At 42.5% G+C, this 72089-nt stretch overlaps 1 protein-coding gene and 1 pseudogene across 3 annotated transcripts, besides 1 other annotated feature; both read left to right on the top strand.

The window, feature by feature from the left end:
- On the top strand, positions 4165 to 5065 carry CEACAMP8 (CEA cell adhesion molecule pseudogene 8; annotated as a pseudogene).
- On the top strand, positions 18970 to 37783 carry PSG11 (pregnancy specific beta-1-glycoprotein 11). Of its 3 annotated transcripts, NM_002785.3 has the most exons (6): positions 18970 to 19130; positions 20383 to 20748; positions 26391 to 26669; positions 30069 to 30323; positions 35398 to 35481; positions 37397 to 37783. In NM_002785.3, exons 1-5 carry the CDS (start codon positions 19067 to 19069, stop codon positions 35439 to 35441), a joined length of 1008 nt encoding a protein of 335 aa, NP_002776.3. In that variant the 5' UTR covers positions 18970 to 19066; the 3' UTR covers positions 35442 to 35481; positions 37397 to 37783. The 3 variants fall into 3 exon arrangements, with proteins under 3 accessions (NP_002776.3, NP_001106881.1, NP_976032.2); NM_001113410.2 differs by lacking the exon at positions 20383 to 20748; NM_203287.2 differs by lacking the exon at positions 20383 to 20748 and having other exon boundaries at positions 37329 to 37783.
- Positions 51818 to 52014: a silencer, noted in NCBI's record as "fragment chr19:43497577-43497773 (GRCh37/hg19 assembly coordinates)". NCBI's record gives its function as "represses an EF-1alpha promoter that drives an FKBP-Casp9 reporter gene in an ReSE screen in HepG2 liver carcinoma cells {active_cell/tissue: HepG2}" and the evidence as "EXISTENCE:reporter gene assay evidence [ECO:0000049][PMID:32094911]".

The following is a 72089-nucleotide window of genomic DNA, read 5'->3' as shown; positions in this document are numbered from 1 at the left end:
TTCTAGTTCTAGATCCCTGAGGAATCGCCACACTGACTTCCACAATGGTTGAACTAGTTTACAATCCCACCAACAGTGTAAAAGTGTTCCTATTTCTCCACATCTTCTCCAGCACCTGTTGTTTCTTTAGCAATGTAGCTTTTAATTTGGTCTCTGTTCTTCAACTGAATCACTGTGCTCAAGATACAGCCCATTAAGGAAGAGGGCCAACCCCAGGAAATAGGACCACCCTTATTTAACCCAGATTTGGTATTAGTAGAAACTCTCTTCTCTCTCTCTCTCTCTCCCCTTAAGTGAAGCGGTTAAAATGGCACATTTTATATATATATATATACACACACACACACACACACACACACACACACACATATATACACATATACGTATATACACATCTAACAAATATAAGTATGTATGTGTTTCTATATACACACTCAACCACAATTTTTTGAAAAGTGTTTGGTGAAAAAAAAACCCACTATGTAAAACACACCCACCCTAATCTGATAGCCCTCATATACTTCCATGCAGATCTCTCATGACATTATCTGCAGACAGGTTCAAGAAGTACAGTCCAGAAAACAGCACATGCACAACATAAATGTATTTGCAGAGACTGAGAACTAAGCTGGAGGTACGAACCTCAGCACTGCCAGGACACATACCCTCCCCCATGGATTCTGACTTTATCTGACCAAGCCCACTATCCAGATCTTGTTGTGGGGCTGGGGTAGAGAAAGTCACAAAGTGTGTTCCCTGGACACTCTGTGTGACACACAAGACCACCCCCACCCCATCATTAGGTCTCCCCACACAGGTCTGACCATCAGGCATCGTGAGGAGGACTCTAGCATGGGCTCAGAAATCACACAAAAGAATTAGCCACAGAGAGAAACACTGAGCTAGAGGAGCTGGTTGCTGACATGGAACAGGGTCCCTGCAGTTCACGAGTCCAACCTGGTCTGAATTCCCCTCAATTCATAAGCCAGGCACCCCTGAGAAACAGCTTTTTCCCATGGTCTCCTCTGTGGTAACACATTAGGGTCCCTCGCTTTCAAGATTCCAGAGATGGAAGAAACCTGGACAGCACACATCCCAGCTTCACCCTTCCTCCCTCCCTCCCTCCCAGGAATCAGGGCTCAGAGCTCAGGGCTCAGGGCTCAGAAGGAAAGGCAGAGCCCAGTGAGGCCAGAGTTAGTGAGACATCTGAAAGGTGTTCAGTGAAAAAAGTGCATCCCCCTTTCATTCTACCTGATGAACCCTGTCCTGCACAGCTTCCTCCACCCTGAGGACTTCCCCAGACATCCTCTCTAACAAGACTGATGGTTCCATTTCCTTCCTGCTCACACTGAGGCCTGTCCTGCCTTCTGGGAAATGAAAAATGCACCAAAATCAGCCAGAGTAGCCACCCCTGCCAGGATCCATAATGAGGCAATGTCCCCGGGCCAACAGGAGAATGAGCTTCCACTGTGTCCCAGACCAGGGCTCTTTCTCTCTGAGAGGCTGACTCATGAAACAGGCCACCTGAAAGAGATCAGTGACTCCTCCATCCATTCTTACAATCACCTGACAGGTTCTTGCCCTCTGCACAGGCAAAGCCAATTTATTGTGAAGGTGATGTGTAGTAAAGAATAGTTTTACTTAGCCCAAGGCTGCCAAACAGGAGGACAGAAGTTTATCATGACTCAAATCAGCTTCCCCAATGGCTCAGAGGTTAGATTTTTTCAAAAACTTTGAAGGGGCAAAGGTCTAAGGAATAAGTACTGTTGACTGGCTGGAGATGAAATGATGCAGGTAGGAAAATGGTATGTATTTGTTGAATCTGCCTCTGAGTGGGGACTACATGACTGGTTGAGCCATTGGTCATGAGTCTAGATGAGGTCAGCTGGTTGCCAGAATGCAAAAGTCTGAGAAACATCTCAAAAGATAAATCTCAGATTCTACAGTAGTCTTGCTATCTATAGGAGCAACTAGGAAAGTCACAAATCTTGTGACCTCTGGACACATGACTCCTGAGCAGTAAGGGATTATAGAAACTATGCCTGCATTTTAGCAGAATTTGGGCCCCTCCCATAATTCATGGTCTTTTCTTAGATTTACCAAGGTAGCCCCCGACAAGGAGGAGCTAATTTTAGGGAGGGACTATTATCATCCTTGCTTCAAAGTTAAACTATAAATTCCTCCCATGCTTACCCTGGCCTATGCCCAGGAATCAGAGAAGAGAGCCAGTTTGAGGCTAGAGGTGAGATGCGGGCAGCCAAGCTAGCTTCCTCTCTCCATCATATGCTTTGCAATGGTGGTTTCACTTTCTACATGGACTCACCAGGGGGTCAGAGGCAGAAGGACAGATCTGCAGTTTCCAAAGCCCACGGGCTCATTTCACCCATTTCACTCATGACTCCCTCCTCAACCTGCTGTGGGGCTCATATCCTCCTGTCATGCCCTAGAGACTTCGAATTTCCATCAGGCATGTAAGTAGCTTAAAAATTTTCACGCAGTTCTAACAACAAGTAAAAAGCTGAACAAACTGAAAAATCAACAACTCGTTTAGATTTCTCAGGAAGCAAGATCTCAGTGCTAACTGGCCCACATATTGGAGAGACCCACAGGCAAATACAGAGCAGCGCACCGTACCTGAGCAGAAACACAGGCACAGAAACCCCAGCGGGAACCAGTGCTGGGGTCAGAAAACCTGAACTCTAATTGAGGAAATTCTGGAGGCTCAGTGTGGACACAGCGCAGAGATAAACACAACAGTGGATGGATTAGTCCTGGGAGTAGGGGGACAGTTTTATGACTCTTAGCTCCTGGAGCTCTACCAGGTTCTCACAGTCAATATTCAAAAAGAATCCACATCCTTCTTGTAGGAAGAAGGGAAAAAAACACTTGGAAAGTTGTCAGTGAATTATGTTCTTCTTGGTAAGACCTACATTTAAGAGAAACTATTTTACTGCAGCCGAATTAGCTGGGGTTTGATGGGAGCTTAACTGGCCAGGGGGAGGGGAAATATCCAACTCCAGCCTCAAGTCATCATATCCCACCTAATGGAAAGAAAAACCTGAGAGGCACTTGTGACATTCACAGCCCAGGACACAGACCTCATCCAGAACCACAGAACACTTCCCTCCCCACACTCACCACCATGTCACTGAATGCCTGCTCACTCAAGTCCCTTTTACACAGTACATCATGTGTGGTTTTCAAAAAAATACAAGACAGACTATGGCAAAAAAAAAAAAAATGCAGTTTGAAAGACAGAGCAAGGATCAGAACCAGACACAGATGTGGTAGGGATGCTGAAATTATCAGACTGGAAATTTAAAACAACTCTGGTTAAGGATTATGATGGAAAAAGGAGACACCTTTCAGGAATGGATGGGTGATTTAAACAGAGATGACTATTCTAAGAAAGAAGCAAATGAAATACTAGAGATTAAAAACACTTTAAGAGAAATAAAGAATGCTCTCCATGGGCTTACTGGTAGGCTGCACACAGCTGAGGAAAGAATCTCTAGCTTAAGTGTGTGTCAATAGAAACTTCCAAAACTGAATCAGCAAAGTTTAACAAGAGTGAGAAAAAGTGGAACAACATATTCAGCTTCATATTCAATATTTTGTGTTGACAATAGCATATTTTATATTCTGTGATTGTATTTTATATTTTGTAGCCTAAAAAGCTGTAACATACACATAATGGGAATACTGGTGGTTCCTAGGACCAGGTGGAGCTGGCCAGGTGGGTGCTGCCTGATTTACTGCCTGTTTCTTGCACACCTGTGTATTCATAATAACAACATTGTCATAAGGTGAGGTCCTTCGGGTGGGGAGATGCATGAGCCACTGCTGCCTCACTTGGACTCTGCTCAATTTAAACAAAGTTAATCAAACTCTAATTGTTTGACCCTGCTCAATTCACACTTCACCAATATTGCTGCTCGAGTCACACTTCAGAAGTCTGTGCATCTCCCACACAGAGCAGGTGGCCCCGTGGTCTCTGAGCCCTCAGATAATCATGCATCCATCTGTCTTTTGACACACAGTCCTGCTGTGGGCTTTTAAGGACTTGGATTGGCTGAGAGGTGGGAGATGTCAACTCTGATTGGAAAATGCTCATGGAGAAATCAACGGTGCCACACAGGGGAATCTTCTCTGTTATCTGCACAGCAAATCTGCTCAAGCCCTATGTTGCCAGCAACCCCGTGGAGGATGAGGAGGCTGTGGTCTTAACCTGTGAACCTGAGATTCATGGCACAATCTACATGTGGTGGGTAAATGGTCATAGACTCACAGTCATTTCCAGGCTGCAGATGTCCAATGACAACAGGGTCCTTGCTCTACTCGGAGTGACACAGGACTCTATGAATGTCAAAGCAAGAATGTAGTGAGTACCAGCCAAATTGACCCAGTCACCTGGATGTTCTCTGTGAGTATCCTCTTTTCCTTCATGGACAAGGCTGCCAGCCCAAATCCACATAACTCGAGGCCAGGCCTCTCAGTCCCTCTCAGGTCCAAGTATGAAGACACTTACCCCTGGACCCCCAAGCTGGCCATGACTTCCTGCCCCAGGCAAACCTGGGTAGGCCCAGGAAGGGAGGAGCTTCTCTGGTCTTAGGAGACTCAGGTTCCACACTTGTGATGGGAGAAACAGGTGAATGTCTTAGACTCCTCCAGTTCAGTGAACACAGAGGAAGTTTGGCTGGGACTTCGGGGTTGTGACTTGGCAAAAAGGAACATTGTGTCCCTTTCACAGACCAGGAGCTTCCCATTCCCTCTGATAACATTACCTGTGGCATTATTCTCTTTGCTCCAGATGGCCCAGATGAACCCACAACTTATTCTTCAGACACCTATTACTATCCAGGGTCAAACCTCAACCTCTCCTGCCTCATGGGCTCTAACCCATCAGCAGAGTATTCTTGGCTGCTGAATGGGAATAACCAGCAAACAGGACAAGAGCTCTTTATCCCCCTAGTCACTACAGAGAATAGTGGGGACTATCTGTGTTATGTCCATAACCCAGTCACTAATGGCAAAAACTTCGCAACCAAGAAAATCACAGTCCCTGGTAAGTGAATCGCTGGAGCATTGGCAATACGCTTTCAGGTGAAGCCTATCTGGCTTTCCAAGAAAGAGCCAGGAAAACATTCTTATTCTCAGCCTGTGTCCCATGCACAAAAGTAAATCCCAAATTTTTCTCCTGAACACTCCCAATTCATATCTACAGATTCTCTTCCCTTTGTTTTCCAAATTTCTGGTGGATGACCTTGGGTCCAGCCTGAGAAATGTAGGGAAATGGCTTTATCAGCCCCAAGCACTATGCAGTATAAGGGCCTTCATGGAGGGAGAAAGAGGAGGGTCCTCATGGTCAAGCTGTTTCTGTCACCAAAACATCCCTTCTGTCTCCTTTGTGTGTGTCTGTGTCTGTGTGTGTGTACTCCATGAGCTGCGATGAACATCAGAGTCTTCAAAACAAGCCCACCCTTTTCCCAAATGAGAGGAGGAAGCCCCTTGTTGAGGGAGAAGCAGCCCAGACTCTGCTCCCTGCATTGCTGTGGGCTCGCCAAGTGACCGACCCTGCCCTGACTCCACCCGGGCTGGGACTAGGGCATGTGGATAAGGTGCCTGGGTGGCCTGTTCTGAATCTGGCTAAATCGAGCGGCCAGTAGAAGCCAAGCCTCCCATGGGTAAGGCTTTAAAAAATGGGAATAGGGCTGTGTCCTGGCTCTGAAGTCACTGCCTGTCTGAGTTTGTGGACACAGCTCCTGGAACACAGCACAGAGGACAGTGAGTGATGCACACTTGGAGAAATAGGGAGATTAACTCACAGAAGCTCTCTATGGCAGGGAAGGAACAGTGACAAAAAGTGTGTACTTACAGAGAGGGTAAGAGTACCAGACACTATGTATCTAAGACTTACTATTAACTGTTTCTAAGAGTGCAATTTACTGTTGTGTTACTATCAACACTATCTATTTCCAGAGCTGTTTTTATCCTACTATACTAAACCTCTGAACCCAATAAATGATAACTCTCATTCCTTCTCCCCTTAACCCCTGGTAATCACCATTCTAATTTCTGTCTCTAAGTAACTGACTATTCTAACTATCTTACATAAATGGAAGTATATAATAATTATCCTTTTGTGTCTGGCTTATTTCACTTCGCATAATGTCTTCACGGTTCATCCATTTTGCACCATGTGTCAAAATTTTATCCCTTGCTAAGATTGAAGAACATTCCAAAGTATGGATATATGTTTTTGTTCATCCACTTATCTTTCAATAGACTTTTCGGTTGTTTCCACCCATTGGCTATTGTGAATAATGCTGCTGTGAACATCAGTGTACAAATATCTGTTCAAATATTTTTCAATACTTTTGGCTGTATGTCCAGAAGTAGAATTGCTGGTTTAAGTGGTAATGCTTTAATTTTTTTAAGAAACTGACATACCGTTTTCTTTTCTGTTGATGATGTTGAGACAGGATCTTGCTCTGTCACCCAGACTGGAGTGCAATGGTGCAATCTTGGCTCACTGCAACCTCCACGTCCCAGGTTCAAGTGATTCTCATGCCTCAGCATCCTGAGTAGCTGGGATTACAGGCACATGCCACCATACCCAGCTAATTTTTGCATTTTTAGTAGAGATGGGGTTTCACCATGCCTGCCGGGCTGTTCTCAAACTCCTGACCTCAAGAGATCCACCCATCTCGGCTCCCAAAGTGCTGGGATTACAGGCATGAGCCGGCCGTGCCATGCCACTTTTTCTACAATGGCTATAACATTTCCCATTCCCATCAGCAATACTCAAAGAGCTTCAATTTTTCCACGTACTTGAAAACACTTGTTTCGTGATGTTGTTGTTCATGTTGTTTTTATCAAAGCCATCCTAATGTGTGTGAGGTCGTGTATCACTCTGGTTTTGCTTTGCATATCTCTAAATATTAGTAATATTGAGAATCCTTGCATGTCCTCATTGGCCATTTGTATATCTTCTTTAATAAAATCTCTATTTTAGTCCTTTGTCCATTTTTTAATTGGGCTTTTGTGTTTTTGCTGTTTTTGATTTGTAGTGTTCTTCATGTATTCTGGAAATTAATCCCTTATCAGATATATGATTTGCAGATATTTTCCCTATGTCATAGTTTGCCTTTTTACATTCTTGATAATGGCCTTTGACATATAAATATTTATAATTTTCATGAAGCCCAATTAATCCCTTTTTTGTTGCCTATGCTTTTGTAGTTGTAACTAATAAATCATTCTGAAATTCAATATCATGAAGCTTTTTCCTTATGTTTTCTTCTAAGAGTCTGGTAGTCTTCACTATTCCATTTAGGTCTTTGATCCATTGTGGGTTCATTTTTTTGTATATGGTGTGAGGTAAAGGTTCAACTCATACTTGTCCATGGATAGCCAGCTTTCCCAGTATCACTTGTTAAAAAGACTGTCCTTTCCCCATGGAATGGTCTTGGCACTCTTGACAAAAATCATTTGGCCATATATGCAAGCTTTTTTTCTGGGCTCTCTATTCCCTGTCATTCATTTCTATGTCCTCCTTTATGCCAGTACCACACTGTATTGATTACTGTAGCTTTGCAGTAGATGCTGAAATCTGAAAGTGTGAGTCCTCCAGCTACCTTTTTCCTTTTGAAGATTGAAGTTTTTAATTCCATCTTGGACATGCTGCACTCAGATATTTTTGAAGGTTTTGGGATGTGAGAAAGGCTGATTGCTATTTTCTATGACTTTAGAACTTTTCACCTTTTCATAGTTGCATCTTTCTCTCAGTGTCTCAGTTGTGGCAGCCATGAATGGCCTCCATGGCAGGGACTTGACTGACAGAGGGCCCTGGTCAGGGCATTCCAAATTTACCTTATATATGTTAAGTGTATCTTGTATATACTTATTTATATATGATAAAATTGGCATTTATATTACATATGTGGATTTTATATATAAATGGCCTAGTGTTTATGTGTTACCTTTTTTCATAGATATGGAAATATGTACATATTTTAAATTGTTATTCTATATTTTTAGATTATTATATATTGTATATAAATCTATAGAGAGAAATATGTATATGCTTTTTCCATATATATAGAAAAAGAGAACACATAAAACACTAGGAGGCTGTGGACACAGCACATGGGACACAGCACAGACGACAGTGAGTGACACACACTTTGAGAAATAGGGACATTTGGCCATGGGAGCTGTGCATGGGAAGGAAGGAAGGGGCAGTGACAAAAATTGTGTATTTATAGAGAGGGTAAGACTACCAGACACTACATACATATATAACATATGTCAATTTTATTATATGTAAATGTCCTGGTTTTTCATGTGTTACCTCTTTTTCCATATACATATATAGAAAATATGTATATGTTTTAAATTATTATACATTTTATATTACATATTTTATTATATATATTATGTATAAATAAGTATATGGAAATATACATTTTTTTCTATACACATGAAAAAAGAGGTAACACATAAAACACTAGGACATGGTTACTGGCTACATGTGGGAGAGAGAGAAAAAAGCTAAGTGCAAAAAAATCAAACCTGGTATGTTAGTTTATGCCCACTGAGATGCATCCAAGATGAGATTAGACATGCAGGATAATGTATTAGGAAAAATGCCTGTGAGGGAAAGTGGGGCAGGCATGAAAAAAGCCTGGGGAGCTTTGGGACCACTAGGCAAATCTGATTCCTGTGAAGGCAAAAGAGAAAGAAGATTTAGCTACAGTTCAAACAGAGCATGAGAAGACTGATGGGGAGTCTTCCCACCAGTCACCCAGGAGAATAAAACAGAGGCTCATAGAACTGGGCTTGCTTTCATTTCCCTGCTGGGAGCTTCAGGAAAGTGAGGACTCTATGTAAAGTAGGTTGTCATTTTGGGATGCACTGATCTGGGCCTTCTGTCAATCAAGTCAATTGATTATTAATTAATCAATTTTTAGCTGGGAGTGCTGGAATTACCTAGGGACATTTTTCAACATACATAAGCCTATACTTTCTCGGCCCTATTCATTAATGTGCTCCACCAAGAACTCAGTAATCCTCTTGAGAAACACAAGCTGCCATGGAGACCTGACAGAGTCTTATTCATGCCTACCACAACTGACACACTGAGAAAAAGATGCAACCATGGAAGGGTAGAAAGTTCTAATGACACAGAAAATAGCAGTCAGCCTTTCTCACATCATAAAGGTTTCAAAAATATCTGAGTGAGCAAGGTCAGGATGAAATTGACAGAAGACTGATCACTAACCTAGAAACACATTGAGAGAGAAAAAATCTGCAAGAATATAGTTGGCTAATCATCTACCAGCAACCCTCCCACAAAATTAATGTAATCCCCAAAGGAACAAGTAGAAACTACTTCATACTTAGTGATGGTTCCTAAGGTACCACACTGTAAAATAACATCACCTTTATTCCTTCTCTTCTTTTCTTTCCATGACAGATACTTCAGTGAAAGGAAGTTGTCCTGGCCTTTCAGGTAGAGCCACTGTCAGCATCATGATTGGAGTACTGGCCAGTGTGGCTCTGATCTACCAGCCCTGGTGTAGTTTATTTCAGGAAGACTAGCAGGTATGATGGCCTTTCCTTTTGTCCTGTTTCCTGCAGGGCTGACTGCCATGCTTGGGAGAGGGAAAGGACTTCTTTGCCCATATCTGGGACTGGATCTCCTCCTCCTCCCACTAAACTCCTGCTTCTCAGCACTCATTCCTGCAGGTCTCTTCTCCCCTGTTCTTCATGCTCCCTGTACCCCACTGTCTCCTACAAATGATTATCCTCAGCCTCTGCTCATTTGTCTCCCAGATTCAATACCTTATAACACCCTCTTGATCCTTTTTTTAACATCTCTCACTTGTGTCATTCTCTCCATTCCCACAACCTCAACAACTGCTAGAGGTACTGCTTGACTTATCTCCAGTTTTTGAAACCTTCCTTGTGTATGACTGCCTTATTACCTTCCTAAATTCTAGTTAACTCCCCTATTCAAAAATCTTCAGGGATCTACTCTTGCCTATTTGATAAGTTCACATTTCTTCTCTTTACTAATTTGTATTGCTTCCATTACCTCTATTCCCTAGAGTAATTCCCCATTGTAACTAAATCTCTCTTTCTACACATCCCTTCCCCTCCACCTGATATACACATAGAATGCTTAGTTCCAGTGCTATGGCTAAAAACAGGGTGATCTCCCATCTACCATCTGCATTATGGGCTTACCCATACCCTTCATCACAAGCAACCTCTGACCTCCCAGAGAACAATGACTCCAGCATTAATGTGAAAACCTGAGACTCAGAACACAACCTACATGTGACTGAAAACATTTTCCTGATGACCCTCTCATACGTTCATGAAAGATACAGAAACGAAGAAGCAAGGTTTCTACCCCAAGGAACATAAAGCCTAAGATAGATGATAAGACCAGAAAAATAATTATAATACCAAAATAGAAAAAAGTGAATGCCAAAAGAAATCAGAGAAATCTGAGGGGAAATACAGCTACACATTGGAATCACTGGAAAACGTTTTTTTAAATGGATGCCCAAGCCCCACCCATAGGATCCAATTTAATGGTCTAAAGTGAGACTCAGACATTGGTAATTTTTAAGTCTTCCTAGATGCTACTAATGTGTAACCAGGATAAAGAACAGCTGTTCTAATAGGTAAAACTTAGACCTAATTTCATGATTATTAGCTGGGAGTATTGGAATTATCTAGGGAAATTTTTCAGCATACATAAGCCTATACTTTCTTGGCCCTATTCATTAATGTCCTCCACCAAGTACTCAATAATCCTGTTGAGAAACACAAGCTACATGGAAAAGCCACTTTATTTGACATGTAAAATTATCTGAAAAGCATTTTCAAATCATAAGTAGTAAAGGAAGCTAAACCTTCTCTATGTTATATTTATGGATATGTTACTGATATGATTGTTCCAGAAATTGTATGAGATTCCTAGAAATTAATTATGTTATCAGCCATAATGTCATGTACCACAGAAGTAACGAACTTTTTATGTGAGCTGTGTTATCATAATGAATTCTCATCAGAGTTTTAACCATAGTCATTTAAAATCTTTGTCATTCACACACGTTGTTTTTATTCTTCCTCAAAGCATTTCCAATCAGCTACAGTCCAAAATTGCTTCCTTTTCAAGGAGATTTATGGAAAAGATGCTGACAAGTAGACTTTAATACAAGTTTCTGATAACTTTCAGATTATACCACTGGACTGTCTAAGAACTTACAAACCTTTAACAAACAGGCTGATATCTTCAGAAAATTCTAAGCCTACCAAGCAGGAAAAACATTGATTTCATTGAAATAATTGATCATAATGAGGATAATGTTTTTAAGATTTTTATTTGAAAATTTGCTGATTCTTTAAATGTTTTATTTTCTAGATTCATGGAATTTTTTTAATCTATCTATAGCTTATAGCAGTTCAATAAACTATACTTCTGGGAACAATAATTGAAACACTTACTTTTGCTGTCTAGCTGACTGCCCCAGAATTGGGCAACTATTCATGAGTGTTGATATGTTTAAGGTAATACACATATTTGCACAAGTACAGTAACAATCTGCTCTATTTTTAACAGGACATATTTGAAATCATTTGTTATATTACCAAGGCTTTGACTGGGTTGTTATATTTAAGAATATATTTAGAATGAACCAATATGAACTGCAGGCAAAGTCTGAAGTCAGCCTTGGTTTGGCTTCCTATTCTCAAGAGGTTTGTAAAAGTCTAATCTCAGATTCCTTATAAAAACTTAGAGCAAAGAAAATTTTAAAAGAGAGCCTATCTGGCTCATTGCTACTCTTGCTGCACTTATGTAAAGAATCAGACTATGTTTGAAGAAACTCAACTTATTTTGCAAACAAACTTATTCTACTGAAATTATCATTGGTAAAACTAGAGATGCCCATAGAGAGAAAAATTATGTGGAAAATAAAAACTGTAGTATACCGGTTATGAGATTGCAGCTCTGTTCATTGTTTCTGTGTTTTTATTATTCACCTGTAGACTGGACATTACCCTGAATTCTACTAGTTCCTCCAATTCCATTTTCTCCCATGGAATCACTAAGACCAAGACCCACTCTGTTCCAGAAGCCCTATAAGTGGGAGGAGGACAACTCAATGTAAATTTCATGGGAAAATTCTTGTACCTGAAGTGTGAGCCACTCAGAACTCACCAAAATGTTGGACAGCATAACAACAGATGCTCAAACTGTAAACCAGGACAACAAGTTGATGACTTCACACTGTGGACAGTTCTCCCCAAGATGTCAAAATAAGACTCCCCATCATGATGAGGCTCTCGCCCCTCTTAACTGTCCTTGCTCATGCATGCCTCTTTCATTTGGCAGGATAATGCAGTCATTAGAATTTCACATGTAGTAGCTTCTGAGGGTAACAACAGAGTGTCAGATATGTCATCTCAACCTCAAACTTTTACATAACATCTCACGGGGAAATGTGGCTCTCTCCACCTTGCATACAGGGCTCCCAATAGAAATGAACACAGAGATATTGCCTGTGTGTTTGCAGAGAAGATGGTTTCTATAAAGAGTAGGAAAGCTGAAATTATAGTAGAGTCCCCTTTAAATCCACATTGTGTGGATGGCTCTCATGATTTCCTAAGAGATACGTTGTAAAACGTGACAGTAATGCTGATTCTAGCAGAATAAAACATGTACCACATTTGCTAATACTGTTCTCTTAAAATAATTTTAAAAGAATGGGGTGGGCCCTCCCATGTGTCCAGGCCAGGTCTCTGAACAGAATCCTCCATCTGCAGTAACAATGCCTAAGAAGATGACATGGACTTGGTCCTGATATGCAGCCATTCCTGTGTACCCTTCCCCTGCTGCAGGGCCGTACCAGCATAGGGCCCAAATCTTCAGCTGCAGAGCTGAGACAGAACATGGGATACCCAGCATCACTTACCTTCTTCCAGTCCACTGCAGTGGCTACTGGCATGGCCCATTTACCCCTGAGGACACCCATCTGCTAACCCACAGTTTCTAAGAGTCAGACTTTCCTGGCTTTTCTGAGCCCCAGCTGCTTTCACTCTGCTGAACCCTTCTTCTCCCCACAGGTGTCATTGCCTTAGCAGACACCTCTTTCAGCTGCAGCTAACAGGTAAGCCAAGACCCAGACCCCAGAGGATAAACAAGGATTTCAAAACCTACTGTGTCCAATGGAGGTGCCCACTTGTGGGCGGCAAGCCACCCAGGTGCTGAGGCAAGAGACTCAGGGCATGAGCTGTTCCAGTATCATAAAATATAAAAGAATAGTTATACCAGATACAGATCTTAGATATGATTATATGTGAATATCATTAATCATTAGTTGGTAGGAATTACTTTTTATTCCAACATTAGAGTAATCATCACTCTGTAATCATAACCTAGGAAAAGCCAGGCCATACAGAGATAGGAGCTGAGGAGACACAGTGAGAAGTGACCAGAAGACAAGAGTGCGAGCCTTCTGTTATGCCCAGACAGGGGCACTAGAGGGCTCCTTGGTCTAGAGGTAACGCCAGAATCTGGGAAGATGCCTGTTGCCAAGCAGACCTTGGTCTAGTGGTAGCCTCAGTGTCAAGGAAACACACCCACTACTTAGCAGACTGGGAAAGGGAGTCTCCCTTTCCCTGGGGGAGTTTAGAGAAGACTCTACCCCTCCACCTCTTGTGGAGGGCCTGACATTACTCAGGTCCACCTGCAGTTATCCAGAGGCCTCACCATCTCCCTATGATGCTGTGCTTCAGTGGTCACGCTCCTAGTCCGCCTTCATGTTCCATCCTGTACACTTGCCTCTGCCGTTTAGTTAGCAGTAGCAAATTAGTGAAAGTACTAAAAGTCTGTAATAAGCAGAAATAATGCTGTAAGCTCTCTCTCTCTTTCTTCTTTCTCTCTCTGCCTTGGCTGCCAGGCAGGGAAGGGCCCCCTGTCCAGTGGACATGTGACCCATGTGACCTTACCTATAATTGGAGATGGCTCACACTCCTTATCCTGACACTTTGTCTTGTATCCAATAAATATCACCACAGCCTGGCATTTGGGGCCACTACCGGTCTCCGCGTCTTGGTGGTAGTGGTCCCCCGGGCCCAGTTGTCTTTTCTTTTATCTCTTTGTCTTGTGTCTTTGTTTCTACAATCTCTCATCTCTGCACATGGGGAGAAAAACCCACCGACCCTGTGGGGCTGCTCCCTACACCCACTGCACAGAGACATAAAGAAGTTGAGATGTATACACCTCCCCCAACAACATTGTATCCCAAAACAATGTCCTCTCTGCCCCTCATCGTGGAACTCACTGTCTCTCACCACGTGGGCAAGTGCTTCCAGGGTCTCACAATTCTTCCACAAGAGGCAAGGCACACTTTAACATAGCACTTCAGCAAATAAAGTGGTGACAGTTTACCTACTTAGATAAAGTTTTTTAAAAGGCTCTCCCAAATTTCCCCATGAAGAAGACAGAAAAGGCTTTCCCAATGGTGAAACATTCGCCTCCCCACCTTTCAAAAAAGGATCCCTGAATAGCCAAAAGAATCTTGCCAAAATAAATTGTAGGACTTGAACTTTCTTATTTGAAATCTCACAAAGGAGTACAATTATTAAAACAAGCTGCTGGCAAAAGAATGAACATAAAGACAAATGGGATAGAATTGAGAGTCTAGAAGCAAACCCTCACACTTATGGTCAATTAGTCTTTGAAGAGAGTGTCAAGACAACTTAATGGAGGAACAATTCTCCTTTCTAATGATAGTGCAGAAACAACTAGATAACCACATGCAAAACAGTGAATTTAGATAACTCTACCTCACACCGTATCAAACAATTCCCTAAAAAATTGATCAGTGAGTTAAATATAAGACCTATAACCATAAAAACATCTCAAAGTAGACATAGAGGTAAATATTGATGACCTCAAATGTGCAATGGATTCTTAGATATGATACAAAAGCATGAGAAAGAAGAAAAACAAGATATATTGGGCTTTATCAAGATGTGAGCATTTTGTACATCAAAGGAAATTATCAAGAAAGTAATTAATAGACACAGAATGAGAGAAAATATTTGCAAACCACATATAGGCAGTTTTCATGTTCAGATAATATAAAGAACTAGCTACAACTCAATAAAGAAAGGACAAATCATCCAATTTATAAATGGGCAAAAGAGTCAAATAGACATTTCTTCAAAGAAGATATACAAAGAGTCAAGAAGGACATGAAAAGATACTCAACATCATTAGTCATCAGGAAAACACAAAGTCAAAGCTGCAATGAGACACCACATCACATCTACAAAACTGGTTACCATTCTTTTAAAATGTTAAATAACAAGTAGCAGTATTATGTAGAATTTGGAATCCTCATATATTGCTCGTGAGAATATAAAAAGGTACAGCCTCTAGGAGAAACAGTTTTGCTGTTCCTCAAAAAGCTAATCATATAATTCTCATTTGAAACAACATCCATTCCTAGGTATATACCCAAAGAATTAAATCCAGGACTCAAACAGGTACTTGCATGATAGTGTTGATTGCAGCATTATTCACAAAAGATTAAATATGAAAACAATCCAAGTGCTCATCAATGCATGAATAAATAAATATGGTGACACATACAACAGAATGTTAATCTGCCATAAAGAGGAATGAAGCTCTGACACCCACTGGAACATGCATGGACTATGGAAACATTATGCTAAGTGAAATATGTCAGAAACAAAATAACATCATTGTATAATTCCATTTATATGAAACATCAAGAATAGGCAAATTCATAGAGACAGAGTAGAGATGATCAAAGTCTAGGGTGGAACATACAGGGAGGTATTGTTTGAAAGATACAAAGTTTCAGTTTAAAGTGATAAAAATTTTCTAGGAAAAATAGTGGTGATGGTAATTTAACACTGTGTATGTGGTTAATTTCACTTGATTGTGCATCTTAAAGTGGTTAGAATAGCACATTATTCACAGAACTGTGAAAAATAGATTTCTGTTATGTAATTCACCCAGGCTAAGGCATTTGTTATGGCAGCTGAAGCCCATGAATACATCATCTGACCCAGTGTTTCAATGAAAGGCATGAGTTTTTCAATCAAGTTACCTGGAAGCTCCTGTCCCCAGGAGTACCAGAGGCCCCAAAACAAGAGCTCCAGCAGAGGCTCAACCAGCACAGGTCCCATAGGGCAGCCTCAATGTCAGCCTCTGGATGGCATGTGAGGCTACAATGATACAACCACAAAGTGAAAATGTCAGTATTTTTACTACTTACAGACACTAGGGAGCACTCGGCACACCTGGAGACCGCAGACACAGAGTTCAGTGAGCCCAGGCAGGGAGGAGAGAAGAGACTGGTAAGCCAATGGCTTTATTAAGTCCAGGGTGTTATATGACAGATTTCCAGCAGGGAGCTTTAATGGATGTGTTCAAAGAAAGCAGCAAACACTGGGACCAGGAGCTCACGCTGTGACTGAGAGGTGGTCACTTTAAATATGAGGGCGAATGTCAGAATTATCAGTTTAAAGAAAGCAGCTGGAGAGAGGGGAGTCCAGCACACCAAGCAGGAGAGATGCCTCTAAGATTTTATCTCTGGACACCAACTGGAGCCACCTGAACCAGATACAGTATTGAAAACTGCCATGGTGACCAAGCCCTGCCTCTGATTTGAGGCAAATAAACTTACAACTTAAAAAATGAATGCCAAGGCAACATGACACTATGAGCATCATGACATCCAGGGACACCAGCAGGGTGTGGTACTGTGCCCTGGAGTCAAAATCGTGGGTTCTGGTCCCTGGGAGAAAATGAAAATGATGTCCCTGCCCCCCTGACATTGATCTTCCCACCCTGCTGCTCCGTCTTCTTCTCCCAAGCCCAAGTGCAGCGCTCAGCCCCAGACATCACTGCCCCCAGGGTATACACAGTGCCGCCTACTGCACACAAACACAAACTCACAGAAAGTGACAAACATCTGCGTTTGGGATATCTGATCGTGAAAGAGGGAGAACAGTGAACGTAGAGCCACACAGACTGGGACTCACGGGGCTGGAAGGTGAAGGAGCTATAACATAACATATGTGTGACCTTGTGTGAAGTGTGCAGATCCACGTAGAATAAAACATGCAGCCTGGCCTGGGATTGCTGCCGTTCACACTTCCCTCCCTGTCCACCAGAAGGCGACAGAGTCCCTCCCGGCCTGGAGTCTTCCCAAGGGATGCCAACCGCCCTCAGCGGAACCCACAGCCCAGCAGGGTCCACCCTCACCAGGGTCACTTCGGACTAAGTCCTCAGCGCCCTCCATGCTCCCCACAGGGTCTCTGTCAGCTCCTCCCTGACCTGGGGGCCACCAACCTAACACCACTCCCCCTACAGGTAGTTCCTGCCCCACACACCTGCTCCTTCCCTGGGCCCAGCTAAAGGCATCTCCCAGGGCAGCGCTGGTGCACGCGATGCCACACTGGGCGCTTTCCCCTCGTGACCTCCCTCCATCAACATCAACTCTTTCTGTCACTGCTCCCTAAATGCCCACCCCTGCTCCATCTGTCCTGTTCACTGGGGCATCCCAGGCCAAGCTTAGCGCTGACACAGAATAGCGGCTGCCTGAGGGCCCACAGCCTCACCGGGAATCAGCCAGGCACCCTGTGACCTGCCTGCTCACTGAACCCCGGAGGGCTCAGAGCGCGTGTGATGGTCACACACAGGCACCATCCGGGATGTGGCCACCTACCCCCAGCTGTCTCTTGGGAAGACAGACGTCTCCCGTGTGCTTGCGGGGAGAAGGGGGGTGTTATTGCTCTTTGCTCCCAGAACACAACTCACCCCCACCCGCCCTCTCAGGTGTGAGCTACGTCCCTCCAGACAGGATCTCTGGCCACTGCCTGTTCCTCCTCTACACACAGCAGCTTGGCCAGGTCAAAACCCTCAGGACAGACCCCTGGGTATCTCAGCACATGGAGGGCTGAGCCCATCATGGCCACGGAGTAAGTCGGGATGAATCTCTCCAGCTCTGAACCCCTGCTCTGTCCCAGGCTCCTCCTCCTGCGTCTCAATAAGTCATGTCCCGCGGGATTCCTGGGTAACTCCCCACTTCCTCCTGCACCACCACGGGGAAGGTGTGGTGACCACAGGACAATCAGCTCGGCAGAGAAGAAAGGACATCAAAGATTGTCAGGAAGAACATGAGAAACCAAGAGCTCCAGCTCAGCTGCCAGACCCCATGGAGTCACAGAGTGACCGAGAACTTTCCCTTTGACTATGGGACTCACAGCCCCCACTGAGCAACCAGCACAGGCCTCTCCTCCCAGGAGGCATGAAAGATTCACCCTGCACACCTCCAGGAAGGACAGTTTCCTCTGGGAAACCCAGGTCCTCAATGTCCATCCTTGGAAGCTGCAGCCAAGCTAGACACGATTGGAGAAAAGAAGGGTCCCTCTCACCAGGCAACACACAGCTCACCCACAGCACAATGGGGTGTCACTCTGACAGGGACCTGGTGCAGCTCCAGCCTCCTGCACTGAAGGGGAGAGCCAGACGGGGATGAAAGAGGGCAAAGGGTGTGAATGTGCACCCCGACCAAGAGCAATGGGGACAGCAGGAGGCTGAGGCCCAGGACTCTGCTTGCCCAACCTGCAGGGTATGTGTCTGACTGTGTGGGTCTGTGTGTGTCTCTTCTGTGTGTGTGTGTATGTGTGTGTCCGCACAAAGTGTGTATTGAGGTTTGGTGAAAGAATCACTGCTGAAAAAGGCAGAGGCCTCCACAATTCCCAGGGACCTGAAACACAGACAAAAGGAAAAACAGAAGGAGGGACAAGGAGGCAGGGCTGAGAGAGGAGGGGACAGAGAGGTGTCCTCGGCCTGACCCTGCCCATGAGCTTGAGAAGTGCTCCTTCCACCGGGAAGAGTCTCAGCGCAGAAGGAGGAAGGACAGCACAGCTGACAGCCGTGCTCTGGAAGCTTCTGGATCCTAGGCTCATCTCCACAGAGGAGAACATGCACGCAGCAGAGATCATGGGGCCCCTCTCAGCCCCTCCCTGCACAGAGCACATCAAATGGAAGGGGCTCCTGCTCACAGGTGAGGAGAGAACTTCCTGGGAGAGGACAGGAGGAGGAAGCAGAGTGACTGGATGGGGTCTCCTGGAGAGGCTCCTGGGGTTCTAAAAAATAAAAAAGCCAGCATTTAGGGAGGCTGAGGTGGGTGGATCACGAGATCAGGAGTTCAAGATCAGTCCAGCCAACAGAGTGAAGCCCTGTCTCTTCTAAAAGTACAAAAAATTAACCAGGTATGGTGGTGTGCTCCTGTAATCCTAGCTACTCAGGAGGCCAAGGCAGGAGAATCACGTGAACCAGGGTGGCGGAAGTTGCAGTGAGCTGAGATAGTGCCACTGCACGCCAGGCTGGGTGACAGTACGAGACTCCATCTCAAAAAAAAAAAAAAAAAAAAAAAGAGAAAAAAAAAAAAAAAAAGGAAAGAAGGCCCTGTTGATGCCTGGATAGGGGAAAATACACCCAAGAGGGACAGGGGTCAAAACAGGAAAGTCACATTGAACCGGAATTGGTAAGAGGTAGGAAACAGGTGTTCTGTTTTCCTGATTAATCATCAGGGGCCACCACATTTTGAAAAATGATAATAATAACTATATCAGATGACACTACAAATAAAAATAAACAGGGCATGAAACACTGTCCTCAATAAAAAACCTCAACAATTGGGGAAAAAAAAAAAAACACCCAGGGCGTGGACGGCCCTGAGAACTCTCACATCTACAGGAGTCTGCAGCCTGTTCCAGGCACTGGGGTGCAACCAAGATCACAAAAGTCCCTGTCCTCACGGAGCTCATGCTGCCATGGGGAGGAAGTCAGACATGCAAAGAGATCTAGAATGTGAGGTCAGGTGTTGACAAGAACCCTGGAGGGAGCAGAGCAGGGAAAGGTCAGAAAGGGAAGACCCAGAGTCCCTGAAGGAGGTGTCAGGAAAGAAGTCTAAGGATGCCCTGATGTGAGCAGGACCTGAGGGCAGTGTGGAGGGGGCCATGCGGACCCCTGGGGAAGAGGATTCCAAACAGAAAAATGCCAAGGTCAGAAGTGTTGAAGGAATGGGGGTCATGCTGCTGACCTTGACCTAGTAGGACAGTAGAACACACACACATACACATACACAAACACACATGCCCCTTTTCTGTGTGTGTATGTTTGTATGTGTGTGTGTGTGTGTGTGTGTGTCTTCAAGGCTGAGGATTGAAGAGACCTTCTCAGGACTCAGGGCCCCATCTTTTCACCCCAATACATAGGTCTCAATATTGACTGATGCTCTCTCCACCTCCTAGCATTACTTTTAAACTTCTGGAACTTGCCTACCACTGCCCAAGTCATGATTGAAGCCCAGCCACCCAAAGTGTCCGAGGGGAAGGATGTTCTTCTACTTGTCCACAATTTGCCCCAGAATCTTACTGGCTACATCTGGTACAAAGGGCAAATCAGGGACCTCTACCATTACATTACATCATATGTAGTAGACGGTCAAATAATTATATATGGACCGGCATACAGTGGACGAGAAACAGTATATTCCAATGCATCCCTGCTGATCCAGAATGTCACCCGGGAGGACGCAGGATCCTACACCTTACACATCATAAAGCGAGGTGATGGGACTAGAGGAGTAACTGGATATTTCACCTTCACCTTATACCGTAAGTGATTCCACATGATCCCTGGGTGTTGGGGGACAGGGGTCACTTCTACATCACACACACAGGATTGTCAGGCCTGGACATTGCCTGTGTCCCTCTCTGCATTATGTCCCATGCTGGGGTTTGGGCATTTAGTGCAGGACACACACAGAGGAGACAAATTTCAACAGATCAGAATTCCTTTCCCGCATCCAGACCCTGCAGACACTCGCTGCAGAGGAAGGACAGTCTGATGGGGGGACTCAGCAGGAGGAGATCAGTCTCAGCCAAGCACCTCATGCCCTCTTCATAAATTTGACCCTGAGAAAGACCCTGGAGAACTGAGTAGAATTTGACCTGAGGGGCCCCTGAGATACTCTCAGAGAAGCTCAGCCCTAGAAGCCTCAAACCCAGAACTCTGTACCTAAATCCTTGTTCCAGATAAAGCTGAGGAGCCTGTTCCAGGGCTGGGTTGTGGCTTCTTGGGCAGGGCTTACTGGGACCAAGAATTTACCAGCTGTCTGAGGACTGTGTCTCCTGGAGCTGTTCACCAGCCAGGGCTCAGCCCTCAGAGCCTCATCTGGGCAAGGACAGAGCTTTCTTCACCTGACACTCAGAGTGGAGAGGACAGAAAGACAAGCTTTGTAGGTCATCAGCCAACTGCCTTAGGAGGCTTAGGACAGTCCATAGAAAGTCTAATGTCCTCAGAAGCAGAAACAGAAGAGAGAAGATGTACCTGGTAGCAGCTTGTCCACAGGGATCTGACGTAAAGGTGCTTTCTCATGGAAGCAAATTAATAATAAATGCTGCTTGTGTGAACACCTCCACTGTGCCAAGCATTAGGTCAGGTGACTGTGAATAATTTAACATTTATTCACAGATAGCATGAAAAGCCACAGTCCATTTGCCATTTAACTTATCTGATTGAGAGAAAACTGAGGCACAGGAAGGCACAGTCACTGAATCAGAGTCACACAAACGCAAAGGGGAGATCAGGGTCACATGAGGTCTGTCTGCAGCCACAGGCCCATCCTCTCCTCCACCAGAAGTGAGGGCTTACTGGGTTCCAAGCACCCCATAGTCATTTATTGGCTCAAATCCTCTCTTCTTAGGCATCCAAACCTCAGAGGAGTGAGAGCAAATGGTCAGCTGATTAGTCTATACTCCAGAACTAAATCACCTGCTTCAACCATCAAAGTCAGTGCAAAAAAAATGTCCAGGCCTCCCCCTCAGATCTTAACCCCCATCACTGAACCTGAAACTCTGTGTTTCCCAAAGTGTCCATGTCACTGTCATGAGAGGATCAAGGAGAGGACCTTGTTTTCTTTCCCCACTCACTCCCTACACCAGCACAGGCCCAGCGAGAGACACACACTCAGGAGCTCTCACATAACAAATGAAGGAATGGAATGAAGAAATGAATGATCCAAAACCTCTTTAGAGACTGGATCTTGAATGCAGAATCCTAGGAGGTTCTAGCCACACCTGTCCCTTGTCCTTCAGAGGCTGACACCCATGTTTCATCCCCCCACTACCTCTTGCCCCTAAAGCCACCCCACCTCATGTAACTCTGAAGCTCTTTGGCCACCAGAGGGTTCTCGGGGCTCCTTGGTCCTGGACTGTGGAACTGGGGGCAGCTGGTTCCTGGGGGCTCTGAAGTCAGTGTCTCCCTCACTGCTCACTGCCATGGTGTCTCTGCCTCTCTCTGCTTCTCTGTGTCCCTCATCTTCCTCCCACTTCATTCTGACTGGCAAGCCCTGTCCTGCACAGCTTCTTCCCCCACCCCTAGGCCTTCCCCAGACACTCCCTCTAACTAGGCTGGCTGTTCTATTCCCTTCCCGCTAACACTGTGGCCTGGCCCACCTCCCAGGAAATAGGAAAGGTGCAGAAATCACCTGGAGTTGCCACTCCTGCCAGGCTTCATCTCGAGCCAATGTCCCCAGGTCACTAAGAGAATGAGCTTCCACTGTATTCCCATCAAGGGCTCTTCCCCTTTGTGAGGCTGACCTGTGGACAAGACCATGGGACAGGGATAGGAAGTCCCTCCAACCACTCTTATCATTGTCAGACAAGTTCTTCTGGCCTCCTGCACACACACACACAAACACACAAATTTATTGAAATGGTGATTTTTAGTAAAGAAAGATTTTAATGACTCCAAGTCTGCCAAACAGGAGGACAGAGGTTTATTATTACTGAAATCAGCCTCCCCAGTGGATCAGGGCTTAGAGATTTTCAAGGATAGTTTCAGGGGCACAGGACTAAAAAATGAGTACTGCTGATTGTTGGTGATGGAATCATGCGGGCGGAGGGAAATGATCTGTTTGTGCTTGAATCTGCCTCTAGGTAGGGACCACATGACGGGCTGAGCCATTAGTCATAGGTATGGATGAGGTCAGCTGGTTGCCAGAATGCAAAAGAATGAGAAGCATCTCAAAAGACCAATCTCACGTTCTACAATAGTGATGTTATCTATAGGAGCAATTAGTTACAAATTTTGTAAACCCTTGCCAAATGACATTGCAGCAGTCAGGGATTATAGAAACTGTGCATACATTTTAGCAGAATTCAGTTCCCTCTTATAATCTAAATCTCATGGTCTTTCACTAGTTTGACAAAGGCAGTCCCTGGGCAAAGTAAGGGTGTTAGTTTTATGGAGGAACTATTATCATTCTTGCTTCAAAGTTAAACCATAAACTAAATTTCTCCCAAGGTTAGCCTTGTCTATGTGCAGGAATGAGTGAGGACAGCCAGCCTGAGACTAGATGCCAGATGGAGTCAGCCATGCTAGTTTGCTGTCACTGTTGTAATCTCTGCACTGACTCACCAGGGTGTCAGAGGCTGGACAGGCCTGCAGTCTCCAAAGCCCATGAGCTCATTTCACCTGTTTCACTCATGACTCCATCGTCAACGTGCTATGGAGCTTACATTCTCTGATCACTTCCTAGAGACTTCTGGCTTCGTGTCAGGCATATGACAAGCTTGAAATTTGTCACTCGGTTCTAACACTAAGTAAAAAGCTGAACAAACTCAAAAGTCAACAACTCATTAAAATCCCTTTGAGATGGCTGGGCACAGTGGCTGATGCCTATAATCGCAGCACTTTGGGAGACTGGGGCAGGCACAAGGTCAGGAGATGGAGACCATCCTGGCTAACATGGTTAAAGCCCATCTGTGCTAAAAATACAAAAAATTAGCTGGGCATGGTGGTGGGCACCTGTAGTACCAGCTACTTGGGAGGTCGAGGCAGGAGAATGGTGTGAACCCGGGAGGTGGAGCTTGCAGTGAGCTGAGATCATGCCACTGCACTCCAGCCTGGCAGAGCAAGAGTCTCTCTCAGAAAAAATAAAAATGCTGTAAGAGAAATGAAGAATTCTTTTGATGCTTACTGGTAGACTGCACACAGCTGAGGAAGGAATCCCTAGCTTGAGGATGTGTCAATAGAAATTTCCAAAACTGAAACAGGAAAGTCCAAAAAGAGTAGGGAAAAAAAGTGGATCAACATATTCAACTTCATATTTAATATTTTGTTTTGACAATAGCATTTTTAAAATTTTGTAGCTGTGGGACAACTACAAAGGCTGTAACACATACTTAAGAGGAATACTGGTGGTTTTGGGGACTAGTTGGAGGTGGCCAGGTGGGTGCTATCTGATGGTTTTACTGCCTGTGCCACATACAACTGTTTCCTCATGATGATGCCGTTTTCATAAGTTGGAGTTCTTCGTGTGGGGAGACACATGAGCCATTGGCATCTCACTTAGACTCCTTCTAATTCACACAAACTTAAACTCTAGTGGTGTTTCCTGAGCTTAACAGAAAATGAAGAAAGCATTTCACATACCTGTTTTGGGGTCCTCCCCATTTTTCCTAACTGCACAGAAATTAGAAGCAGGAAGTTCTTTCTATATTTACTAACATAACACACATCACTTCTTTTAATTTGGCATCCTTCCTCCTTTTATGTAATTGATGCACTGACCAGTTCTGTCCTTTTAACGGGACTCTCTCTACTTAAGGAGCTGCTAATTTCAAATCACCTTTGGCATCTTTCTTTGAGCATAATGTGATCCTGCTGGAATTCATGGCACACCTAAACCTTATGTTGGTCTCAAGAGAAATACTACTACCAGCAATTGATCTTAGATGTTTAGACCATCAGTAAAAATTTCCACTTATGAAAACATTTTAATGTTTCCTCCAAATTTTTTTTTTGTTACTAGAGTCAGAACACAACATGAGGTCTAATCTCCTGACAACTTTTTATGGGATAATTACAGTATTAAATATGGAGCATCCCAAATCCAGAAATCCACAATCTGAAATGCTCCAAAACTTTACACTTCTGACCACTGATGTGATGCTAAAAAGAAGTGCTCACTGGCGCATTGTGGATTTTAAATTTTTCAGATTTGGGATGCTAAACCAGTACATGTACTGCAAATATTCCAAAATAAAAAAAATTAGAATTCCAAAACACTTTGTTTTAACCTTTCTGCATAAGAAGCACTTTATCTGTATGAACTATAGGCATGAATCTGTACAGGAGATCTCTAGAACCTCCTCGTCCTGCATAACTGAAACCGCACACCCACGGAACAACACCCAATTCCCCTGATCCCAGCTCCTGGAAACTACTATTCTACACTCTGATTCACTCTGGAATCCACTGATATCAGGTACATAGAGTAGTCAAACTCAGAATCAGAGGGTAGAATGTCTAATGAGAGAAAGTATCTGCAAGACTTCTTCCCAAATATTGGTCTAATATCTACCAAACACATATGGTCCATGAGGGCCAGACTTCCATCATCAGTTCATGTTTGCCCTTTCCACCAGTCAGTTCTGCATTTGCAAACATCCACATGTATTTCCAGAAAGATCCACATGGTCCTCACCTGCCCTCTACTGGGGGAAGGGAGCATCATAGACCCACAACAGGGAACATGGTCTTGGTTCAAAGCTATCAGCTCTTGCCTGTCCCCTTCACTCTTTGTAGGTCATTCCTTGGACTCTGCTCTATCTTTAGAGGTCACTGGCTCAAGTCAGTCACTATGAGACACCTGGGAAAACTGCCCCACCTTGTGGCTGCACTGCCTGATGACTGAACTGACCTCCAGGCTTGACTCTGGTCTCCCCTGTGTTATTTCTGCTGAAGTACCCAGTCCCAGGCCAGGCTTTCCAGTACCCAAAGGGTTTAAGGACAATGGGAAGTTCCATCATCCATCTCTAGGATGTCCTTGGCAAGGGAAGCTGCAGAGAAAACATACCTTGGGGGGAAAAGTAAGACTGAAACTAAGAAGATTCCAGCACTGCATGCTCCAAGTCAGGACCAAAAGGTGGGCCAGGCAGGCAGTTGGAGATGGAGGGACTCAGAGAGGCACCAGGGGCTATGACTGCTGGTCCTGTGTCTTTCCATGACCCAATGCTGCTGCTCAATTCACACCTGAGAAAGTCTGTGCTTCTCCCACATAAAGCAGGCAGCCTCACAATCTCTTAGCCTTCAGAATGCCATGCATCTGTGTTGTAACACACACACCTGCCATGGGCTTTTAGGGACTCGGGTGGGCTGAGAGGTGGCAAATGCCAATTCTGATTGAAAAATGCCTTTGGAGGAATCAAAGGTGCCACACAGGGCAATCTTCTCTCTGTTTTCTGCACAGTGGAGACTCCCAAGCCCTCCATCTCCAGCAGCAACTTAAACCCCAGGGAGGCCATGGAGACTGTGATCTTAACCTGTAATCCTGAGACTCCGGACGCAAGCTACCTGTGGTGGATGAATGGTCAGAGCCTCCCTATGACTCATAGGATGCAGCTGTCTGAAACCAACAGGACCCTCTTTCTATTTGGTGTCACAAAGTATACTGCAGGACCCTATGAATGTGAAATATGGAACTCAGGGAGTGCCAGCCGCAGTGACCCAGTCACCCTGAATCTCCTCCGTGAGTATCTTCTGTTCCTCTGTGAGCCAGGCTGCCATCCCAAATACACATGGCCAGAGGCCAGGCCTCTCAGTCCCTCTCAGGTCCAAGTACAGAGACCTTTACCACTGGACATCAAAGCTGGCCATGACTTTCTGCCCCAGACAAACCACAGTAGGCCTAGGCTTGATCCACAGTGGGAGAAAAGAGGCTGCTCCTGTCATGGGAGGCTCAGGGTCCACAGATTGTGATGGGAGAAACAGGTGAATGTCTCAGGCTCCAGATCAGTGAACACAGCGAGGATTTGGCTGGGACTTCAGTCTTGCGACTTGGCTCACAGGGTCACTGTGGCCCTTCCACAGACCAGGATTTTCCCTTCCCTCTGACAATGTCACCTGTGACTTTATTCTCTTTGCTCCAGATGGCCTGGATGCCCTCACCATTTCTTCCTCATACACCTATTACCATACAGGGGAAGTCCCCAAGCTCTCCTGTCTCATAGACACTCACCCACTGGCAGAGCATTCTTGGCTGATTGGTGGGAAGTTCCAGCAATCAGCACAAGTGTTCTTCATACCCCAAATCACTAAAACATATAGAGGGGTCTATGTCTGTTTCATCCATAACTCAGCCACTGGTGGAACAAATCTCATAATCAAGAGGATCATAGTCCCTGGTAAGTGGATCCCTGGAGCATTGGCACTATGTTTTCCAGGGAAGTCTATCTAGCTATCAGGGAAGAGCCACCTGCCCTCTGCAAAGGGAGAGGGAAAATCAAAAACCCAGGACAGGGAATATGTTTCTGCTCCAAAACCACCAGCATTTGCCTGTCCCCTTCACTCTTTCTAGATCATTCTTTAGACTATACACTAACAATGAACAATCTGAAAGGAAATTAAGGAAAGAATTTCAATTCACATTAACATGAAAAGGAATAAAATATTTTGGAATAAGTTTAACCAAAAAGGTCAAATGATTATACCTTGAAAACTACAAAACATTGCTGAAAGAAATTAAAGACAATATCATTATATGGAAAGACACTTCATTTTCATGGACTGGAAGAATCAATATTGTTAGAAAGACAATACTACCCAAAGTGAGTTGCAGATTCAATGCAACCCCTACTAGAATCCCAGTAACATTTTTTGCAGAATTAGAAAACTCTGTCCTAAATCTGACCTGACAGGCACTTATTAATGACTGCCACAACAGAAACACTGTGAAAAAGATGCAACCATGAAAAGGTGGAAAGTTTTGATGACATAGAAAATAGCAATCAGCCTTTCTCACATCCCAAAGCCTTCAAATATATATGAGTGCAGCATGGCCAGTATGGAATTCACCGAAAACTAATCACCAAGCTAGAAATGTGGTGAGAGAAAAAAAAGGGCAAGAATATATTTGGCTTATCACTTCCCACTTTTGTCTACTAATCTGATGCTGAAAAGAAATTCTCACTGAAGCATTTTAGATTTTGAATCTTTCAGATTTGGGATGCTAAACCAGTAAGTATATGACAAATATTTCAGAATCAAAAAATGTCAGAAATCCAAAACACTTTTTGTCCTAAGTCTTATGCATAAGAAATAATCTGTGTGAACAATACGCATCAAGCTCTACAGCAGATCTCTAGAAACTCCCCAACTTGTATAACGGAAACTGCACACCCATGAACAACTTCTGATTCTCCCCACTCCCAGCTCCTGGCAACCAGCAGTCTCTTCTCATATTCACTCTGGAATCCATTTACATGAGGTCCCTAGAGTAGTCGAACCCAGGGGATCAGAGAGTAGAATATCCAATGAAAGAAACTACTTGCAAAACTTTTCTCCAAATTTGTCTCATATCCATCAAACACATATGGTCCATGAGGACCAGATTTCCAGCAGTTCATTCCCACCCTTTCCACCAGTCAGTTCTGCATTTGCAAATGTCCACATGTATTTCTGGAAAGATCCACATGGTCCTCACCTGCCCTCTGCAGAAGGAAAGGAAACTTAAAGGACCCAGGACAGGGAACATGGTTCTGCTCCAAAGCCACCAGCTCTTGCCTATCCCCTTCACTCTTCCTAGATCATTCCTTGCGCTCTGCTCTATCTTTAGAGGTCACTGGTTCAAGTAAGTCATCATGAAACACCTGCAAAACACTGCCCCACTTTCTGCCTCCACTGCCTGATGACTGAACTGACCTCCAGGCTTGACTCTGGTCTCCCCTGTGTTATTTCTGCTGAAACATCCAGTCCCAGGCCAGGCTGCTCAGTATCTTCAGGGTTTCAGGACAATGGGAAGTCCCATTATTACTGATCTCTAGAATGTCCTTGGAAATGGAAGCTGCAGAGAAATCACATCTAGGGGGGCAAAGTAGGATGGAATTTGGAAGGGGCCCAGCAGTTGCACATTCCAGGTAAGGAACCCAAGGTGAGCCAGCCAGTCAACTGATTATGGAGGGACTGGGAGGGGTACCAGGGGCTGTGACTCCCACTGACGTATCTGTCCATGACCCAACACTGCTGCTCAATTGACACTTCAGAAAGTCTGTGCTTTCCTAAGATGAAGCAGGCGGCCTCACAGTCTTTGAGCCCTTAGATCATCATGCATCTGTCTTGTGACACACGCACCAGCTATTGGCTTTCAAGGACTCGGGTGGGCTGAGAGGTGGGAGATGCCAACTCTGATTGAAGGATGCCTGTGGAGGAATCAAAGGTGCCACACAGGACAATCTTCTCTCTGTTATCCACACAGCAAAGCTGCCCATGCCCTACATCACCATCAACAACTTAAACCCCAGGGAGAATAAGGATGTCTTAACCTTCACCTGTGAACCTAAGAGTGAGAACTATGCCTACATTTGGTGGCTAAATTGTCAGAGCCTCCCGGTCAGTCCCAGGGTAAAGCGACCCATTGAAAACAGGATCCTCATTCTACCCAGTGTCACGAGAAATGAAACAGGACCCTATCAATGTGAAATACGGGACCGATATGGTGGCATCCGCAGTGACTCAGTCACCCTGAATGTCCTCTGTATCTTTTGTTCCTCTGTGGGCCAGGACACCAGCTTAAATCCAAACGACCAGGGGCCAGGCCTCTCAGTCTCTCTCCGGTCCAAGTACAGACACCTTTACTTTTGGACATCCGAGGTGGCCATGACTCCCTGCCCTGGGAAAACTTGGGTAGACACAGCCTTAACCAAGAATATAAGGAGAGGGGATGCTCTTGTCATGGGAGACTTGGGGCCCACAGCTTGTGGTGGGAGAAACAGGTGAATACTTCAGGCTTCAGCTCAGTGAACATAGAGGGGGTTTGGCTGGGACTTGAGGGTGTGTCTTGGCTCAGAGGGTCACTGTGTCCCTTTAAGAGACAAGGAGCTTCCCCTTCCCTCAGATGACATCAACTGTGGCTTTATTCTCTTTCCTCCAGATGGTCCAGACCTCCCCAGAATTTTCCCTTCAGTCACCTCTTACTATTCAGGAGAGAACCTCGACTTGTCCTGCTTCGCAAACTCTAACCCACCAGCACAGTATTCTTGGACAATTAATGGGAAGTTTCAGCTATCAGGACAAAAGCTCTTTATCCCTCAGATTACTCCAAAGCATAATGGGCTCTATGCTTGCTCTGCTCGTAACTCAGCCACTGGCGAGGAAAGCTCCACATCCTTGACAATCAGAGTCATTGGTAAGTGGATCCCAGCATCCTTGGCAATAGGGTTTTAGGTGGAGTCTATCTAGCTTTCAGAGAAGAGTCAGGAAAACATTTTTATTCCCAGCCTGTGTCCCATGGGCACAGGCAAATCCCAAATTCTCCTCCTGAACCCTCCCAATTTGTCTCTACAGACTCTCTTCTCCTTTTTTTTCTGTTTTCTCATGACTGACCTTGTGTCTGGCCTGAGAAAGGTAGGGAGGGGGCTTTATCAGCCCTGAGCCCTATGTGGTAGAAGAGGCTTCACAGAGGGACAAGAAGGAGAGTGCTGAACATCGAGTTGCTTCTCACTGTCACCAACTCATCCCCTTCTGTCACGTCTTTGTTTTCTTGTACCTCTTCCATGAACTACAAGGAACATCTGAGGCTTTGAAACAAGCTCACACTTTTCCCCCAAATGAGAGGAGGAAGCCCCTTGGGTGAGGGAGGAGCAGCTCAGACTCTGCTTCCTGCTCTGCTCCGGGCTCCTCTGGTGACTGGCCCTGCCTCACTCAACCTGGGGTGGGACCAGCATGTGTGGAGAAAGAGTCCTGGTGGCCTGTCCTGAATTTGGCTAAATTGAGCTGCCAGTTCAAGCCAAGCCTCCCCCGGGCCAGGCTGCAAGGAAATAAGAAGAGAAGCAACCTCAGGGCAGACTCCTGAGCTGCGTCCTGGCTCTGAAGTCACTGGCTGTATGAGGCTGTGGGCACAGCACGTGGGACACAGCACTGAGTACAGTGACTGATGCAGAGCTGGAGAAATAGGAAGATTCACCCCTGGGGCTCTGCATGGCAGGAAAGGGGCAGTGCCAAAAAGTGTGTAATTATAGAGAGGGTAAGACTACCAGACACTATATATATCTAATATAAGGCTTACCATTAACTGTTTCTAAGTGTGCAATTTAGTGTTATGTAACCATCACACTATCCATTTCCAGAACTTTTTCCTCTTACCATATTAAACCTCTGTACCCAATAAACAGTAACTCTCACTCCTTCTCCCCCTAACACTTAGCACCCACCATTCTACTTTCTGTCTCTATGTAACTGGCTACTCTATCTTTTATAAATGGAATTATATAATAATTACCTTTTGTGTCTGGCTTATTTCAGTTAGCATAATATCTTCAAGGTTCATCCATTTTGCACGATATATTGGAATTTTATTCCTTGTTAAGTTTGAATAACATTTCAATGTATAGATACACCTCCTTTGCCTACACACTTATCTTTCAATGGACTTTTCAGTTGTTTCCATTTTTTGGCTAGTGTGAGTAATGCTTCTCTAAACATCAGTGTACAAATATTTGTTCAAATTTCTTTCAATTCTATGGGGAGTATGTCCAGAAGTGGAATTGCTGGATCAAATGGTAATTCATTGTTTAATTTTTTGAGAAACAGCACACCAATTTTTACAGTGGCTGTAACATTTCCCATTCCCATCAGCAATGCACTAGAGCTCCAATTTTTCCATCTACTTGAAAACACCTGTTGTTTTGTGTTGCTGTCATTGTTATTGTTTATCAAAACCATCCTAAATTTTGTGAGGTGGTGTAACATTGTGGTTTTGATTTGTATATCTCTAAGTATTCATGATGCTGAGGAACTTTGCATGGGCTTATTGGATATTTGTGTTCCTTCCTTGGATAAAACTCCATTTTAATCCTTTGTTCATTTTTTAATTGGGTTTTTGGATGTCTGCTGTTGTTGACTTGTAGCTTTTCATGTATTCTGGAAATTAATTTCTTATCACACATATAATTTGCAAATATTTTTATCATTTCATGGGTTGCCTTTTTACTTTCTTGATAATGTTCTTTGATATATAAAAGGTTTTGATTTTTGTGAAGTCCGATTTATTGATTTTATTTGTTGCCTATGCTTTTGTTGTTACAACCAAGGAATTATTGTGAAATCCAGTATCATGAAGCTTTTCTTCTAAGAGTTGTATAGTTTTTGCTCTCACATTTAGATCTATGATTTATTGTGGGTTAATTTTTGTACATGGTGTTAGGTAAAGGTTCCACTCTTCTTGCCCTTGGATATCCAGCTTTCCCAATACCATTTGGTGAGAACACTGTCCCTTCCCCATTGAATGATCTTGGCACACTCGATGAAAATCATTTGGCCATATATGCAAGCATTTCTTTCTGGGCTATGATATTTCATTAATTTCTATGTCCTCCTTTATGCCAGTACCACACTGTATTGATTACTGGGGCTTTGTAGTAAATGCTGAAATCAGGAAGTCTGAGTCCTCCAGCTTCATTCTTCCTCTTCAAAGCTGTGTGTCTATTTAGAGTCATGAGATTCAATATAAATTTTAGGACAGATTTTTCTTTTTCTGCAAAAATGTCACTGAGATTCTGAAGGAATTGCATTGAATCCACAGCTCACTTTGGGTAGCACTGTCCTCCTAACAATATTGAGTCTTCCAATTCATGAAAACAAAATGTCTTTCCATTTATTGATATTGTCTTTCATTTCTTTCAGCAATATTTTGCAGATTTCAGGTATAATCATTTCACCTCTTTGGTTATTCTTAAATATTTTATTCTTTTTGAGGTTAATATAAATTGAAATTATTTTTCTTAACTTCCCTTCAGATTGTTCATGGTTAGTGTATTGAAATACAACTGATGTTTGAATGTTGATTTTGTATTGTGCAACATTACTGAATTTATTTATTAATTCTAATAAGTTTGTTCCACCTTTAGGATTTTCTACATATAAGTTCAAGTTATCTGTAAACAGAAATAATTTTACTCCTTCCTTCCAATTTGAATGTCTTTTTTAAAATTCTTGCCTAATTTTTTTGACTAGACCTTTCAATACTATGTTGAATAAAAGTGTCAAAAGCAGGCATCCTTGTCTTGTTCCTGCTCATAGAGGGGAAGCTTTCAGTCTTTCTCCATTGAGTATGATGTTAGCATTGGGTTTTTCACATATTGCCTTTATGTTGAGGTGGTTTCCTTCCATTCTTAGAATGTTTTTCTTATGAAAAAATATTGAATTTCATCAAATGCTTTTATGGATTGAATCTTGTTACTGATTATAGTTTTATTCATATTTTTGTGTGTTTCTAGGAGTTTGTCTATTTCATCTAGGTTATCCAATTTATTGGCATACAATTATTTATAGTACTTTCATAATCATTATTTTATTATAATTGGTAGTAATCGCTTCATTTTTCTTTCTTTTTTTTTTTTTAAGAGAGAGAGACAGACTCTCACTCTGTAGGCCAGCCCAGGATGGAATACAGTGGTGTGATTATGGCTCACTGCAGCCTCAACCTCCTGGGCTCAAGCAATTCTCCTTCTTCAGCCTCCCAAGATGCTAGGACTACAGGTGCATGTCACCATGCGCAGCTAGTTGGCTTTTTAATTTTTTTGTAGAGACAGTATCTCCCCAGGTTACCTATGCTGGTCAAAACACCTGGTCTCAAGAAATCCTTCTGCTGTGACCTCCCAAAGTGCTAGGATTAAAACATGACCCACCATGCTCAGAGTCCATTTTCATTTCTGATTTGAGTAATTTTAAACTTTTCTCTTTTTTTCTTAGTCAATCTAGTTAATGGTTGTCAATTTTGTTGATTTTATTTTGAAGAATCAACTTTTGGTTTCATTAATTTCTCTATTCTTTTTCCATTCTCCATTTTATTTATATCAACTCTAATCCTTATTATTTCCCTCATTCACTGTGCTTGGGTTTAGTTTGTTCTTCTTTCATATCCTGAAGTGTTAAAGTAGGTTGTTGACCTGAGATCTTTCTTCTTTTTTAATGTAAGAGTTTACAGTTATAAATTTCTTGCACAAGACTCAACTTCTCTGAACCTCTGATTCCTCACCTGAAAATTGCAATGAGAGTGTTTTCTTCGTACCATTCTTTTAAAGGTTTCATGCAGTCAATGAAACAAGATGCCACATACAGAGGAACCAATGTCAGCTACTATATTACTATCATCATCATTAACCTTGAGGTCAAATAGTCCTAGAATCAAATCTCAGATCCACCTGTCACTAGCCATATGACACCAGGAAAGTTTTTACAGCACGCTAAGCTTCTGTCTTTTCATTGGCAAAATGGAAATAATGTCTACCTCACAGGGTTATTGTGTGGATTAAATGAGATACAGGTAAAGTATTTAGCACAGGGCCTGGCACATAGGAAGTGCCCCTCAACAGTACCTTCCTTTTTCCATATATATATATATATATATATATGGAAAAAGAGGTAACACATAAAACACTAGAACAAGGCTACTGACTACTTGTGGGAGAGAAAGATAAAGAGCTAACTGCAAAGAATCAAGCCTGGTATGTTAGTTTTTACCAACTGAGATGCATCCAAGACGGGATTAGACCTAAACGATAATTTATCACGGAAGACACCTGTGAGGGAATGTGGGGCAGGCATGAAGGTAGTACAGGAGAACCCACAGACCACTATGCAGAGCTGATTCCTGTGAAAAAGAAAGAGAAAGAAGTTTTAGGTACCAATGCAATTCTAAGAGTTTTTGCAAGGCTGATGAGGAATCCTCCAACCAGTCACCCATTAGCGTTAAAGAGAGCCTCAGAGAACTAGGCTTGCTTTCACACCCTTCCTGGGAGCCTGTAGGAAAGAAGCTTTCTGTGCAAAGGAGGTGGTGAATTTGAAATGCACTGACCTGGGCCTTCTGTCAATCAGGTCCCTGCCATGGAGATCTGACAGAGTCTCATTCATGACTGCCACAACAGAGACACTGAGAAAAAGATGCAACCATGAAAAGGTGCAAAGGTGACAAGTTCCAATGACATAGAAAATAGCAATCAGCCTTTCTCACGTCTGAAAGCCTTCCAAAATACCTGAGTGCAGTAGAGAATTGACAGAGGACTGATCACCAACTGAGAAACATGGTGAGAGGGAAAAAAAACTGCAAGAATATAATCATCTCCCATCAATTTTCCAACAGAAATAATGTAGTCCTTGAAGAAACAATTATACAGTATCTCATGTTACATGCTTGTTCCTGACGCTCCCCCATGTAAAATAACATCACCTTCATTCCTTCTTTTCTTTTCTTTCCATGACAGCTCCTCCAGGATTAGGAACTTTTGCTTTCAATAATCCAACGTAGCAGCCGTGATGTCATTTTTGTATTTCAGGAAGACTGGCAGGTATGATGACCTTTTCTCTTATCCTGGTTCCTGCAGGGCTGACTGCCATGCTTGGGAGAGGGAAATGACTTATTTGCCTGTATCTGGGCCTGGATCTCCTCCTTCATCCACTAACTCCTGCTTCTCAGCACTAATTCCTGCAGTTCCCTTTCTCCCTGGCCTTTATGCTCCCTGTACCCCACTGTCTTTTAGACATAATTATCTCCAGCCTCTGCTCATTTGTTTCTCAGATTCAAATGAGAAACACAATTTCACATGGTGAAACCTTCTTCATTATTTTTAACATATCTCAATAGTGTAATTCTCTCCATTCCCATAAAGCTCAACCACTTCTCAAAGTATTGCTTGACTTCTTGTCTCCAGACTTTGAAATGTTCCTTGCATATAACTGCCTCATTACCTTTCTAAAATCTAGTTAATTCACTTAATCAAGAATCTCCAGGGGTATACACTAGCCTATTTGATAAGTTCACATTTCTTCTATTTACTAAGCCTTCTCACTTCCTTTACCTCTACTTCCTAGTATAATTCCTCCATCCTAATTAGAACTGTCTTCCTACACATCCCTGCCCCTTCACCCATATAGACATAAAATTCTTAGTTCCAATGCTATGTCTAAAAACAGAGTGAAATCCCTTCCACCATCTGCACTGCAGACTTAACCACACCCTTCATCACAAGCAACATCTGACCTCGTGGAGAACAAAGACTTTAGGATTAACATGTGAACCTGAGACTCAGGACACAACCTATGTGTGGTTGAGATCTTTTCCTGATGATCAGTTCATGTGTTCAAAAAACATACAGAAATGAAGAAGGCAAGGGCCCCACCCCAGGAGACACAAAGCCTAAGACAGGAAATGAGACCTGAAAATAATCATGATACCAAAATAGAAAAAATTGAATGCCACAAGAAATCAGAGAAATCTGATGGGAAATAGAGCTACACATTGGAATCACTGGAAAACATTTTTAAAAGAGGATGCTCAAGCCCCACCCATTAGTTCCAGTTTAAAGGTCTGGAGACGGACCCAGGCATTGGTAATTTTTAAGTCTTCCCTGACACTACTAACATGTAACAAGGATGGAGAACTCTTGTTGCAATAGGTAGAACTTAAAACTAAATGAATGATTTTCAGCTAGAAGTACTGGAATTACCTAAGGATCTTTTTCAACATACATAAGACTATACCTTTTTGGCCCTATTTATGAATGGGCTACACCAAGAACTCAGTAATCCTCTTGAGAAACAGAAGCTGAATGGAAAAGCCACCTTATTTTATATATTACATTATATAGAAAGCATTTTCAAATAAGGGATAAGTGATGCTAAACCTTCTCTAAATAATATTTATGGGAATGTTAATAATATGAGTATTCTAGGCTGGGTGCGATGGCTCATGCCTGTAATCCCAGCACTTTGGGAGACTGAGGTGGGTGGATCATAAGGTCAGGAGATCCAGACCTTCCTGGCTAACACAGTGAAACCCCATCTCTACCAAAAACGCAAAAACAAAATTAGCTGGGTGTGGTGGCAGGCACCTGTAGTCCCAGCTACTCAGGAGGCTGAGGCAGAAGAATGGCATGAACCCGGGAGGCAGAGCTTGCAGTGAACTGAGATTGCACCACTGCACTCCAGTCTGGATGACAGAGTGAGACTCCATCTCAAAAAAAATTTAAAAAAATGAGTGTTCTAAAAATTATATGAAATTTCTGGAAATCAAATATGTTACCATAGTGTCATAAGCCACAGAAGTAACTAGATTTCTATGTGAGCTGTGTCTTTACCATAATAAATTCTCATTAGATTTTTAAACATAGTCATTTTAAATCTTTGTCATTCCCAGAAAGTTGCTTTGATTCTTCCTCAAAGTATTTAAAATCAGCTACAGTCCAAAATTGCTTTTTCTTCAAGGAGATTTATGGAAAAGACTATGAAAAGGACTCTTGAATACAAGTTCCTGATAACTTCAAGATCATACCACTGGACTAAGAACTTTCAAAATTTTGATGAACAGGCTGATACCTTCATGAAATTCAAGACAAAGAAGAAAAGAACTCCATTTCATTGGACTAAATAACAAAAGGATAATGTTTTCATAATTTTTTATTGGAAAATGTGCTGATTTTTTGAATGTTTTATCCTCCAGATTTATGAATTTTTTTCTTCAGCAATTGGTAAAGTATACTTTTGTAAACAAAAATTGAAACATTTGCTTTTGCTCTCTGAGTGCCCCAGAATTGGGAATCTATTCATGAATATTCATATGTTTATGGTAATAAAGTTATTTGCACAAGTTTAGTAAGAATCTGCTCTCTTTATAACAGGACACATTTGAAAACATTGGTTATATTACCAAGGCTTTGACTGGGATGTTATATTTGAGAATATACATAGAATAAACCCATAGGGAATGCAGGCAAAGTCTGAAGCGGGCCTTGGGTTGGCTTCCTAGTCTCAAGAGGTTTTTGGAAGTTTAATCTGAGATTCTTATTAAAAACTTCTAGCAAAGAGAAGTTTAAAAAGAGCCTCTATGGTCCCTTGCTACTCTTGCCGCACTTAGCTAAAAAATCTGGGCAAGTTCGGTGAGACTCAACCTATTTTGCAAACAAATTCATCCTACTGGAATTATCTTTGGTAAAAATAGAGACTCCTATAGACAGAAAAACTATGTTGAAAAGAAAAACTGTAGTACACCTGTTACCAGATTGAACCACTGTTCATTATCATTGAGTATTTATAATCCACTGGTAGACTGGACTGGACCCTGAATTCTTTTAGTTCTTCCAATTCAATTTTCTCCAATGAAATCATTAAGAACAAGAGTGGCTCTGTTCCTGAAGCCATATAAGTTGGAGGTGGACAACTCAATGTAAATTTCATGGGAAAACCCTCATGTCTGAGGTGTGGGCCACTAAGAGCTCACCAAATGTCCAACACCATAACTTAGAGACACTCAAACTGCAAACCACGACAACAAGTTGATGACTTTACACTGTGGACAGCTTTTCTCAAGATGTCAGAACAAGACTATCAATCATGATGAGACTCTTACCTCTCTGAATTTCTCCTTGCTTATGCCTGTCTCCTTTGCTTCCCAGAATAATGCTGTACTTAGGATTTCACAAGAAGTAGCTTCTGAGAGTAAGTTAACAGTGTCAGATATATCATGTCAACCACACTTTTTTTTTTTTTATAAGATGGAGTTTCACTCTTGTTGCCCATGCTGGACTGCAATGGCACAATCTTGGCTCACAGCAACCTCCGCCTCCTGGGTTCAAGTGATTCTCCTGCTTCAGCCTCCCCAGTAGCTGGGATTACAGGCATGTGCCACCAAGCCCAGCTAATTTTGTATTTTCAGTAGAGACAGGGTTTCTCCATGTTGGTCAGGCTGGTCTTGAACTCCCAACCTCAGGTGATCCGCATGCCTCAGCCTCCCAAAGTGCTGGGATTACAGGCGTGAGCCACCACACCCAGCCCACACATTTTTACATACCAAGAGATCCTTTAATCCACCCAAAGGCTGACATTAGCTGCATCTGTAACACAACTTTTTCCTCAAATGTATGGAGATTTTTTTAGGCTTCCACTTCTATACTTGCCTATTCTCACTCCCTGTTTTAATTTAACATAGACATGCAATGCTAGATAATAGAATTGCTCTCTATCAGCTGAACGGGGGGAGCCTGTGCAGTTTCTGACACTTCTTATTGCATATGGATAAATACATTGGGTATTACACAGTCAGTTGTAAAAATCATTAAATGTGCTGCCTGGTTAAAATGACTAGACCCTTCTGGCTTCTTCTTTGATCTATCCTATTGTAGTTGGTTTGCATCTTGCCTAAGGTGTATATACCAAACTCGATATTTTCCTCCTGATAGTCATACTGGTAGTCTCCCTCGTGTGGCGCAATCCACAGATGTTTTTATTTGTGTGCAGCCATTCTTCAAACATCAAATGGTTTCTCTTGTGCTGGAATTACAAAAACTCAAAGAAATGTGTGATTTATGGGCGAGGCACAGTGGCTCACATCTGTAATCCCAGCACTTTGGGAAGCCAAGGCAGGTGGATCACAAGGTCAGGAGCTCAAGATCAGCCTGGTCAATATGGTGAATCCCTGTCTCTAGTTAAAATACAAAAATTACCTGGGCATGGTGGTGCACACCTGTAGTCCTGTAGGGAGACCCACCGAAACTATTGCTATAGAATAAATGATGAAATGCTCCTGATTATGATAAATACAAAATTGCATGCAGGATTGTGTAAAGACAATGCCAGGTTGGGCTGCCAGAATGAGCCTACAGCGCGTGATGTGCTTCTGTTATATGGATGGGAGATAGAATTATGAGATTAGAACATAGATTACAAATGCAACGTGATTGGAATACTTCTGATTTTTGTATAACTCCATTCCAATATAATGAGTCTGTTCACAATTGGGAATCGTAAAATGCCATTTACAAGGAAGTGAAGATAATTTAAGTTTAGACATAAGGAAGCTAAAAGAACAGATTTTTGAAGCTTCTCAAGCACTCTTAACTGTTTTACCCAGTGCTGAAGTTTTAGACAGTTTGTGCTATTGGTTTATTGTTCATGTGTAAAATTGGAAAAAATATTCTTCAATCCAATCGTGATCAGTGCCAAGCTATGATTGCTATGGTTCATTGAAATCAGAGAAAAGGGGGAGATGTAGGGAGACCCCCTGAAACTATTGCTACGGAATAAAAGATGAAATGCTCCTCATTATTGTAAATATGAAACTGCATGCAGGATTGTGTAAAGACAAATGCCAGGTTGGGCTGCCAGAATGAGCTAACAGCACATGATGTGCTTACCCCTGCAGAGAGCCTATGAACGGACATGCAGTCAGGGAGGTTTCACATTACCAAGATTCCTATCCCAGAAAAGCAGATGTCCATAGCTCTGGGAATGGAATGTGACCCTTGTGGAGAGCCTATAAATAACCCTAAATCCCTCAGTAACCTATCCCCACTCTCACTAAACTTAATAATAAATGCTGGTATATCCAGTGCATTGGCAGCATTGCAGGACCAGAAGGCGGTGACCCCTCTCGATATGGCTTTCACTATCTTGTGTGTGCCTTTTATTTCTCAACCTGCCGATCTGCCTGGGAACAAAGAAAGAGCCCCATTGCATTGCAGGCTTCTGGTCAGATCCTGCAATATAGTCCCAGCTACTTGGGATGCTGAGGCATCTGTAGAGGGAGAGCTGCCCCAAATCATAAATCACAAATAAAAGCCAATTACATCTATAACTAAATTAGTTGTAATTTTGTCTTATCACACATGTTCACAGCAAGCAACGGCCAGTGGAGTCTCTCAGGCCTCATCATTCTCACCCGGCCCCTCCTGCCTTTCCCTTTCACTTACAAGGACTCTTATGATGACACTGGGAGCCACATAGATAAGCCAGAATAAGCTTTCCATCTCAAGATACTCAACTTCATCACCTTTGTACAGTGTTTTTGCCAAGAAAAGTAAATGCATGTGTTCCAAGAGTTAGAATGTGGATTTTTTTTTTTTTGAGACAGAGTTTCCCTCATGTTGCCCCAGCTGGAGTGCAGTGGCACAATCTGGGCTCACTGCAATCTCCCCCTTGCAGGTTCAAATGACTTTCCTGCCTCAGCCTCCCAAGTAGCTGGCATTAGAGGCATGTGCCACCACGCCCAGCCAATTTTTGCATTTTTAGTAGAAATGGGGTTTCACCATGTTGGCCAGGCTGGTTTCGAACCCCTGACCTCATGATCCACCCGTATCAGCCTTCCAAAGGCTGGGATTACAGGTGAGAGCCCCTGCACCCGGCCCGGATGTGGACATTTTTAAGAGGCCATTATTCTGCCTCATATGGGTCACTTTCATAAACATCACCCACAACAAAAATGTTTTGCCTTCCTTCCATGTCTCACTTTTCTGTCTGCACAAACCACAGTGAAACACACTAGCTCTGCTATGAAGTGGCTGGATGACCCTGGGCCACTCATTTGACCTCCCTCAGCCTCTTTCCTCACCTGTAGTGTAAGACTGACTCTTACCGCATCAGAAAATGACAGTGGAAGAGTAAATTAACATGTGTAAGACATTAGTCACAGAGCCTGGTACCTGATGAGCCCTTGGTAAACATTCCTTTCAGTCCTTTCCTTTCACCTTCCCATTTTTCTTGCCCTCACCCATCTTCTCCTTCAACTTCTTTCTCTTCAGTAACTTACTCAGTCTAACCTGCCAATTAAAGAAGCCACACTACCCATTCTCTCATGACTCTGCTGGAATGTTCTTGTGATGAGGTCTGCTATCCACTCAAGGCAGGAGGTATTATTTATGTAGAGAGGTCTGTTTGCAACAAGAAATCAATTTTCTGTTCACACAAAATTTATACACAATTTCTCTTAACTTACACATACCAGTCTCAATTCTACCCTGTTATTTCATTCATGTACTTCATTATTTTGTTCTTCAGTCTTTCTCCTTACATCTTAAAATTAGGATAGTAAAAAAACAAAAATAATGGTCTGGGCCAGAAGAGGGGATTCCTTTAGCAAGATGAATGCTTTCCTTTTTCAAGATGAATGAATGCTATGTGCAAGGCAGCCCTGAAGCCCATTTCTGGGTTTGGCTTACATCAAAGCCATTTGACTCTAGGACACATTCTTAGATTCCCAGGAGATAATGATTGCCACGGAAGACACACCCACTCTGAGTATTCCTACTGTTGGGTAAAGGAATGTTTACAGTATGTTGTGCATTCTGTTTACTCCTCCTAAATTCTTCCACTCCTGGAAGTTAAGCTTCCCCACTAATCAGCTTCGTCTCCAGCTGGCCTGCCTGGACCCTGACTGGAAAACATCTCCCCACTCTGGATGTCCAGGGTGGCACCTTTTTCTATTCCCATAATTATAATAGCTCACACTGATGCAGGAATCACTATGTACCAGGCACTATCCTAAGAGCTTTCCAGGTAACTACACTCCTCACCAAAAGATCCCAAGTGCCACAATCCCCATTTTTACAGATTAAAAAAAACAAAAACTGAGGCAGAGAAGTATGTACCCACTGTCACCTAACCCCACAATTCAACCTCATCCTCCACTTCATCTGGTAAGAGGACACTCTAAGATGTACAAGGTCTCCTGAATGACATCCTCCTTCAAACATGATTTTTGTCCCATTCACTTTCAGGATTTGACAAACAGCCAGCATTTTGTTTTCTGTCTCACCCTTCACTTATGCACCTGTTCTGTAAAACTACAATCATAACTGCACAGCCCTCCATAAAAGCTAGCTTTTAGAAACCTCAATCTCTTTTAGAAAAAAGAAAGGCCAGCTTCCAAGTCTCACAAAATGTCATTTTTTATTCTATTGTCAACTATTTGCATGGCCATTCTCTGGCCATAAATGAGTGCACTAGAAACAGAAAGAGTAATGAGAAGAAAGTAGGAGGAGGGTGAGTTTCTAGATAGACACAGAGGGAGAAGATTATGAATCCAGAAAAATTCATAAAATGCACCCAGAGTGTGTGGCTTTGAGCAATGACAGCCCCACCTGCCACTTTCCATGGCAGTTGGCCTCTTACTTCCTTCTCAACCTGCCCCTCCTGGTCTTGCTTTCTTAGACCAATACAAACAACCTGGGAGCTGGGGTCAGATCAGAGCACACAGCACTGAGTGGTAGGGTTGGGAAAGACAGAAAAGGAAGACGAGTGTTGGACTCATGAAGATCTGACTCACCTAGGTACACATCACCTAGGCAGGCAATAGATTACTGAAGGGCTTTGCAGGACTCATGGTGGTTATCCAGAATGACTGACTGAGGCAAGGGTCTTGACCAATTGAGTTTTATTGAGCCAGAGCTTGACAGTGCACCCTGGGAATACATGAGTTGCAAAAAACCTCTGTGGCTTGTGTTTTCTCTGAAGACGTTTCAGGAGGCTTAGTATTTATACATTTGATTAAAGGGGACAAGGCAAGTTGGAAGAGATGGAGTGGGCAGAGAAACAATTGATCTAATCTTGTCTTTCTTCTTTGCCTCAGAAAATAAATATTATCAGAATGAGAGTTAAAATACTTCAGTTTTAGGACCTAGATTTTGATTGCTCACTTAAAGTTACGATTCGTATGTCCTTCTTTTACAAAGAAATATGCATCTTGAAAGGTTTTGAAGCCAAGAAAAAACAATTTGTTCAGGCAAACATCTGGAGATGCCCAAGATCTTTGGCTTTCCTGTTTACCCTATTCTTTTCCTTTCCTTTTTTTTTTTTCTTTTAGAGAAAAAACCTTGCTCTGTCACCCAGACTGGAGTGTACTCACTACAGTCTTGAACTCCTGGGCTGAAGCGGTCCTCCAGCCTTAGCCTCCCAAGTATCTGAGACTAGAGGCAGGCACCGCTGCACCTGGCTAATTTGATTTATTTTATGTTTTGTAGAGACATGGTCTCCCTTTGTTGCTCAGGCTGGTCTTAAACTCCTGGTTTCAAGTGATCCTCCTGCCTTGGACTCTCAAAGTGCTGGGATTACAGGCCTCTGCCAGCACACCTGGCCCCTCAATTCCTCAAAAGCTTTCAGAGAAATCATTGTAGAAGACATGACTTTGTGACTGTATGTTCCATCTGATCCTACATCACTAGGAAGGCTCATTCTTAAGAAGTCATGCCCCGTGGAAAAGGGGATGAAGACAATTCAGAAAAGGGCAAAGGGAAGTCACAGCAAAAAAGGGACAGTATAATCCTGGAACCTTATTAAAGTCACACAACTGCTGCTTCAATTAGAGGAATTCATTTGGCAAACATCGCTCTAACTGTATAGACTAGGTTTTCTAGAGTTTCTGAAGTGTCTTCCAATTGCAATGGCAATCTGACACATTTTTCTGAATTGCAGTCTGAATACAGTGTTCATGTGTACCTTTTGTGTAGTCCACACATCAGCAGGCACAAAGGTTGTTTATATATAAGTTGCTATGATTTCTCCAGAAGTTTACATAAGTCGTCAAGTTTCAGCTTGCAAGGTTTAATCTATCCATCTGACAAAAGGCTAATATCCAGAATCTACAAGAAACTTAAACAAATTTACAAGAAAAAAAAAACAAACAAGCCCATCAAAAAGTGGGCAAAGCACATGAACAGACACTTCTCAAAATAAGAAATTTATGTGACCAACAAACATACGAAAAAAAGCTCATCATCACTGGTCATTAGAGAAATGCAAATCAAAACCACAATGAGATACCATCTCATGCCAGTTAGAATGGTGACCATTAAAAGGTCAGGAAACAACAGATGCCAGAGAGGATGTGGAGAAATAGGAACGCTTTTACACTGTTGGTGGGAATGTAAATTAGTTTAACCATTGTGAAAGACAGTGTGGCGATTCCTCAAGGATCCAGAACAAGAAATATCATTTGACCCAGTAATCCCATTACTGGGTATATACCCAAAGGATTATAGAACATTCTACCATAAAGACACATGCACACATATGTTTATTGCAGCACTATTCACAATAGCAAAGACTTGGAACCAACACAAATGCCTATTAATGATAGACTGGATAAAGAAAATGTGGTACATATACACCATGGAATTCAATGCAGCCATAAAAAAGGATGAGTTCATATCCTTTGCAGGGACATGGATGAAGCTGGAAACACCATTCTCAGCAAACTAACACAGGAACAGAAAACCAAACACTGCATGTTCTCACTCATAAGTGGGAGTTGAACAATGAGAACACATGGACACAGGGAGGGGAACATCACACACTGGGGCCTGTTGAGGGGTGGGGGACTAGGGAAGAGATAGCATTAGGAGAAATACCTAAGGTAGATGATGGGTTAATGGGTTCAGCAAAACACCATGGCACATGTACACCTATGTAACAAACCTGCACATTCTGCACATGTATCCCAGAACTTAAAAGTGTAATAAAAAAGATAAAAATTTAAAAATCACAGTTTTAATTTATAATATACCAAAATGGAAGAAAAATGGAAGAAAATTCTGAAACCATTAGTTTTGAAATTTGAGCCAGGAAAAAATTTAGGATTCAGTCCAAATTGTAGGTAAATAACAAAATTTAAAAAAAAATGAACAGATCTAAAATTCAATAACCATTGTTCTGTTGTTTTCTTCTGAAAAATAATTTTCCCCCTCCTGTCTCCCATTTTTATGAAATAGAAATCATATGGGACCAATGTATTTCCAAAATAAGTTTTAGTCTTATACCTGGATTGTTTACATAAAGTGCAGCAAGAATGTAGATTCAAGGCCTCTATGAATACATAAATTTTATATATATATATATATATAAATATAAGAATATATATATTCTATCATGTAGAATGGCACTAAACTATATTAATGGCAGCAAATCTGTACAAGCCTGCTGCAGCCTCAATTCTTGCTTCTTCAGAAGAAAGAATTCAACTAAGTGTCATAAAGCAGAAGAAGAGACAGGCAAATTTTAGAGCAAGAGTGAAAGTTTATTTAAAAGCTTTAGAGCAGAAATTAAAGAAAGTAAAGTACACTTAAAACAGGGCCAAACAGGCGATGAGATTTCAAGTGTGTGGTTTGACCTTTGACTTAGGCTTTTGTATGTTGGCATAATTCTGGGGTCTGCATCTCTTCTCCCCTGATTCTTCCCTTAAAGTGGGCTGTCTGCATGTGCAGTGGCCCACCAGCACTTAAGAAGGGAGCCTGTGTAGTGTGTTTCCTGGAGTACAGTTGGAAAACAGAGACCAAAATAAAAGCTATATATGTAAATAAAATTGGTCTCCTTATAAAATCCTGTTATAAATTTCTATCATTTTTGTGTTACCTTGGCAACTACTTTTAATCTTCCTTGAACACACCCAAATTCCTTCTCTCTCTCTCTCTATCTCTCTCTGTGTGTGTGTGTGTGTGTGTGTGTGTGTGTGTGCTTTGAGATGTAAATTTACTACCTACTTTCTCTAAAACTCAGCAAGGGCTTCCTCAATTAAATGTTAACTTTTGCTTTTTGCAAAAGCACAATTTAAATCCAGCTGTTTTTTTTAACAGTGAGTTTTATGGGTTCATGCAAAAAGTTTTAAAAGAAAAAATCTGAAGTATTTCTGTCTCCCTCTATCTTTATGTGCACATGTATATGTTCTATGGTGTATCGCATATCACATATGTATATGTCCATACTTTTTTATACGTGGTATCAAATAAATGTAAAAATAAATGAGTACTCATCAATTAAGTAAATAATCCCAAATGCTTTTCAATACATGTGATTTTAGTAATCTTCAATAAGGGAAGAATGCTCACCTCCAATGAGCATGCATACCCATCTGCAGCCTCCTTAAAAAAAAATTATCAGGCCGGGTGCAGTGGCTCACGCCTGTAGTCCCAGCACTTTAGGAGGCCAAGGCGGGTGGATCACAAGGTCAGGAGATCGAGACCATGCTGGCTAACAAGGTGAAACCCCGTCTCTACTAAAAATACAAAAAAAAATTAGCCGGGCCTGGTAGCAGGCGCATGTAGTCCCAGCTACTGGTGAGGCTGAGGTAGGAGAATGGTGTGAATCCAGGAGGTGGAGGTTGCAGTGAGCCGAGATCGCACCACTGCACTCCAGCCTGGGTGACAAAGCAAGACTCCATCTCAGAAAAAAAAAAAAATTATCAGCCAAGAATTTTGTATCCAGCAAAACTAAAGTTCATAAATAAAGGAAAGATAACAGTCTTTTTCAGACAAACAAATGCTCAGAGAATTTGCCACTACCAAGCCAGCACTACAATAACTGCTAAAAGGAACCCAAATCTTGAAACAAATCCTGGAAACACATCAAAACAGAACCTCTTTGAGCATGAATCTCACAGGACCTATAAAACAAAAATACAATAAATAAATGAATAAAACCAAGGTATTTAGGCAACAAATAGCAGGATGAATGGAACAGTACCTCACATCTCAATACTAACATTGAATGTAAGTGGTCTAAATGCTCCACTTAAAAGATATAGAATTGCAGAATTGATAATAATTCACCAAGCAAGTATCTGCTGCCCTCAAGAGACTCCCCTAACCCTAAAGTGTCACATAAACACTTTAAAGGGTTAAAGGGTAAGAAAAAGACACCCCATGCAAATGGCCACAAAAGTGAGCAGGAGTAACTATTCTTATATCAAAAAAACTAACTTTAAAGCAACAGCAGTTAAAAAAGACAAAGAGGGACATTATATAATAATAAAATATTATAATAAAAGGATTTATCCAACAGGAAAATATCACAATCCTAAATATATATGCACCTAACACTGGAGCTCCCAAATTTATATAGCTATTACTACTAGACCTAAGAAATGAGATAGACAGTAACACAATAATTGTGAGGGACTTCAGTACTCCACTGACAGCACTAGACTGGTCATCAAGACAGAAAGTCAAGGAAGAAACAATGGGTTTAAACTATGTCCTAGAGAAAATAGACTTGAGATATTTACAGACTATTCTACCCAACAACCACAAAATATACATTCTATTCATCAGCACATGGAACTTTCTTCAAGATAGGCCATATGATAGGCCACAAAACAAGTCTCAATAAATTTAAGAAAATTGAAATTATATGAAGTACTCTCTCAGACAACGGTAGAATAAAACTGGAAATCAACTCCAAAAGGAACTTTCAAAACCATGCAAACACATGGAAATTAAATAACTTGCTCCTGAATGATCATTGGGTCAAATATGAAATCAAGATGGAAGTTTAAAAATTCTTCGAACTGAACAATAGTGACGCACCCTATCAAAACATCTGGAATACAGCAAAGAGTGTGCTAAAAGTTTATAGCATTAAATGCCTACATCAAAAAGACTGAAAGAGCACAAATAGACAATCTAAGGTTACATTTCTAGAAACTCAAGAAACAAGAATGCACCAAACCCAAACCCAGCAGAAGAAAGAAAATAACCAACATCAGAGTAGAACTAAATGAAATTGAAACAAAATAATACAAAATATAAATAAAATGTAAAGCTGATTTTTGGGAATAATAAATAAAGTTGATAAACCATTGGCAAGATTAACCAAGAAAAGAAGAGAGAAGAGCCAAATAAGATCAATTAGAAATGAAATGGGAGCTATTACAACGAACATTGCATCACTGCACTTCAGCCTGGATGACAGAGCAAGACCCCTCTCAAAAAAGACAAAGAAAGAAAGAAATAGACAAAGCCCCATGCTGGCAGTGCTGTGGAACTAACATCTTAGGATTGATGGAGAGACTGGACTTAGCACTTGTGGAAAGAGCCATATTTCCTGGGGGCCACGAGGCCACATATGCCCTGTGAAGACTGACCAGGGAGTGTTGGGCTGCTACCCACATTTCATGTATTTGTCAGGCAAAAATGCTTTAAAGATCATTCCACTTGATTTTCCTTTAAATAAAAATAATGTGGGAATGGAATGGAATTGCCGAGTGGCATGGTGGGTGTATGCTGAAATTTTTAGAAGCTGCCAGACTGCTTTCCATAGATATTGTACCATCTTACATTCCCACCAGCAGCGTGAGCATTCCAGTGCCTCCACATCCTTGCCAAAACTTGGCGTGGTCATTCTTTTTAATCTTAGCCATTCTAATAGTTCTGTAGTGGTATCTTTTTGTGGTTTTATTCTGCATGTTTTTCTTGAGGCAGAGCCTCATTATGTTGCCCAGGCTGGAGTACAGTGGGCCCATCATAGCTCACTTTCTCTTCAGGAAACTCTTCCCTGATCTTTCAGTCTAGGTCAGAAGCCCAGTAATATACAGTCATGAGGCCCCATATTTATTCTTTTTGTGTTTTTTTTTTTGAGATGGATTTTTTTTTTTGGCACTCCAGACTGGAGTGCAATGGTGCAATCTTGGCTAACTGCAAGCTCCACCTCTTGAGTTCACACCATCCTTGTGCCTCCGCCTCCCAAATAGCTGGGATTACAGGCATGAGCCACCATACACAGCTAATTTTTAAATTTTTGGTAGAGACAGGGTATTAGCATGTTGCCCAGGCTGGTCTCGAACTCCTGACTTCATCGGCTTCCCAAAGTGCTGAGATTACAGGCATGAGCCACCGTGCCTGGCTCGAGGTTGACTCTTTTTTGTTTTGTTTTGTTTTTGAGATGATGTCTCACTCTTGTTCCCCAGGCTGGAGTGAAATGGCACAATCTTGGCTCACTGCAACTTCTACCTCCCGGGTTCAAGCCATTCTCCTGCCTCAGCCTCCTGAGTAGCTGGGATTACAGGCACACACCACCACGCCCGGCTAATTTTTGTATTTTTAGTAGAGACGGGGTTTCACTATGTTGGCCAGGCTGGTCTCTAACTCCTGACCTCAGGTGATCCACCCACCTCGGCCTCCCAAAGTGCTGGGATTATGGGCTTCAGCCACCATGCCCAGCCAAGTTTGACTCTTAAGACTAGAAGCTTGCTACTTCAGAGTTGGTCTGAGGACTGAAATATATCACCTCTTATCCATCAGGAAATAGCATCACTTCTCTGAGCTTCAGTGTCCTCATTTGAAAATGGTAAAAATTCCTGCCCTGCAGGTAGGCAAGAAAGTTCAGAAGTGGTGTGACTAAAGTACTTACCTAGCCAAGTAGTCTTGAGCTTGAAGGCCTGTCTTGTCATTCAGGGGCTGTGGAATGGTCTCAGTGTTGGAACAGGGAGTGGCATTTGATGCTTGGTGTCATCCTAACCCCCACAGTCCCTGTAGTAGTTTGCTAGGGCTGCCATGACAAAATACTGCAGAGGAATAGACAAGCAAGAGGAGTTTATTGTATCCCAGTTCTAGAAGCTGGAAGTCCATGCACTTTCCTCCTCTGTAAGAGGTCACAGCACTTCCCATGAGCTCATATATACGGCGGAGGGAGAAACAGAAGGAGCAGGTGCCATGGGAGTCTGAGTCACCCATTGGGTCACTGGTGCCCTGGGACCCGCTTGAGCCTGACCCCGTACACAGCTCTCCCTGGGATGCTGGAGGCTGCTGTGCACGCCCCAGGTAACTCAGATGTCACCAGGACATGATGTGCCACTCAGGTCCCAAAGCCCTTGGTGTCCTATGGTCAGGTATTCGAATTCCACTAAGCCCAGGGATAAGCCAAGAGCTGCTTCCTGAATGAAGAGTTACCTGCAGGAGGAGGCGTGGTCTTTCTCTAGAACCTCCAGTTCTGCACAGTGAATCTTTTGGAGCTTGTGAAAACCTGCATAAAATAATACACTGCATTTGGAACATAGATGCTCTTACATTCGTTGATTTCTTATTTTTTTTTTTTTTTTTTTTTTGGTTGAGACGGAGTTTCACTCTGTCGTCCAGAATGGAGTGCAGTGGCGCCATCTTGGCTCACTGCAATCTCCACCTCCTGGGTTCAAGCGATTCTCCTCCCTCAGCCTACCGAATAGCTGGGATTACAGGCGCCTGCCACCATGCCTGGGTAATTTTTGTATTTTTAGTAGAGACAGTGTTTCACCATATTGGCCAGGCTGCTCTGAAACTCCTAACCTCAGGTGATCTGCCCGTCTAGGCCTCCCAAAGTGCTGGAATTAGAGGTGTGAGCCACCGCACCCAGCCTCACTAATTTCTTAATAGGCTCTTCCAGGAGTTATTGAGAAGAATATTTTACAATTCTAAGTGGAATATTTTAGCAGGAAGGACCGTGGTTTATTTCTACGATAATTCTGTTGTGGCTTAAACAGTTTGTTCTTTTGTAATTTGGGGTATTCCCTCTATCACCTATTGTTGACTTTCGACCTTTGATATTTACCCTATGCAAATTCATCAACCCCTGATTTTACTTCTTCAAAGCCAGCATGAGGCTAGTCAAGCCTGGTTTCCTCTCACAGGAAGTAAGGCTTTTGCCCCATGGTATTTGTGTAACCAGGTTACAAGATTTAAAAATCTATCGCAAGTGACAGTAATTAAAAACAAATATCAAATGTGGGCTACTCTGGAAGAAGAAAGCATTGGAATGTAGATTTTATTTGTTTATTTGCAGAGACATGAACCAGCTTATACTCTTGATTTCTACATTATTCATGGAGAGTCTAATGTCAATTTCTGGGAACAAAAAACCAACTTGAAAAGCTGTTTAAATTCTATTAGTGGGACTTCCAAAGGTACAAGGGTTAAGAAAAAGAGAGGAGAAAAGAGAAAAGAGGGGTAGGGAGAAAGGAAGACGTGACAGGAATGTGAGCCAGACAATAGAGATGGAGAAAAAGCAGTCAAGAGGGACAGAGGGCGCGGTGGAGGTCTGCAGGATCTGAAGATCCACCTCCCTTCTCCGGACGCTGACCTCTTACCTGATCCCAGAAACAGACTGAGCTTTAACTCTGACCACATACTCCTCAGGGTGACAGAGAGTGGGGCCACCTGCACCCTGCCAGCCTTCCACAGCCCCTCTGCATGGGCTCTGCCCCGCACCCTACACGTGCTCTGAGGCCTCTTATTGCAACAAATGACTTCCTCGGGCTTCCGTTCCCTCCACCGCCCCTTTCCTCTCGGTCAAGCATCTTCAATGGTCTGGATACGTTCCTTTGCTTCCATTTGTCACCTTCCACTCACTGGTCCACGTCCACTTCCATCCTCCCCTTTCTCTAACATTGCTTGTACTGAGATCAGAAACATCCTGCTTTATTGCTAAACCTGCCAGGAACTCACAGGTTAGTTTTGCATCCTTTGACACTGAGGGCCACTTCTTTTCCTGGAATAATCTCTGTGAGGCAAATATACATTCTAAAAATTTTGTTTAGCCTGTTGCAAAAAGATAAAGAGACTCTCCTCTTTTCACTCAGAGCATTTTCTATTCATTCATTCATTTATTGACAGAGCCTCCCTCTGTCACCCAGGCTGGAGGGCAGTGGTGCCATCCCTGTCACCCAGGCTGGAGTGCAGTGGTGCCATCCAAGCTTACTGCAGCCTTAACTTCCTGGGCTCAGGTGATCCTCCCTCCTTAGCCTCCTGAGTAGCTGGGACTACATGCACACCCCACTATGCCCAGCAAATTTATTATTATTATTGTGTGTGTGGAGATAAGATCTTGCTATGTTGCCTAGGCTGGACTTTGAGAGCATTTTTTTTTTTAGAAGAGGTGTAATTGAAAATTCTTTCTCTGTCCCTTGAAGATGTATGTAAAGCTTTCTAAACATACATAAGCATCTTGCCTGCCTCACAACCCAGAACTATCCTCCTCAAGGCCATAGGAGCCATCTCTTTGAAAGGCAGGCATCTGGCCAGAAAGCGCCCCTGTCTCCCAGTTTCTGTGAGAAGGAAGGAACCTCAGTTCTGGGGGCATCTCATTCCCAGTTGCAAAACTACCTCCTGTCATAGATAAGAGAGGTTTGTTTTTCCTGTGGATAAAGCCAATTAACCTCACAGAGAACCAACACAGTTACTGGGTGAATTTAGGATGAACTATGTGTGACAAATGGGGCCATTGAGTCCTCTCAACTGGGAACTAGTCACCATCTATCTGGAGACCATATGTGTAACGGGTTGCACCTGCTTGGCTGGATACAAAGGTGGGATTTCTTTCTGTCTTTGTCATCTCTTAGCAGATTGCATCACATTTTGGCTTAATGGTTACTCAATCATAACACAGGTTTCTTTTACTTCTACGGATGTGACAGGGGTTTCTGGACTGAGCAGAAATTTCTTTCTTAATTATATTTTTCCAGCACCCCCCACACAAACCTACCCCACCTTCTCTGAAGCTACTTCCCCCAGGCTTTAAAGGCGGCTGCTCCCCGGGGTTCCTCCCGGGCCCTGCCTCTCCTGGTTCATCTGATCTCCCACCCTCAAGGCATCGTAGCTTTCCTCCCTTCCATGTGGTGATGCCTTTCGGATCTCTAACTCTAGGCAGAAACCGGCTTCTCAGTTCCTCAGCTCAAATACCCACCTTGGGACGGGTGTCTGCACCGGGACAACCCGCCAGAAACTCTCCTGGTGGAACACGGTGCATGTTCTCTGGCTGCCCTGCAGTTTTTAAATGCCACCAGTACACATGGGGAATGTTCTGCCTTCCCAAGGAGGAAGCCAGAAATTTCATTGTCCCAGCACTCCTTGCAGGAGGGACACCAACACAGGTCCAGGCTTTCCCCATCAGGTGCTCCCATGAAAGACTCAGGATCCAGAACAGCACCAGGAAACAGAGTGTGCATGGCACCGATTTGCTTTTTGTTTTTAATTTTTTGAGGGGGATGGGGGACCAAAGGTTCTGGTGCAGAAGCTTCTGGACTCCAGGGCTAGCCTCAGCAGTGCAGGGTGTAGGGTGTGGTTTCTGCCTCCTGCAGTAGCCAGAAGATCTTGGCCGGAGCTGTCCTGTGCCTGTGGTTTGGTCCTTGCCCTGGGCCCTGTGGCCTACAAGCTGGATTCATGAGGGCCCTTGGAGCTTGGTGACCTTCCTACCCTGTCCTTTAACCAGTCCCTTTTCTGCTTCTTGCTGGAGTGAGCTGGGTGGTTTTCTCTGAATCTGCTCCTATCCTGGGTTCTCCCTTAGGGATGGGCACCCTGGGAACCTGATCCCTCCACCAGATGCCCAGCAGATGTTCTCATGCTTCCACTTTCCTTGCCCCTTTATGTCCGGTGGTCACTCCTTTCTGTCCCTTCCATGTCCTACATCACTCTCTGCTGTGTCCTGTCTTCTGCACCCTGTGGCCTCCACCCAAGTTTGCATCACCACCCATTCCTCCTTGAGTGAATACTGTTGTCTCCCTGGGTCTCCCTGTCTCCACAGTGGCCACAAGCATCTGAGCCAGCTTCTTCTCTGTGGCAGAGATGATCTTTTTCAGGCCTCCTCCGGCCATGGCCCTCTCCTGCTCCTCTTTCCAGAGCTCCCAAGTCCCTGGGATGTGCTCCAGCAGCTAAGAGAGGCCTCGAAGGTTGCGTGATGTGGCCTCCACTGTCCTGAGCAGCCACCCCACCTACCCTCATCCTTCACCTCCATAACATTTCCTTTTTCTGTTTGATTTTTTGAATAGGTGTTGTATTTAGATGGCTTAGAAATTTGCATCTGTGTGTATCCGTATATATGTGCAGGCATGAAGAGCCTGTGTCTCATCCCTGTTCCCTGTGCAACCAGGTCCTAGCCCCACACCAGCCCCAGTGGCCAGCTGTGCTGTTCATGACCTGCAAAGCTTTCTACAGCTGTTTTATGCAAAACAATAGGAATTATTGTAAATTCTGATAAAATATATATAACATATAATTCACCATTTTAACCAATTTTTCTTTTCTTTTTTCTTTTTTTTATTATTATTTTTTTTTGAGAAGGGGTCTCATTCTGTCACCCAGGCTGGAATGCAATGCCGTGATCTCAGCTCACTGCAACCTTCACCTCCCGGGTTCAACCGCTTCTCTTGCTTCAGCCTCCTGAGTAGCTGGGACTACAGGTGCATGCGACCACACCCAGCTAATTTTTTGTATTTTTAGTAGAGAGTGGATTTCATCTTGTTATCCAGGATGGTCTCGATCTCCTGACCTTGTGATCTGCCCACCTCGACCTCCCAAAGTGCTGGGATTAGATGTAAGCCACCTCGCCCGGCCCATTTTAACCACTTTTAAGTGTACATCCAATGGCAGGAAGTACATTTAGGTTGTTGTTCAACCACCACCACTGTCCATCCCCACCCAGAACTTTTTCATATTCCCGAACTGGAATTCTATACCCATTAAACGCCAACTCCTCTTTCCCCCTCCCTCCAGCCACTGACAACCACCTGTTCATTTTCCGTCTATGCATTTCATGACGTTAGGCACCTCTGTCAAGTGGAATCATGTAATATTTGTCTTTCTGAGTCTGATTATTTCACTTAGCAGAAAGAACTCAAGGCTTGATCATGTTGAAGCACGCGTCAGAACCACCCTTCTTGTTACAGCTGAATCCCATTCATTTGCACGTATAGACCACATTTTGTTTATTCATTCACGATGGATGGACACTGGGCTTGTTTCCAACTTTTAGCTATTATAAATAATGCTGCTATGAACAAACACAGGCAAATATCTGCTGGGGTCCCTGCTTTCCATTCTTTTTGGAATACACCAAAAGCTGAATTGCTGCATTTTGTGGTAAGTCTATGATTAATTTTTTGAGAAACGATGACAGTGGGTGCGCCATATTACATACCCACAAACACTACACAAGCGTTCCAACTCCTCCTTGTCAACATTTTTCTTTTCTGTTTTTCTTTTTTTTTTTTTTTTTGAGAACAACCATCATAATGGATGTAAGGTGGTATCCCACTGTAGTTGTGATTTTTATTTTCCTAATGATTAGTGATGTTGAGCATCGTTTCATGTGCTTATTGGCCATTTGTAAATTAGTTTTACATTTCCTCCTTTGTAATGCAAGAGGTAGCACACCGTGCATTGTTCTGCTTCTTGTTTTTCTCACTGTGCAGTGTATCTTGGAAACCTTTCCCGGTGCACAGACAGAAGGATACCTCATTCTTTGCCACAGCTGCACAGTATCCATGATGAGGATCATGGCTCATTACCTAGTTCCCTACGGATAAACATCAGGGTCGTTCCTGGTCTGTGGCCATCAAAAACACTGCTGTGACTAGTCTAGAATGGGTGCCATTTCATGCATTTGCAATTCCCAGAAGTACACTGGTTAGTCAGCAGGTGAGTGCATTGGTGAGAGGATGTGACTCCAGTCTCAGGAAATACGGAAACCTTCTTCCCTTTCTAGCTGCAGCACCCCCAGTCTGGACAGCATATGGAAAGCACCCATGATCATTTGAAAATCACAAAATAACTCTAAATTTCTGCACAAGTAAGTCATCTACCACTTGTCATTCTAATCCCACACTAGGCACTTTAAGAACATGCACCCCTGGGCTTTTGCTATACCCTTTTCTTATGTTGGTACCCACCTTGTGGTGACTGAGGGTACTCTTAATATCCCCAAGTCTGAGGAAACTGAGGCACAATTCGATTATCCACTTATGAAGTGGTGAAGCTGTGGATTAAACTTATAAGACATATCCACTTCACACTCCAGAAAACTTCATCATTCCCAACATTATTGTCTTCCACCATTGGGAAAGAAATACTTTTCTTGGTAATTAGAGGAGAAAAGGTGTTTGGTGTTTCATTGTCAATTTCCTGGTGTAGACCAGATACTTGCGGGTCTTTCCTAGGGCCAGTGAGTCCTAACATGTTTGAACATCTACCCATGCTATTTAAGGCAGCACACCAAACACATTCCTGCTTCAACTGCAGTGCCTGTTTCATCAAGAAGAGTATTTTCCTTAAATAAGTTTCAGGTGCCTATTACTTGGGGAAATACTAAGCCTTTGGTATGCTTCTGCTCATCTAGGCATGAGACAGCTCCCTCATTACTTTGGTCTTCAGTTTTCTGAATCTGCTTCTGGAAAACTCTGCAAAATGTCATTTTTGAGAACTGCTGCTTTGCAAATACTTTTCATGCCTATGTGATGTGCTGTTATTCTCTCTCATTTCCTTGCTAACATACAGTCATGTTTATGAAACAAGTTATGAGCCAGTTAAGGCTGGAGCTGAGTCAGCTAGATTTGCATGCATTTTCAGCTCCAGGGCAGTTTCCTAAAAGTCATCACATGTCTAGTCTCAAAGTTCTTATAGAATACCATCTGATTATTAAGTAGATTTTTAAGGCCTCTCAAGGATAAAGATCCGAGGTGTTATATCCATTGCTTTCCTCCCTCACACTGTTTTTGACTTTTAATTCTTCCCTTTCTCCACTTTAATTTCTAGTCTCCCACTGCTAATTCTCCATATGACCCATCCCCACCACCACCACCCTCAACAGCCACCAGTGAGAATTCTTACTACCTGAACTTCGCTGTGACAAAAATCAACCTTGGAACTGTGGGCTAAATTGTTCCAAGAGTCCTGATGACGTTCTCAGATGCAGGCAAATCTAGGTCTCCTGATACCCTGTCTTAGTCAGTTTTGCATTGCTATAAAGGAATACCTGAGTGAGGCTGGATAATTTATAAAGAAAGGAGGTTTATTTGGCTCACAGCTCTGCAGGCTGTACAAGAAGCATTGCACCAGCATCTGCTTCTGGTGAGGCCTCAGGGAGCTTGCACTCATGGTGGAATGAGAAGGGGAGCTGTTGTGTGCACAGATGACATGGTGAGAGAAGAAGCAGGAGAAAGAGAAAGAGGAGAGGAAGGTGCCAGGCTCTTTCTAACAATCAGCTCTTGCAGGATTGAGTAGAGAACCCACTCATTACCATGAGGGCAGCACCAAGCCATTCATGAGGGAGCCACCCCCATGACCCAAACACCCCCTTGTAAATCCCCATCTCCAACACTGGGGATCAAATTTCAACGTGGGGTTTGCATTTTCCTGCAAACTCATGTGCTGTGCACTCCCTCACATCATCTATGAATGATCACCTGCCCCAGGACTTCCTTGAAGGAATAGCTCAAATCATATTCTAACAGTTCTGGGGGTAGAAAAGCAAAAAAATAACTCTACTGACTCCCTTGTTTGTCTCCCAGTGTTTATGGAGGGTGACCGGTGTCCACAGCCCTCTGCCAGGCATCGCAGATTCAGAGGTCAAGGAGATAGACATAGCCCTGCCCCTGTGGAACTTGTAATATAACTGGGGAGACATATGAAACCCTTGCTTATGTAAAGGTCTGACTGCCAATTATTACACAGGCTAGCAAGGGAAAGAACAGAGTCAATGACAGAACGACTCTGGCACCTAACTTAATTCAGGTCTTGTAAGGCCAAGGAGTGGGCCTCACTACAGAAATGGCGTGGAAGGTGAAATTAGGAAGCAGTAGAAGCCCAGTTTCTGAAAAGTTAGAACACACATTCATCATACAACCCAGCAATTCTACTCTTTGATATCTACTCCCCCCCAAAAAATGAAAACATATGTCCACCCAGAAACTTGTACATGCATGTTCACAGCAGCCCTATTGATAGTAAAAGGAGGAAATGACAAGAAACTACCGAAAGAGAACAATGTGAAGGGCTGGGTGGAAGTTGGTTCTTCAATGAAATCTCACAAATTCCAGTATTTCTAGTACTTCTTACCAACACTTACATGTATTCGCCCTAATTAGCTCATGTGAAAAGGATCTTCCTGTATTTCTAAGAAGTGTAATTATTTGGAGAGTAGATAGATCTCAGGTGAGGACTTTGGAGCGTGCCAAATGAATTAATGGACTCAGTCCATTTTCTAACTTGACATCACTGGCTTACTTAGCAATACGTGATGTTGGTGAGAAGAACCAGCAGAGGACACAGGAAGTAGAAGAGGAGCTCACATCTGTCCATGATTTATATTGCATTTCAGTTTGTGTTGTCATTGGAGACTCAGTTTGTGAAGGTACGCCAATCCTTGCTTTGAGGAAAATATACATCTTTAGGGGAAGATGGGTTTTACTAGATGAAAAGATAATAAATGAAAAGAGGGAGAAGGGAATGCATGGTGGCCCTGAGAAGCCAGAGAAGACAATTACATGAACATGGACATCAACCACCAAACGTATAGGTCAAAAAAGAAAAGCAAAGACTGGAGACCAAGCAGAAGGGCTCACACCCCTACCCCAGCTACTCAGGAAGATGAGGTCGGAGGATCTTTTGAGCCCAACAGTTTGAGACAAACCTAGGTAACAGAGTGAGACCCCTGTCTCAAAAAAAAAAAAAAAAAAAACAGAGAGAGACTGGGAAGTAGAAGCTGAGATGATACGAGGGTCACCTGTGGCTCGGACAAGATTAATGCAGGGACCATTGGAGATCAGAGACAAACTGGAGAAGGTTGCACTGAAGAAGTGGAGATCATGAATGTAGAAAGCTTGAGAAGTTTTTCCAGTCAGGAAAGCGAAGACATGGGGCTGTCACTACAGGGCAAAACAGAGCCTGCAGGGAATCATGCAAAAGTATTTGTCTCTTTTGAAGTTTGGTGTGACATGAGGGATTCAAAGAGAGTTGATAGAGGAGAGGAAGCTTTTAAACTCCAGATGATGAAAGACCTCAGAAAGGAATCTTAACTTTCTTCCAAAGAAGATGAGATGGACAGGGTTTAAATTTCTCTTTCAAAAAATGATGCCTTCAAGGGAACAATAAGAGGAGAGCAGGCTAAGAGGTCAGCCAGGCGGACGAAAAGCATGTTTTTTCACTTAAATGTGTGTAGTCCTGCAAGTGTAACATGGCCAGATAATTCCATAGCTCCTGGGTCACTGTTCCATCTTCTCAGCCCCCACTCTGCAGAAGAGATGTTTGTTTATGGCTCTGCCCAGGAAGCAACTGCAAGCTCCTATGACTTCAGCATCTGAAAAGTATTTCAGATCCAAACTCTCGCTTCCTACCCTGAACGGAGCTCATCCCAAATCCCCTATCACTCTGCATAAGATTCCAGGGTCACATTGTCAGATGTGGTCATTAATCTCCTCTTAAAAATGCAAATCTCCTCAGAACATGACTCTGCTCATAGCCTGTTTAATCAGATCCCTTCCTTCTCATTTGTAGCTGAGAAGTGCTTTGAAGAGGGAAGCAGGGAAGAGGGCAAGGAAAGAAGGTGAGGATGAGAAGCAAAGCACTTTTGAAGAAGCAGCACAGCAGGGGAGGAAATAGGTTTGAGTGGGTACTTGTTAGGATGCTGGAGAGGTTGAGTGTAACAGGCCAGAAAGAAAGAGGGAGCTAAGAACAGGGGTGTCAAGAGATGGGGAGAGGGGGTCTTAGGAAGGGGATGACAGTAGACAGCATGACGTCCTGAGCACTCATGTCTGTTATTCAGTTCTTGGGTGGAGGAGGTAAATGTGCATGTGGGAAGACAGGATTAGAAAACTACCATCTGAGCTGTTGGGGGCCTTTCTTGAATATCAGAGGAGCCTGGTACCATTCTTAAAAGTAGAACACTGCATGCATGCTACAAAATTCAAGCACTTATTTTCCTTGCACAATTCAGGGCCTGCTGTCTTCTTTGAAAACTCAGTGGCACCACTACTGTGGGCAGCACAAATGTAGCAAGATCAGGTTTGGAGAGGAGCATGCCCTGTACTCTCCAGGGAAGAGTGTCCAGTGTCTGGAGGCAAATCACTGTGACCTTTTTTTGTCCCCCTGCCCTTTCCTGGGACACTTCCCCAGGGCAGCTTTTCCATGTGTGAAGAGCCCTGTAGTAGCAGGCACTTGGCTGGCTCTTTTCTATGGTGGGCACAGATTGGATGGGAGTATCCTGTCCTGAACCAGCTCCTAGAGCAGACCCCCAGCTCCGGGTAGGCACAGGTGCCCAGACATGAGGGTCTGCATATGAGGGTGATGTTGTGTGGGTCCAGCTTTCCAGGGGAAGCAGAATTGGGGCCCAAGTTCATAAAGAATCCCACCCCCACACCAGTGCCCAGGGTGGGGATGCAGGCCAAGGGGCTGACCACGGGTGCTGGGAGAGTTCCTCCATGCTGAATTTTCAGCCTTTGTTTGGATAGACAGTTATATGAAAATGGCAGATGTCTGTGTGATGGTCCCTTAACTGTGAAGGTCAGAGGTGGTGAACTCACAGAAAGAAACCCAAAATTCTGTGTTTTAGGATGGGAATGGTTAATATTCCTCCTCCTAACCCAACCATGTTATGGCCTGGAGGGCATATTTAAACATTATTCTGTGCCATTTTCTGCACTGATTGGAGTCTGCATTTCTCCCGAAGAATGTCAATATTATGCCCCCAAATTAGACACTCACTCATAGCAGCATCCATAAAGATAAAGTTTTGAACTCAACACTGGATAGTCATTTCCAAACCAGCATTGTTATACATTATTTAAAGAAAGTCTTTGCACTCCCATTAGGCTGCTCAGGCAGCCATAACAAAGTCCCACATATGGGAATGCTTAAACAGCAACAATTGTTCTTACAGTTCTAGAAGCTAGAGGTCTGAGATCAAGGTGTCAGCAGGGATGGTGCCTCCTGAGGCCTCTCTCCTGGGCTTGTAGATGGTGTCTTCTCCCTGTATCCTCACAGGGTCATCTATCTGTGTGTGTCTGTGTCCTCATCTCCTCTTCTTATAAGGACACCAGTCCTATTGGATTAGGGCCCACCCATGTGACCTCATTTTACTTTAATTTACTCCTTAATGACCCATCTCCAAATACAATCACATTCCAGGTACTGGGTGTTAGGATTTCAACATAAGAGTTTTGGGGTAGGTGTGGCACAATTCAGTCTGTAACATTTCTTTTATATAATGCAATTGTAAATATCAGATTAATTTTCAGGTAAAGCTTGTTGATGGTTGCTTCAAATCTGCCTTTCTTTTAAAAATATCTGTTGTGAATATTCAAAGGAAAACCTTCCTTCATTAGAAATGAAGGGACACACCTGTAATCCCAGCACTTTGGGAGGCCAGGGCAGAAGATCGCTGAGCTGAAAAGTTAAAGGCCAGCATGGGAAACATAGGGAAACCCAATCAATACAAAAAAAACTTAAAAATTAGCGGGGCGTGGTGGCAAACACCTACAGTCCCAGCTACTCAGGAGACTGACGCAGGAGCATCACTTGAGCCCAGGAGTTCAAGGCTGCAGTGAGCTATGATTGTGCCACTATACTCCAGCCTGGGCATCAGAGCAATACTCCATCAATAAATAAATAAATAAATACAGAAATAGACCCCATCTCTAAATAAATAAATGCATACATAAGTGAATGAATGAAATGAAGGAACAATCTGAGGAAAGAACAATATTCATCTCAATGGGATCTTGAGCTCCGAGTAAACCTAGGATTTTCTTCCATCCTTTAAATGTATGACTTTTTTTCGTATAATTTCCTTTTTGTTGTGTTAATATAAGTATATGGTAACATGAAGTGACTAAGTAATATGTATTCATTTCTTCCCAATGACAGTGGTATGAGTTTTGAGAATAATATTGGTCTATTTATCAATTTTGAACTTTTTTTCCCTACCCATTACACTATACCACTGGGAAGAATCCCTGTTCTTTTTAAACCTTTTAGTTTGTTTATGTTGGTCAAATGCTACAAGCAAGAGGTATCAAAACTAATGTCTTTCTGTAATTTCTCAGAAATCTACACACTTCACCTAATTTTAATTATTTTTAAAGACTATATTAAGCATCATGAAAATGAAAAGAACCCCCTATGTGTTCACTGCTGGGGGCTCTGAGGGTGATTTATACAACAAATTGGAATCCTCTGTCGTGTATCGCCAGCCTAAGTCACATAGCCCAGATGGATGCTCCCTAATATTTCATGTAAATATCTGCTAGGCTCACCTGGGCCAAATGTCTGCTGCACTCATCTGGGCCAACATTTTGCGAACTCCCAGCTCCTCATCCTCATTAATAGCATTTTTGCATACTCTGTCCTTATATAGCATTAAAACTGCCATCATTAGACTGGTAAAATTTTCTGTGCCTTATACCTGTGACTTTTTGGATTTGAGTAGATTGGACATTCCCTTCAGTGCTCCCCTCACCCCATGAGATTCACTGGAAAGAAACAAAAAGGAATGAATTTGAAAGAAGGAATTTATCTTTTCTTTTCAAATGGTAGTATAAATATATTTTTGTCTGATTTCCTTTATGAAACCAATCCAAAGCAAACAAGAGAAGAAGAAACAAACAAATGTTATCTTGGATGAAGCTACAGATCCCCTATAACACTGGATTACAGTAGATGCAGGAAGAAAGCCAAGTGTATGAGAAGTGGATGGAGGTATTTGGGAACTCCAAGAGAAGGTATCTTTCTATGTCTGACTCAGGCAGAGTGGACCCAGCTCATAGTTATCCAAAGTGGATGGGTGGCACACATTGAAAGGAAATGTGTCTATCCCATGCTTAGAAAGTTAAGATCAAGGTTCATGGCCTGGTTTTGGAAGCCTACATCATGTTTCAATCATGGCATAGGATAGAAGGAAGAGTCAATAAGATAAAAGCTACCTGGCCGTCTTTGCCCAAAGCTGCCTGGTGAAGATAAGTCAAGGTAAAATAATCACATTAAAATGTTCTGTAAAATGCACAGCCTCCTTGTGAGCCTGGAAGATATCCTGCTATGCTAGAACAGATAACCCACAGGCCAAGTCCAGCTGAGAAACATCCTAGAGATAACAGACTGAAACCCAATCTTCCCACTTGTTTGGCACATTCTTCTTCCCCTTTCCCCAGAACTTTGCCCAAAATTCTAGTCCAAAAAGATGAGGAACAATGCTACTTAAAAAGGGTGGAGCCAGCCGGGGGCCTTATAATGATGCTGAAATGAAAAAAGAAGAACAGAACATGATTTATGAAGATGAGAAACGGAAAGATTATATACCACAACGCAGCCAAAAACCATGAACAAGGTTATTTCTAAGGAATCAATTAAAGACAATATTGTTTCTCTGAAATGAGAATTTAAAGAAGCAATATAAGGCTTTAAGGAAGAACTGATAATACATTAGGTTATATGGGAATGAAAAGTGAGTGGATAAAGCCTCAGAAATAAATTAGTAATAAATGAGAATGAAAAAGGAGTATACAGAGTCTTAGAAACAATTAGAAACAAATGAGAATAAAAACGGAATAGGCAGAGCCTCAGAATCTCAGAGAGAGAGAGACACACAAAAAGAGACCAAAATCAAAGGTCATGATAGAAGCAGCAAAAGGGAGATGAGACACCACTGAAGGAATTCGAAGGATGGTTTTGAGAAGAAAAAATGAGCATGTGAGATGGAAAAGAACGAAAAGTAAAAGATGGAAGACAGAGATAGAGAAAAAGAGGGGGATGGGAGGGAGTGGTAGGGAAGAGATCAAATATCATTAACACTAAATGCCTTGCATGGGTTAAAAAATGAATGGAACATGAAAACAAATTTTCAAAGATACAATTCAAGGTGAAATTCCTGAAATACAGTGAAATTTGAATCTGCAGACAGAAATAGCCCAAGAATTACAAGGCTGTGTTTATATTGAATAATTAACAAATACCCCAATAAATTCCTGGTATTTGAAGTTATGGAAAGAATTCTGTGGATATTCAGAAAAAAAAAAAAACCTAGGAGACTAAGATTTCTTTATGGGACACATGAAATGCTAGAAGACAGTGGGGCAAGATATAAAAAGTCCTGTCCCTTTTGTGTTGCTATAAAGAATACCCGAGGCTGGATAATTTATAAAGGCAAAGGGATGATTTGGCTTATGATTCTGGTGGCTGGAAAGTTCAAAATTGGGCATCTTCGTCTGGTGATGGCCACAGTCTGCTCCCACTCATGGCAGAAGAGAAGGGGAAGCCAGCATGTGCAGAGATTACATGAGCGAGGAAGCAAGAGAGAAACCGGGGAGGTGGCCCGCTCTTTTAACAACCAGGTCTTGCAGGAACTAATAGAGGAAGAATTCATTCACCATCAGGAGAGGACATTAATCTATTCAATGGGGGGGATCTGTCCCCATGACCCAAACACCTTGTATTAGGCCCAGCCTCCAATATTGGGGACTAAATTTCAACATGAGCTTTGGAAGGGTCAAATATCCTAACCTTAACAGTCATCAGGGAAAGAAAATGTGCCCCAAGAATGCAACCAAACAAACTTCCATAAACTTCAAAGGCTACAAATAGCTATGTACAAACATACAACTCAGGAAATACATATTCATGAAGAAAACAAATGAGTAAAAGTTGGATCCTCAGCAACTGAGAGGAGCTGTGTCTAAAAGATTTCTTGTAATCTTTAAGGATGTATTATGGTTAAATCTGTGCAAATTATGGTCACAGAGAAGTAAACAAATACCATCAACTGTGACAATGTACAGATAATGTAAGTAACCAATTAAAAATAAAATAGCAAGTGCAGTTTGAACTGAAATTGACATCAAGGGGACACTGATTTTCTCATTTTTAGTTCCAAGATTCCAATATACGTTGTTTTAAAACTTGTATCAGGCAAAACTGCACGTACAGCATGTGTATTCATTTCAGAAAAATAATTGCATAAGTGGTTAATGACACCAGGAAACCTAATTTTTGCAGACTATATATATATTACCTCAAAATAAGAATATTATAGCATTATATTCATTTTAAGAATATTTAGTAGTAAACCTATATGTATCTTATAAAAAGTTATAGTCTATTTTGTTCCAATACAATAAAAATTATTGATATTAAGCAACTTCTATAGAGAAGGTGAGTAGTTTTCAACTGTGAGTCTGTTTTGTCTTAAGGAAGTTAATATCCCTTAACCCAAACTTCCAAAATAGTGTTCAAGGAACAGGAATGTTATTCTTAAGTTGAAAATACTTCACCCATACACATAATCTAGTTGTATCCAAAAAGAGATTGTGGTATTTTGATACCTAATAATTTCTTTATTAAAAAAGAATTTATCCCCTAATAAAATTAAAAATAACTCTCTATGAAGATAGAGAACTAGATCTGCTGATGTTAAAAATGAAAAACTCAGTTGGATGTTGCAGGTTTTCATGAGCAGCAGAGTGTCAGACCATTGGACATGAGCTGTTTCACTTTGCATTTCATAGCCCTGAGTCCAGAAACTTGATTTTGAAGATTAGAAAAAGTGGGGAGCAGAGGGCGGTATGGGCCAGTCATGTAAATGTTGCAGTTCTGCATAGATAGATTATTAGATAGATACACAATAGATAGATCCTAGATGCATAATTATGATGATGAAGATAGATAGATACATACATATATACATACATACGTAGATGCATGGATGGACAGATTTGTTTTTGTAAAAATTAAAATTATAAGAAACATCCACAAGACTCTACAATAATTATTAGAACTAAATCTCTAAGAGATGTATGTCTTGACATTCCAGGCCAGAAATGATATTTTTCTTCTTTTTTAAATACCTTTCCTAGAAAGAGTTGAATGATGAATACTTCTTGAGGATACTGTTGAAAAAAATCGGCCGGGTGCAGTGGCTCACACGTGTAATCCCAGCACTTTGGGAGGCCGAGGCGGGCGGATCACGAGGTCAGCAGATCGAGACCATCCTGGCTAAAATGGTGAAACCCTGTCTCTACTAAAAATACAAAAAATTAGCCAGGCGTGGTGGCAGGCGCCTATAGTCCCAGCTACTCGGGAAGCTGAGTCAGGAGAATGGCGTGAATCCGGGAGGCAGAGCTTGCAGTGAGCCAAGATTGCACCACTGCACTCCAGCCTGGGCGACAGAGCGAGATTCCATCTCAAAAAAAAAAACAAAACAACAACAAAAAAAAAAAAACAAAAAAAGAAACAAAAAAAAGAAAAAATTCTCCACATAGAAGTTTGAACTTTTCATGTAAAAAAAGTACATGTGTGAATCCAGAAAGCACATTTGTGTTACTCAGTATCACCACTTATATCAGTTGGGATGGTTCAACTTCAAGTTACATAATACCTGAGTCAGATTGGCTGAATCAACATGGACATGGCTGTCTCAAGTTAAGGAAAGGTCCAAGGTAGGGCTGGTGCCCTGCTTTGTCTTGTCCCATCCATACCCTTTATTCCAAATATCTCTCTTCCACCCTACCCTAACCCATAGCCAGCAAACTGTAATATGTCCTCAAATGTTTCTTAAAATATTCTTCTCAACTTCTGTCCTTAATTAAAACTAGGTTGTCCTCTGAGGACCCTGACTCTGTTCCTATCTGTCATTGCTTAGGGCTTAGGTGGGTCATAGACATGACTGCTGCTTCAGGACCATCTCCCTTCCTTTCACCTTGAAAAGTCCTGTCTCTTGACAAGTCATGCTATTCTGCTCTATTGGCATTCACCCCTCTCTCTTTGCTGTCTTCTATCAATCTGCTGGTCACACCCCAATACTTATTGACAATTGAAGCTCTGGGGTTCACATGATACTTTCCACCTCACTCTTAGCAGTACATTGGCTTGGTTCAGCATCCATGTTGATGCCCTCCCTCCACTCCAGTTGTTCTTCCCTGAGCTTTGTCATCACCACTTTTGGCACCCCCTTTAAAATCCCAATGTACCAATTCTCTCCAACCCCTAGACCATGAGCTCTAGGGAGCCAGGAACTATATGTTCCTTACATTCACCCAATCCACACCCCACACTCAGCCCCTGCCACATAGGACATGCTCAACAGATATTTGTTGAACAAATTAATGCCAAAATCAATTTTCCTGTCTTTTACAAATTCATTATTAAATGAAAACTTTAGACTTATTCTCAAGTTTCAGACAGAAAGTCTCTTTTTGGAGGTTGAGAAGATATTTATTTTTAATTAAGGCATAATTTACATTTAATAAAAATGCATAACTCTATTACTCAAGGTTCTCTAGATGGACAGAAGTAGTAGCATAGATGTATATATAAAGGGGAGTTTGTTAAGGAGCATTGACTCACATGATCACAAGGTGAGGTCCCACAATAAGTCATCTGCAAGCTGAGGATCCAGGAAGTCAGTCCAAGTCCCAAAGCCTCAAAACTAGGGAAGCCGACAGTGCAGGCTTCAGTCTGTGTTCAAAGGTCCGAGTCCCAAAGTTGAAGAACTTGGAGTCTGATTTTCGAGGGCAGGAAGCATCCAGCTGGGAGAAAGATGTAGGCCAGAAGACTAAGCCCATCTAGTCCTCTCACGTTCCTCTGCCTGCTTTTATCCTACCACGCTGGCAGCTGATTAGATGGTGCACACCCAAATTGAGGAAGGGGCTGCCTCTCCCAGTCCACTGACTCAAATATTAATCTCCTTTGACAATACCCTTGTAGACACACCCAGGAGCAATACTTATATCCTTTCAATCCAATCAAGTTGACACTCAATATTAACCATCACAATAACTTTTTGTGGTTTTTTAAAATTTTATTTTGAGTTGTAGAATCTTTTTATATATTCTGATGAGTTTACACAAATATATTCACCTGTGAAAACATCATCCGAATAAAAATATAGAATATTTCCATCACTCCAGAAAATTTCCTCATATCGCCAAACCACAAAACTTCAGGCAACTGCTGTTCTTATTACCATGACTTTCACGTTGTCTCTTCTAGAACTTTATATAAATGGAATCATGCAACATATTCTCTTTCGTATCTGGCCTATTTAACAACGTACTATTTCTGACATTTATATGTGTTTCCATTGCAGGTAACAATAGTTATTCCTTTTATTATCTGTTAGTATTATGTCATTATATGAATATGTAACAGTATGTTTATCCATTCATCCTTTGGTAAGCATTTGGGTTCTGCTCCGATTGAAGTTATCATGAATAACGCTACAATGAATATCTGTGTACAGGTCTTTGTGTGGATGAATATATGCTTTCATATCTCTTTGGTATATATCTATAAGTGGAATTGTTGAGCCATAGGGTAGTTATTAAAAGTGTTTGCACCATTTTATATTCTCACCTCAATACATGAGCATTCCAATTGCTCCACATCCTCAGCAAAACTTAGTACTGTCAGTCGTTTTAACTGTAGCCATTCTAATGGGTATGAGTATCTCATGGTTTTACTTTTTATTTCCTTGATAACTAATAATATTGAGCATCTTTTCCTGTGATTGCTAGCTATTTGCATTTCCTTTTTTGGGAGCCTTTTGTCCAAATAATTTGCTTATTTTCTATCTTTTTTTATTTTTTGCATGTGTTTTTGTTTTATTTTTGTCTTTTTATGTTGAGTTTTAGAATTCCTTTACATATTCTGAACAGAAACACTTGGTCTCAAAGTCAGTGAATTGCCTTTTCATCTATCTTGAAGAGCAGATGTATTTTTGATGAGCACAATTTATGATTTTTTAATGTTTAGTGCCAGGTATTTGTAGAAGGAGTCTTTGTCTAGCTTTGTTTTATTGTAAAAGCTTCACAATTTTAGATTTTACATTCAGATCAAATCTCAGTTAATCTTAATTTAATGCTTGTGCAGAGTATGGAGTAAGGGATCAAAGTTCATTTTTATCCATATAGGTATCCAGTTTTTCCAATTCCATGTGTTGAAAAAGACTATTCTTTTCCCATTGACTTGCATTGCCAGCTTTGTTTAAAATCCATGGACTGCGTAAGTGGCAGGCAGTTGTTTTTTTTAATATAACTGAGCCTTTAAAAAGGCCAATCTTTGTTAAAAGTTAAACAAAAGTTAAAAGTGATGATGACAAAGGCCTAACTGGCTGTCCTTGTGGCTTTAAAGCAGATGATGGAACAGTGGAGCGAGTTTAGCGTGGAAGGGTGAAGCAAACTTTAGGGACACTCATCATTACGTCTCAGGGGAAAGCTGAGACTTTATTTATACCCAGAGATATATGTCAGCCAATTCTGTTAAGGTTGCATTGCCTCTGATGTCAGTGTCTGAGCGTTACCTATTACATCTGTCAGAGACATTTGAACAAGAACAACTCCATCTTGAATAAAGGCTGGGTAAAATGAGGCTGAGACCCACTGGGTTGCATTCCCAGACACTTAAGGCGTTCTAAGTCACAGGATGAGACAGGAGGTCGGCACAATATACAGGTCATAAAGACCTTGCTGATAAAACAGGTTGCACAGAAGCCAGTGAAACTCCACCAAAGCCAAGATGACAACAAGAGTGACCTCTAGTCATCCTCACTACTACCTTCCCACCAGCGCCATGACAGTTTACAAATGCCATGGCAACATCAGGAAGTTACCCTATATGGACTAAAAAGGGGAGGTATGAATAATACACCCCTCGTTTAGCATATCATCAAGAAATAACCATAAAAATGGGTAAGCAGCAGCCCTCACGGCTGCTCTGTCTATGGAGTAGCCATTCTTTTATTCCTTTACTTTCTTCATAAACTTGCTTTCATTTTATGGACTCGACCTGAATTCTTTCTTGGTGAAATCCAAGAACCCTCTCTTGGGGTCTGGATCTGGACCACTTTCCTGTAACACATCCACCCTAATTATTTTATTTTTGGCAAAATAATGTTAGAGCCAGTAACGTCTGAGAGGCCAACGTTCCATGGCCTCTCGCATATGAGGAAGCGCAGTTTACAGAGGGACTGTCACCCGGTGTCACGTTGTCAGTGTGTGCCAGAGCCAGAACTGTGCCCAAGCTAGAGAGTGGCCTCCCCTCTCTTCAAGCATGTTCCAGAATGTGTGTTTTGCATACTGTTCATCCCACAAGATGGCCTGAGCAGGGGCTGTGCAGGTCTGGGATGCGGGGTGCCATGCCATTCTCCTGGAAATACTCTAAGCTTTTCAGCATGGTTAAGGATTTGAGAAGCTTCCAACACAGAACACTGTTTGATTTTGTTTAACTCAGCTTCCCCATTCTCATTTCATCACAGAAGCCTTTTATCAAGTAGCTTGCATTAACTTGCTTCAAAACATTCCCCAAGAGATGTGGGTCTAGCACACCATGGGGCAGGTCATGTTAGTTTTGTCGTTATCCTTGTCATCTGGATGGCAAACATTTACATGGGCTATCAATACTAGGTTGTGTCGGCCGCCATCAATCTAAAACCCCTGGTAGGTCTTGGTATTTCCTAAAGATGATTTACTTAGATTCCTATAGCAGAGTAAAATGAGAAGGAAAGATAGAAATAGCCAGTGTTTTGGTGAGGACAGACATAATGATTTTTTAAAAATACACCTGATTCTGCATTCTGAATCCTCCAGCCTCCTCAGCATGGGGATGGAGAATTGGAATGGGGCAAGACACACACATGCACACACACACACACACACACACACACAAGCAGACACACACCCACAGAAATAGTCCTCTGAGGATTCATTTAAGATTGGCTTAGAAGAGCTTCAGAAAAAAAAGTCAACCTTTCTGAAACTCTCAATGCCTCAAAATTAATCTTTGTTGAAATAACATTTTCAAGACCCTTTTTAGGAGCCTGCTCCCAGTCTCCAACATCCCTCCAGCCAATGAGTGTTGGGTAAAGTGAATGAGATCAAATTGCCAGTTAAGAATCTAAATGAAGGCTATTGATTTACTCCATGGCAATGAACAGATTATCCCCAGAAGGTGGACTGTGAAATGCTTCACTGAATTCCACAAATAAATAAGGGAATTTCTCCTCACCACTGTAATCCCTCAAGTGCCAGTGTCTGCAGGGATATTTTTGTTTACAGCATACTAAATGAAAATCTATCAGGAGACTGAAATAGGCACTAATAAGTGAGCATTTCTCACCTCTATCACCTTGGGCTTGGGGAATGCCCTTGATACGTTCGATTCCTCCCCTTACATGGGGTTTGCCTGGGAAGTCTCTATTACTTAAATTGTATCTTTTCCATATGTCGTTATTTAAGCGACCACTTTCCTCAAAACAAAGACTGAGAACCACCATTAGAACTCTGCTGTTATGAGCTGAGTCGAGGCCCCCTCACCCAATCCATCCATGGAAGTCCTAGCCCCCAAGACCTCAGAATGTGACTGTATTTGTAGGTAGGGCCTTTAAAGAAGTGATTAAGGCAAAGGAGTCCAATCTTTTGGCTTCCCTGGGCCACAATGGAAGAAGAAGAATTGTTGTGGGCCAAACATAAAATACACTAACAATAGCTGATGAGCGAAAAAACAGGTCCGTGTATAAATCTCATGTTTTAAAAAAGTACGTATTTGTGTTGGGCAACATTCAAAGCTGTCCTGGGCTGCATGTGGCCCTAGGGCTGCAGAATGGACAAGATTGGATTAAGGTAAAACGAGGTCACTAGAGTGGG

This window comes from Homo sapiens, chromosome 19, assembly GCF_000001405.40.
Source record: "Homo sapiens chromosome 19, GRCh38.p14 Primary Assembly".
Lineage (NCBI taxonomy): Eukaryota > Metazoa > Chordata > Mammalia > Primates > Hominidae > Homo > Homo sapiens.
Note: the sequence above shows the minus strand (reverse complement) of the source record. Positions and strands in the feature narration are given on the sequence as shown.

What these genes read in the sequence shown, in the direction of transcription:
- PSG11 (NM_002785.3), top strand. Translation starts at nt 19,067, where the DNA reads ATGGGGCCCCTCTCAGCCCCTCCCTGCACAGAGCACATCAAATGGAAG. An exon ending in TTTCACCTTCACCTTATACC is followed by an intron (nt 20,749 to 26,390) that starts GTAAGTGATTCC and finishes TTTTCTGCACAG; the next exon opens with TGGAGACTCCCAAGCCCTCC. An exon ending in AGTCACCCTGAATCTCCTCC is followed by an intron (nt 26,670 to 30,068) that starts GTGAGTATCTTC and finishes TCTTTCCTCCAG; the next exon opens with ATGGTCCAGACCTCCCCAGA.